The sequence below is a fragment of the Carya illinoinensis genome, chromosome 11, assembly GCF_018687715.1.
Source record: "Carya illinoinensis cultivar Pawnee chromosome 11, C.illinoinensisPawnee_v1, whole genome shotgun sequence".
NCBI classification, from domain to species: Eukaryota; Viridiplantae; Streptophyta; class Magnoliopsida; order Fagales; family Juglandaceae; genus Carya; species Carya illinoinensis.
In genome coordinates, this window is record NC_056762.1 from 5,600,902 (window position 1) to 5,672,990 (window position 72,089).

Below are 72,089 nucleotides of genomic sequence, written 5' to 3' on the forward strand. Positions count from 1 at the left end.
ATATGAATGAGTTTTAATCGAGTCGAGCTAATGGATTGATTTAAACATAAATCAGCAAATGTATCATTTATGAACCATAGTGTTTAGTCAAGTATGTATCATTTATAAATTGAGCAAGTATTTATTTTTATGAACGAAATTTTTTTTTCTACTAATCGAGTTCAATTCAAATTTAATCGAGTGAGTGCCGACCTAGTAACTTTTGTATATATAAAAATAAAAATAAAAATAACTAACTTTTAGCTAGACCACATTAAAAATAAAAATTAAAAAAATATTTTTTAACTTTTCAAGATATCTGAAATTTATATCAGATCTCTCTCTTTTTTTAAAAAAAAAATTCTTTTAAATAATATTAAATAAATACAAATATATATATATTTTTGGGTAATGGGTGGGATAGAGCAATCAACATAGATATGGGAGATACTCTTTTGCACTGAAAAGCCAAGCAGAACAGGATTTGAAAAAGCAAAACAGATCCAATGCCCACAAAAAGAGAGATCTATATTCTATTCTATGGAGCGTTAAGTCCAAAGCAAAGTATATCCATCCCAATTAAAAAGATAGAGGCTAATTTTAGTTTAGATCGTATCCGTCCGTATTTATTATTAAGTGGAGCATTTAAGGGCTCTGATCCTTCGCGCAAATGGAGGGGGTCGAGTGGGAACAGTTTAATATATTTTTTTTTGGATATGTGGGGGTGCGCCCTACCATCTATATCTGGAACCGTATCGTATCTCGAGAATAAGATTATGTTGTTCGTACGATAATGTATTTCGAGAAGTCACACTCAACTACCCCCGTCGGCCGGCCGTGGGCGGCTTTCCTATTTTTTTTCTTTTTACGCCGCCGTTTCACACCTCCCACTCGGCCTAGTGTCCACTCTCTCCTGCCCTACCTCGTTGCTATTATCATCACAAGTAATGCTGTAAATTTTGTAGCAATATTTTGAACGGGAAGATATTTGGTTTATTTTATTTTAAATATAAATATTTTTAAATTTAAATTTTTATTTAATTTTTATAACTTTTTAAATAAAATATAAAAAATAATTTAATCTTTTAAAATCTTAAAATAAAAATTATATTATAACAATATTTTAATTTTATAATATTTTTATTCAACTTTTATTTTTTTCATTTATCAAAATCTCATAAAATATTTTAATTTAAACAATTTGATTATTATTAACAAATCATTTCACTACTATTCATAAACCATTTCAACTCATCTATCCAAACTAACCAACTATCTTTAGATGTTAAGATCACTTCAAATCAATCATTGATAAGATTTATTATTTTTTCAAATTTTTATAAAAATTTAATCTCATCTCAACTTGTTTTAAACACATATATCAACTTATTTATATTTAAATACATCTCAATAGAATCCATAAAATAATACTATTTATAAATAGTATGAAATATTTTTTAGTACATAGTGAGAATTTTATTTTATTTTATTTTTTTAAAAAAGACTGTATAATAGTTGAACATTTTGCACATCTTGCATATATTTTCCTAATTACTTCACGAATATATGCTTTCGTGGCAAAAGCTATTGTCAAAAAACTATTTTGCTAAATTAAAGCCCAAAGAACCTAAAAAGATGATTTAAATCCAATCAAGAAAACAATGGTTATAATATCTTATCACACCATGATCAGAATATTGGATTTAGTGTAAGGAGAATTAAATTCTACCTTGACATTCTTTTATAATTATTTGAAAAGTACTAAATTTATGAAGAGATTTCTTTAAAATAAATTTATAAATTAATATAATTTAGTATTATATATATTATATTTATTTTATAATAAAATGATATTTATAATTTAATATATCATATTAATCAATGTCAGTATGTCAGTTTATTAATTAATGTATTTTTTTAAAATATAAAAAATATTAATTTACTAATAAATTATCTTTTTAATCTTGAAATAAAAAAAATATACAATATCGATCAAAACGAGAGACACCATTCATGGTCCCCTGTCGTTTTCCATAGGCACAAAGTTACAACTTAGGAACTGTAGGCAGGGCAAAATACGAGGCAGCCAGTGAAAACACTGAACACCAGGGAGTAAGGACTGTACCAAACCCAAGCATATGGTATACGTTGGGTGACTCCGACTATTTACTGCTAAATCTTTTGAATATATTGACAGGACAACGGAGTACAAGACAAGCGACTCAGGACCGGATTATTCTCTCTCTCTCTCTCTAAAGAAAATCTATCACATTTGGATCCTCAGAATCTCAGCTTTAGCCTTTTTCCTTAAATTAAAGCAAAAGCCTTCCACATGCCACGCCCACATACTCTCTTTCTCCTTTCGGATCCACCTCTCAACCCAAAAGGCTATAAAGTCATACACAAAATCTCCTCTCACCTTGCTCTCTGTTTTTTCTTCTATTTTCACTCTTTCTACGGAGACCCATTTCAGCGAGGCTAAAAACCGCTTTTTTAGAAGATTTTCCGGCGAATGGCTATTGCCGGCGAGGTTTTGCGGCGAAACTTTCCAGAGAATGTTGAGGTTTTTGATGATTCACCTTCCGGTTCGCTAGAGCTGCATGTTCTTGCGGTGGATGACAGCGTTGTGGACCGGATGGTCATCGAGAGGTTGCTGAAGATTTCTTCTTGTAAAGGTGAGCGAAGTTAATTAATATTTGTTGTTTTGGGTAAAGATTTGGGTTTTGATTGGCTTCTGAGGCCGGTTGGATTGGAATATGCAGTGACGACAGTAGAGAGTGGGACAAGAGCTCTGCAGTACCTGGGGCTGGATGGAGAGAAGGGCCCGGTTGGTTTTGATGTAAGAAACGCGCTTGGACTCGGATGTATTCACTTTGTTTCGTTGCTAAGAAAGTGTGTGTAATCTCTAAAGAAAAAAAAAAGAGGAAAACTTTTACCTTTTCATTTCTCGCGTTTCTTCAGAACCCGATCAAATATTCAAAGATTTTTTTTGGTGGAGAGCCTCTGATAGCTATGATTACAGGGCTTGAAGGTTAATCTCATAATGACTGATTACTCAATGCCGGGGATGACCGGATATGAATTGCTCAAGAAAATTAAGGTTTGTATTTTAGTTTGTCTTGGCCTTCGTCTTATTGTTATTCTAATTCTTTTCAATGGGACTTAAAACGAAAGGAAAGGAGAAATTAATTAAATTTATTTTTAGTATTTTATCTTGAGAGGCTAGAGAGCTTAAGTTCCCTGCATGTGAAAGTTTCAGATTAAACAAATTTCCTTTTTCTACTTTGTGCATGTCTGCATTTTCTCACAAACAGATAATAACTTCTAAAAGCAATGACACAAAAAAAAAAAAAAAAAAAAAAAAATCTCTATTAACGGTGTTTTGCCTATGGTTGCTTTCAAGCAGGGATCTTCGGTTTTGAGAGAGATACCTGTGGTGATCATGTCATCCGAGAACGTCTTGGCTCGTATTGATAGGTAATTTATCTGTTCAATCTTTTTTACTTGCATTAATAGTTGATGCATAATTGACATGAACTTACATGTAAATGGACGATGATTCTGGATCGTGGGCTTGTTTTATTAATGAAAAAAACAATTTAGTGACCTTGATGTTTTTTAATGGTCGGTAGGAATTCAAATATGTTGAATCTGATGATTATGAAATAACTATATCTGTACAGTACTCAATCTGATTGTGCATGATATAGTTGATATAGGAATTATAGTCTGAATCTGATCTTGTCTGAACATCTTGTTTTATAATATTTGATATTGATGTAATATAAGTTAGGGGCAATTATACTTTACAATCCCAAACTATCATCCCCATTACAATGCACACCCCAAATTATGAACAGTTGCAGTGTGCATCCTAGACTACCAATAAGTTTAAATGGCATATTTGGTGAATTTCCGATAGTGAAAATTATGCCGTGCGACCTATTCATTCATCTTAATGATCAAATCCTAACTGAGAGTGTGGTTTGAACGCATTGGTAGTTTAAGGTGCAAAGGTGGTAGTTCGAGGCATATGGTCTAATTTCCCCTATATTTATATTGGATATTCTGCACTTTAGTCAAACAAAGTTTGGCATAGCATGTTCCAAATTGGACAATTATGCATTTCCAATCCTAGATGCCACCATTAAAATGCTGGTATAGTGTAATTGTCTCATGTTTTTCCTGCAAGACTACGACAACTTTTTGTATTCCTCTTTTTACAACCTTCTGTAAATTGGAAAGTAATTATACAAAGCAAGTTCAATGTAATAATAACAGGCATTCTTCCAGCTGCATAGGTCCTTTACAGTCCCAACCACTTGGGGCTGGTGGCTTGAATTCTTTTCTACTCTTTTGCTGTGGTCTGATTCTTGCAGTTATGCCTCAAATCGGTGGCATGTATTTAGAATAGAAAATATTCTAGGAGTGTAATCGTTAATAACCTCTGTCAGTGAATTTATTGGCTTGATATCAACTGTCCTCTTTCTGGTTTCCATTCAATTCAGATTTAACTCTTAATATCATAACATTTACTTGGGCAGTTGGGAATTCTAATAAACTATACTTGTCTCTTCAGATTAGTGAGTCGTATGAATTAAATGAAGACGATTATGATTAATTTATATTAGCTTACTGTGTGAACATGACTCTTCAGCTGCCGAAGTCAGTTTGATGTTTCTATATTGGTGTTAATACGAGTTATTGGGATACTGGCTAATGGCTCGTTCTATCACTGTTTGCAGGTGTTTGGAGGAAGGGGCAGAGGAGTTTCTACTTAAGCCTGTAAAATTGTCAGATGTGAGACGTTTGAAAGATTTCATAACCAGAGGTGAAGGAAAGGATGGTGGAGAAACAAGAGACCATAAGAGGAAGCGAGAAGATGATTACACTTCCTCATCATCACCATCACCCTCACCTCCATCTTCCTCTTCCTTAATCTCGTCATCCTCCTCATCAACTGCATCATCGGCATCATCATCTGCGCGGTTGTCAAAGAGGGCCAAACTACGGAAGAAAGATTGAATTACTCTCTCGTATCAGAATATAAATTTTTTGTTAGCCTCCATCCTCGATCCTTGCCGAGTGTTTTTTGTTTGGTCGGAAATGATTTCTTTCTAACGTGTGGAATAGGGACCCAGGAATAGAGAAAAAGTAGGTACAAAAATCAGATCTAGTAGGACATCAATATTTTTTCCTCTTTGATTGTGTAAATATGAATTTCGCCTTATAGTTGAAACAATCATTGTTTTGGTTTAATGTTACTTCTACAAGTCATTATCTATCAACTTGATGCATGATTTATAATTTTTTTGGCTTGGAAAAGTTTTGGGGGGGGGGTATTCTGTCAGGTTTTGTATCGGATTTCTTCTGCAATGGTTATATAATCCATATGGATGTAACCCATATGGCAGTAATGTTGACGAAAACCGACTTCTGGGTAGGCACTTTTGAACTTTACAGAGATGATAAAAGGTTCTACTATACCCATCTAAGTTGTGCTGCTTGATTACTTCTTACCCAACTTCGAGTCTCCTGAAAGGGTATGAACATTTCTTTCACATTATACTCTATTTTGCAGTGTTCCAATTTGATTTACAGTGTCAGAAATCTGGAATACAGCCAGTGAATGCGTGTTGTTAAATCTTGTATTATATCTAGATGGTGAGGTAGGACTGGCCACTTGTGCCAGTCTGTAACAATATAAACGCAATATCTGCTTAGAGCTGAGCATTCTGAGCTCCTCTTCAGACATTTTAAACGTTACTGCTGAACACTTGAAAGCTCCCCAATCTGCTCGAATCCAGATTCAATAAACCAGTTTTGAGTAGAGATCTTTTTCTGATGTAACAAAACCTGAACGCACTTGAAAGCTATGCTACGAGGCATTAGGAAGTCAAAATGCTATTGGTTTGAGATATCTGCATAGGATGCCTGGAGGAATCTAACCTATATGCTTTTACTCCTATTTCAATCAAAATCATATTCCAAAATCTGAGGGTGGTCAAGATTCAAGACCATTAATGGGGCTGTAAAGCTTTCCAGAGGCAGGCTTTAAAATTGGACGGTCGGCTCAGTAATTGGCTCCCAACCATTATGCATGTAGGCACAAAGGAGAAGTAATTTGACATCAATCCCAAGGATTTGAATTTTGGAAAGATTTTTTTATTTCCCTCACCAGAGACAAACCAGGTCCCCCAGAGTCTGAAAGGGTTGTAGAAATGTGGGAAAGATTATAAAAGCTTGTTTTATAAAATCACGTGGCTTGATTTATAGGCTACTATTATATATAGTCATAAAATACGTAAATATTATGTAATTATTTAAAAAAAATAAAATATATTATTTAAAATTTATTTATTTATTTATATATATTTTATATTTATTTATTTCTTTAAAAGATTATATAATATTTATATATTATACGACTGTAAATATCATTTGTTATATAAAAAAAGGCTAAGAATGACAAGTCCTTGAAGTTGAAACAATTTTCGAATGTCATTTGAACATGCTATTTCTTGTACGAAAGCATGGAATAGTTCTTGGGTAAACGGTCGGTGGCATAATTGGCAGAAAAACTTGAACCTAAAAGATTAGCATGTGTTACTTAAATTATAAAAAAAAAAAAATCCATTAAATCTTCTGTTTGTTAGCTATCAAATGAACTGGATCCAGCCCATTGCAAGTGTTGAGAATTTAGACCTTCTAAATTTACCCCCCTTAGGAACTACCCTTTGCAGGAGTAATAAGAGAAATAGAGAAATAATAACAACACAAGAAATTTACGTGGAAACTCCAAAACAGGAGAAAAACCACCAGACCCAGAGAAGAAAATACACTATGTGAAAAATTATTACAATCACATAATTTCTCTCCTCATCCCAAACACACCCACAAAGCTTTCCCCACTAGAAAAACTTTAACTCACACCTCTTTCCATAAAAATGGACAACAGAGGAATTTAACTAGAGTCAAAAGTTACTAGCTAAGCATTTGACTGGTGCCCTTAAACTAAGAGGCTAAGCCTCTTATTTATAACTCATGAGTCTTGCCTCTTCCTCACTCACTACCAATGTGGGACTCCAAAGAGCAAAACTCAACAATCTCCACCTTGCGACTTTGACTGATCCCACAGCCAAGCTCCACCTCAATGAAAATCTTCATAGCTTCCGCTATCATGCTTCACCATAAAAGCATACCCACTCAGAATAAATCAATTCCAAGAATTTCACTTCGGCCCATGTCGAAAACAACTTTGTTGAAAATTATGGTGTAACTTCCACGTTTGGCTCTCCTGGAAGTTCATCAGCCATCGACATGAATTTCCACCACACACCCTGCATCAATGCCAAACCAATGCCTGTGTGCAAACTTGTGGACCCGCTAATATTAACACATCCTTTATCATGGCAACTTTGGGAATTAGCAACATGTTATAAGGATGTACATGTCTCCTTTTTCATGGAGAGAGACACAACATTAGCATCAATACCAGTATCTCCATTTACTGACTTGGAGCCACTTGCCGAACCAGCTCCTTGTACTAGCCGTTTCACCAGTCGCTAGAAACACTGCTGACTTCAGGGGTTGATCTGCCCTTCCACACCTTGTGTAAACCAATTTCTCCATCTCAAATCTGATAAGATTTGAATCCCTACTTCCTGATATTGTTTTGATGAATTTACCGTAGAAATGAATAGTACCTCACTAAGTCAGTTCCCAGGAAAGATTGGAGGGTCACAATGGACACAATTAAAATTTCCAATCTCCTAGACAGAATCTCCTTAGACTGTACATATCCACACTACCACACCAAAGCTCCACTCCACAAAAAAAACCTAGTAGCTCTGATACCAATTGTTGGAAATTTGGACCTCCCAAATTCACCCCCCTAGGATCTACCCTTTGCAGGAGTGATAAGAAAAATAGAGAAATAATAACAACACAAGAAATTTACGTGGAAACTCCAAAACAGGAGAAAAACCACCAGACCCAGAAAAGAAAATACACTATGTGAAAAATTATTACAATCACATAATTTCTCTCCTCACCCCAAACACACCCACAAAGCTTTCCCCACTAGAAAAACTTTAACTCACACCTCTTCCCATAAAAATGGACAACAGAGGAATTTAATTAGAGTCAAAAGTTACTAGCTAAGCATTTGACTGGTGCACTTAAACTAAGAGGCTAAGCCTCTTATTTATAACTCATGAGTCTTGCCTCTTCCTCACTCACTACCAATGTGGGACTCCAAAGAGCAAAACTCAACAGCAAGTATATTGTTAAAAGAACAAAAAAAAAAAAAGAAAAAAAAGAAAAAAGAAAAAAAAAAAGAGGAGATAAAATAATAAATGGTTAAGTAAAAAAGAAGTTATTGACATATAAAGATAGAAGTGACATAAAATAAGTAGGACTTAACAAATTTAAAGAAAAAAAGAGAACTTAATTAAAAAAGAGAGGTTATTGAACTACTTTCCTTTATAGATAGAGAAACTACCGCTCCTCTTTAGAAAAGTTTCTCATATTTTTTAATTTTTGTTTCCACTACCGAGGAGGATCCTCCACTTTGTTTTTTTTTATCTTTTTTTTTTTCTTGATATCTGTCTATTCATAAGTTTTCCTGCTAGTGTTTTTAATCATTCCTTTCCATTGGCTCAGTTTTGGCCAGATCTACCGCATTTCGACGATCGACTGCTTGCTGTGCCAAAATGCTCTCGACGGCTACACGTGTCATACTAGTAGTTTTGTCACCTCAAAATTTTTTAGATTTGACCTAACCCATTTCACAATCAGCAGCGCATGGTATCCATGTACCGTCATAGGTGAAACTCGATTGGTCACAGTCTTGGTCATTCGATGCCAGTCTTCCTACTGTGTTTTTGCTTTTCCTAATTATTGGTCTTGAGGTAGGGTATACAAGTCTCTTCAGAAAACTTTTTAAGACAATAAACTGTAGTGTACCTTCAACATCTACCGCTTTCAGCAGTGGCATCACAGTTCACACAACTATGCTACTTATAAAAAATTGTCATTTAAGACCATGCCCTCTTTACAGGATATGGGTGCGAACCAAGATTTTGGCCCCAAAATTTGATCCTTTTTTTTTTTTTTTCCCCACTTATGTATTGTGATTGTTGTAATAAAGTATTTGTTGGGAAACCCTATCCCCTTATCATGTATCTCATTATCCTTATATTAATGATGTATATGCTTGATTCATAAAAAAGAGGGGGCTACGAGAAATGTGGGATGATCTTTCAACTCTCCAGGACCCTTTCTCCAGATTTTTACAGGGATGACATTTGTTCAACCCTATAATCACCAAATATAGTGGATTAAGCTTTGCTACTTATTATTCCCATACACCACATACTATAATTATTTTTATTTTTAATTTTTTTTTTGTTTTATTCCTCTTAAACTAATTGAGTTCTTCTACTTATTATCTATATACCACATATTGATTAAGGAAAAAAATTAAAAATTAAAAAAAAATTATGTGTGATGTGTGGTATGAGGATGATGAGTAGAATTTTTCTAATGGATTTTATACTCCAAACAATCTGTGGACATATACTTTATATTGAACCGTGTAAAATTTTGTTTGTCTTTATTTACATTTTATATCCTCTATTTATCATTTGATTCACGGATGAACATAAAGCATCATATCAACACCCAAGCCATTATTGTAGACCATTCAACCGTATTGTTAGACTCCAACTACTCTTGAAAATTGTATCCACATTGTCCATTATGGTTAACCAAATATGGATGAATCAAAGGCTACAACATTTCAATTTTAATCTCTCTTAAAAAAATAAATCATTTTTTTTAAAATAAATTACTTACTAAAGTTATTTCAATTTCTCGATCCTTAAAGAATTTTTTTTATAGAAAATTTATGTTGGTATTTTTTAATAAATAGTTTTTATTCATAATTTATTTTAATTTGATTAAGTTGGAGGAAGACTTGTAGGCATTATTCTTTCTTGTTAATTTATGTATTCACACCATTTATGGTCTTCTACATTTCGTACAATTAGATAAATTCTCTCAAGCGGTTTTAAGCTTTCAAGTTCTTAGACGTAGGGGTATAAGAAAAAACCGGTAAACCAAACCGAACCGGTGGGTTCGGTCCGGTATCGAGTTTGATTAAGTTCGGTACTGGTTTTATTTTTAAAACAAGTCAAAAACAATTTAGTTCCGATTTTTCTTTTTCTATAATTGGCCGGATCGGTTTATATATATATATTTTAATTTATATATATAATATATGACTATATATAAATAGTTTTGTATTATATGATAAATTATTAATTAATATAATATTAAATTTTAAAATCTTATATCACTATAGTCTATTGTATTAATAGTTATACTAATACTATATTACTATATATTATTTCATATATAATATAGTATATTAAAACCGAAAAATCAGATCAGAAATATGTAAAATTAAAGTACTGATTTAGGAAGATAACTTGTGTGTAATCGGTTTTAAAAAATGTAAAATCGATACGTATCGGATCGTTTACACCCCTACTTTGACGTTGTGAGGTTTATTGCTTAAAGCTGCCTTAATTCTATTTAATATTTATTGCCCAGTTGCCGGCTAAAAGTCTACTACCCCTTTTTTTTTGGTGAATGGTTGAACTTTTTGAAAAGAATGTGGCGTCCGTCTAGGGTCAATTTTCAATTTTTGAGTGTGGTGTTGTCTATCTATACATAGAGAAAAATTGTTAAGGAGAATAAAAGAGAATTGTACCTAAATAATTTTGAGAGTATTTTCAGATAAAAGAAATGTGTTCTTTTGGTAGAGTTTTGAGCTCAACCACTTGTGCAGAATTGGTCCGGGGTATACGACGATCAGTTAGGCTATTATATCATGGAAGAGTAAAGTCAAGAGGAATTCTCCTCCATCGGTTAATTGAGATTTTATACATTGCAGAGGACTTGAATCTCTTTAAAGAGAGCGATATTTCCATGTCTCAGATCAAACTGGTTTTGTTTGAATGTTAATTTTATTATAATTTTTATTATATTATTATTTATTTCACTAACAATTTATTTCTATTTTTTTTTTTTATAAAAAAAAAGAGCATGAATTTATTTAGTTTTTGAAAAAAATGAAAATTAAAAGGTGAGAGCTTAATTAGTACACATTTTCATTTAACGTTAATAAATAGAAAAATCAATGAAGGGTCTGCTTTTATGGTAACGACCAATATTTCCTATAATAATCACAACCCAAGACTCTTTCTTCATTTATTTGTTTTTTTGAATATCTTTTTTAAGGCAATTGAGGTCTGATCGATGAGATAGTTTACTCAGCCACATGGCAAGTTGGCAACTTGGAGAGTCCAAAGTGGATTACCTACAAATCATATATCTCGAAGTCCTAATCTGTTTACAAGTCACCTAGAGAGTGTCATATATACTTTATTATGAGATTTATTATATTTAAAAAAATAAAAATTAATATTATTTAATATGTCAGCAGTATTTTTGATGCAAAAAGAAATAAACTTATAAATAGATTTATTCATTTTTTCTTAATATTCCAACAACGCATCAATTCGTATCATTGAATTAATAGCAATGGACATGCATACAAATGAGATAGGACGTCTAGACTTCCACATCCACCATTGAAGAACAAGACAAGAACAAGAAAACACAGCAAAAGATGTGCACAAATGTATTTGATAATCCCAATGAAATTAGGGTTGGGGACGGCTTATTATTCTACATCTACAAATCACGAACTTGACATCATTCCATTTGCTACACCTAGAATTTACACTTTTACAACAAAGGTGCAGCACATTTATTTTCACTAGGCAATTGCCTCTGAAGAGGAACTAATATTCCAACCAACAACAACTACCTTCATTGAAATTGTCAGGACTCAGCAACCAACATTAGACAAATTATTTTGGACAATTTATTCATATATCCAAAAGCAGCAAACAATCCATGTAAATAACCTTTGTTGTTTTTTTCAGTTTTCCTGCTAGAATTTTTCCATGTTCTCAACAGCATGATGATTCAGCCATGACCTTTTCTTTATTTTCTTTTTCTTCTCCTGCATTCTTTCTGTCTCTTGTTAACTGATTCTTCACCTTTGAGTCCATTCACGACATCTCTAAAGCTTATTCTAGCAATGTCGTCTCCATTCTCAAATAATGCAGTTTTGAAAGCCATTGCTGCCACAGCTGCAACTACTCTAGTTGTTGTTGGGATTTTCTTTTTCTTGTTCAAAAGATTTGTCATTGCTCGATGCCACAAGAAAAAGAAAGCGAGTACAATCTTTCTTCGAGAAGATGATGAAGTGACTCTCGGAGAGTTCATGAACTTCGGAGGAAACATGAAAGGATTGATTGTTGAGGAAAATGGGGTGGATGTTTTTTATTTGAGGGAACTGGAAGGTGGACAACTTGAAACTTCTTTTCCCAAGGTAGCATTCAATCCTAGTTTTGAAGATGAAAAGGAAAAGAGGGTGGATGTTAGAGTTGAAAGACCAAGAAAATCTCAATCTCAGGAAGTTCCATTGCTGTCTGAGTGTTCTGAAGGAATTCCTCTTGAAGTAGTGAAAACAATAGTGCAAATCCCAACCCCACCAATTATTTTGGAGAAGGAAACTCTAACACCACCACCCCCTCCACCAAAGAAGATTCCATTGCCACCTTCACCAGCTCTGTCGCCGCCTTTTCTTCCAGCTAAAAGAAGTCTTGCACCTCCACCTCACCTTCACCTCCTAAGGCAGGGAATTCGGTGTCATTATTGAAACCCCCACCAGCACCCAAAACAAAATCAAACAACAAGAGCTAGGCAGAGGTTTTAATGGGGGAGAGCTTGAGAATGTTAGGTACTGGCCAAAGGACGCTGAAACCGCTGCACTGGAACAAGGTTACAACTAATACTGATCATTCAATGGTCTGGGATAAGATCATCGACGGATCTTTCAGGTACTTGTGCCTAATATTTTTCATTTCATACCGTTATAGTTGTCCTACAATTGATCATTGTCTAATGGAAAATATTTTAGCCGCAAAATGATTATATAAAAGTAAACTCACAAACTGATGTGGCTTGCTGTGATACGTCATATTATATAGTTACTTTATTACAAAGTAAATCTAACGGGATTTCAGGAAACTATATCAGTTTGTGAGTTTATTTTGTGTAATCTTTTTGTGTTTGTATCAATTCTCTTGTCTTATCTCTGCTTGTTAATTATTTTGTATGTGCAATTTAGATTTGAAGATGATCTTATGGAGACTTTGTTCGGATATGCTAATACCAAGAACAAATCCCTTGAAGGAGATTATGTCCTACCATCTTCAAGCAAGTCTAACATTGTTACACCAACTCAAATCTTCATCCTGGAGCCACGAAAATCACAGAACATAGCAATCGTGCTAAGATCGATTGTAATCTCGCGCAGAGAAATTCTAGATGCCCTTTTTGAAGGCCAGGGACTCAGTGTTGATACCCTTGAGAAACTCACCAAAATGACTCCAACCAAAGAGGAAGAAGCTAAAATCCTCCAATTTAATGGCAACACAACTAAACTTGCAGATGCTGAATCTTTCCTCTACCACATCCTGAAAGTTGTTCCTTCGGCATTCACTCGTTTCAATGCAATGCTTTTCAGAACAAATTATGATCCTGATATCCTTTACCTTAAGGGGTCCTTGCAAGCTCTTGAATTAGGGTTCAAGGAACTAAGAACCGGAGGGCTTTTCTTAAAACTTCTTGAAGCTATTCTCAAGGCTAGCAACCGCATGAATGCTTGAACTGCTAGAGGCAATGCACAAGGTTTTAACCTCAGTGCTCTTCGAAAGCTCTCCGATGTAAAAAGCACAGATGGAAAGATTACTCTCTTTCACTTTGTGGTGGATCAAGTAGTTTGATCCTAGGGTAGACGTCGTTTGATCAATCGAAACCACAACCTCGGTAGAAGGAATGGTCAAAGTATTGGCACAACAAATTCAGATAGCCTAATAGCAGAAGACAGAGATAGAGAATCTCTAATGCTAGGATTACCAGTGCTGGAAGACCTAAGCACTGAATTATCTATTGTGAAAAAGGTAGCCATCATCGAATATGACAATTTCATTAATATGTGCTCCACACTAGGTAGCCGTGTAACAGAAATTCGACAGCTTATGAGAAATTGTGGCAATGATGAGAGAGGTGTGGGATTTGTGAGAGAAATGAAAGGATTTCTAGAAGAATGTGAAGAGGAGCTTATGGTGGTTAGAGGGGAGCAAACACGAGTTATGGAGCTTGTTAAGAGAACAACAAAATACTACCAAGCAGGAGCTTCCATTTCCACTGACAAAGGGTCACACCCACTTCAACTGTTTGTGATGGTCAAGGACTTCCTCGGAATGGTTGATCAAGTTTGTGCAGATATTTATTGGAAGATACAAAAGAAGAATGAGACTGCACCTCTGGGATCTTCACCACCCTCGACAAAAACTCTGTGGAGATTATCAAATTTCCACTCACATTTCATGTTGGATATGTCTAGGACAACTTCCAACGAATCCAGTGACGACTTCTGAGGAGAATAAACGACCAATTATGCAAAAAGTTGACTGGAAAAACACAACTAGAGGAAGATTTGGTATGGATCCATCTGCAATAAGAAATTAAGAGTCTAGAAGTTAATTACTCATCACAACTGCTGAACTTGTCTCAATGGGCAAAAGCAAAAACTCATCACTCATATCAGTAATTTTTTTCTTTTTGAAAATAGGTTATTAGAGAAAACAATAACAATGATGCTTTCCACAATTATATACTTGACCGGTGCAAAACTGCAAGTGCACAGTATCGTAGTTTTATAATAAAGTGGTAAGAAGAGTATCGTCCTCAGGGATTGGTACCTTACTCTTGCCAAATACCAAAATTATACTAATCTCAATTTTATCTAGAGGAATCGCTAAGGTTTTTGTAGTTGCAAATAAAACTAGATCAACTCAAAGAGAAATAAGCAAAGAAAATAAAACTGACTTTCAAAGATCAAATTCAATGGGGAAGAAAACTTCTAGGAAATCGATTTCACCATAATTCTTCACTATGCTTTTCTCATCCAGCTAATTTAACTTAAACCTCTTTTCTCTATTAGCAAATCTCTAATTCATCCAAAAGCCTCTTTCGATAGTCAATTGGAAGTGATTCTAGTTTATCAATTCACAAAAGAGTATGCAAATTAAATAATCAAGAACGCAATAAGACCAATGATTTAATTACTACACAGGTTCATACAAGTCTTTCGATCTCTATACTTACCTATGCTGAAATATCCAAGATCTACCCTATGATTCCCTCTTTCGATAGCAAATCACAAGATTAATAATCATCTAATCAATGGCCAGTTAATTAGAAGCATTAAACTCAGAATAAATCAGATAAACAAAGAGAGAATTGCATTAAATTAGCATGGACAAACAAGCATAGTTCGGAAATAGGTTACATCGTTTTCCTAGAATAAGGAAAAATTAGCTCATGCTAGAAATGGAATTCAACATAAACGAATTCACCATAATTGTTCTGAGAAGATGGGAAGAAGAAAATAAACACTGAAAAATCCTCCTTGCAGCCTCAACTCGTCGTCAAAAGCTCAAGGGAACGATTCAACGCTTTTCTCCCGTCCGTGCTCGTGTATGAATCCAACGTACGTGCAATAAATTGGAATTCCGTCTCCAAAACAAATGATTTGAATCCCTCTAGCTATGTTTTTCTCTCTCCCAAAGAGTGTTCTCCAGTCAAAAACCCGCGGCTCTAGAGTGAAAAATGGCTTTTATATGGTCCCACGGCGGAAAACCTAAAATCTGTCAAAATACGATGTTCGCTCGAGCGGGGTGTCGAGCGTTCGACTCTGCCTGATTTCGCTCGAGCGTCCTATCGAGCACACATCGAGCGTTCGAATCTGCCTGATTTCGCTCGAGCGGCCAATGTCTCCGCTCGAGCGATCTTCGTTTTTCAGCAACCTGCTCGAGCTCCCTGTCGAGCGGCAGTCGAGCGTTTGAATCTGCCTGAATTCGCTCGAGCGGCCAAAAGCCTCCGCTCGAGCGAACTTGTAAAATCTGCAATATGAAATTTTGCAAGCCATCAATACTTCCCTACAAAAAGTGAGCTCTGACTGGAGTTCCAATGCAAAGAACCTCATGAAGGAGCTGGGGAGACCGTACAATGGAGGAGAAGGAAGAAGAATATGCATTTGTTGCATGTATAAAATCAAAAACAGGAAAAAAATCAGTATTAATCAGGGAATCGAGTTTGGGAGGAGAGAAAGAGAGGCCCTTCCCCTCCCTATAAAGGCATTGGACAGTAGAGAGGGTTTCACTCTTTGTTTTTTCTTTTTAATATTTATATTTTAAGTCCAATGTTTTGAGAGACGTAGAGAGCAGAGGAGAAACATAGGTAGAAAAGGTTATAGAAGTCCATGTTCATAATTTAAAGTCAAGATGGAGTCTTGTCATCTCATTGAGTAATATTAAATACACTCGTAGAATGCGTAGGCGTCACGTAATTTTTTTTAAAAAGAGTGAAATCTATTATTAAAAAATTATATTTTTTTATATGGGTCTCATAATTATTAACATTTTTCAAAGGGATTGCGCATCACTTATATAGTATACAATTGTAAATATCATTTCTCTATTAAATTGAGTTATTGAATTTGAGTCAGTCTTTTATTCTGACTACTTATGATTGTAGGTTATTAATACTAGTTTTAAGGTGTAGAAGTCTTGCACATTTATTTAAAAAAAATAATAAAATCTATATATAAATTCTAGATTAATTTGATAATTTTTTTAAAAGTAAAGTGCACGGGATTGTACAAATTATTTCTCTTTAACAAAACTAGTCGACTACTTAATTATATAACAGATAATTAGATTATTAGAGGAAAATTACATAGTTAACTTATACAATTACTATATAAAACTAGTCGACTACTTCTCTCATCCGATTTCTCTTCTCTATTATTCATGGTCGACTCTTATACTTGAATTTTCACAATTGTAATTATTAGATTTCAGACTATATACTGTTGATTAATCTTGTATTTTTATGTTAGAATTGTATCCAATGAAAGAAGAAAAATTAATTCTTCTAACATTAAGTACCTAAGCCTACAAAAAGACTGAAATGTAGTTTCTGTGACAGCATTAATTTGTTTTTGGCGATGTTGTCATATAAAATAGGTACGTAGATGTAGGATTACTTGGATATTATAGGATTTTAAGTCACTTGGTTATAGTCATTTATAATCAAATTTGAATGAGAAGTGGTACCGCCATTAAGAAATTAAATTCAAAATTGACGTGACTTAATATGATATGTAAAATTTTACTTTATAATAAAAGTAACTTTATAATGTAATATATAATTTATGAATTCATGTTCATTTGTGAGTTTACTTTTAAAAAATCCTTTTACATCCAAAGAATTTATCAAGTTTAATTAAACATTTTTAATGATCTTATATTTGCTAGTTCCGAACATTATTTTATAGTAATGGGATTGGAAAGTAGATAATTACACCTTGTTACTGATTTAAATACATAATTCAGGTGGAAATGGCAGTGCAAAAAGCTGTGAAAGGGAGGAATTAAGCAAATAGTGTTTACAGGACACTCCCAAGGGTGGTTGATCAATTGCATCGTTGCAACATGACTTTGGCTCCTAGAAAAATGCTTCATGAAAATGCTCCTATCTCATCCATTCAACAAAAATATATGTCACCAATTCTGCAATTCTTCTATACAAAATCCAAAAATCTTGCAGTTGATCAACCTTTTGTTACTACCAAAAAGGTGGCTTCAGATTTATATACAACTGTAATTAGAAATGCACCGGCCATGGCAAGCCATGCTACCTCCAATTTCACGGGAACCTACATCTTCTGTACTGCAGAACGGAAAACTGGCGGTCTTGAGCAACCCAGAACCTGTTGGATTGGTTTGTATGGAGCCTGGTTCTGTTTGTCTGCAGTCTGGTTTGATGACCGGACCACGTTTTGATTTTTTGATGGGTTTTCAATGAAATTTGAGCCATGAAGCGCATGACCAGACTGATAGGCCCAAGTTGAAGTTCCTGGGAAAATTTCTTCACCCGTTTTAACTCTTTAGTTTGACATGACTGGCCTGCTAATTAGGATATATTTACTATATATTTTATTAAACTCTTGTAAGGCCACATTGTATCTTCGATTTTTATTTAAATAAAATCTTCATGTCGGCAGATGTAAGCATGTTATCGAACCACTTAAATCTTACATATTGTGTGAATAATTTCACTTTTTTACTTTACCTTTTCTCTTAGAGTTTCAAAGAGATGCTGTTTTGAACAACTGCTGTTCTACTCCACTCAAATTGCTTGTAGAGTTCATCACGTATGCGAAAATGATTGCAAGAAACGTACAAATGCAAGGTACACACATGAGTACTGTTGGCTCAAACCAATTGGAACGGTGATCTACTTCTCTCGTTTCTAAGAGTTTCCAGACTTCATCGAGCGGTGAAAGAGGAAAAGGCAGATATAATTTGCTGGGAAAGTATATATAACATTTCGCATATGAAAATGAATTACAATGTTGACTCGTACCAAGTTGAAACGCTCCCTGCCACTGCCTGCAGAGGCATGCATGGGGGTGACAACTTCACTTTCTTTTACTTGTTATTACCATGCAAGATCGTGTTTGTCGCAGTCGGAACTGTAGACAATATAAAATATAATATGAATTGAATGAGGAGAAATACTGCGGAGCCTACATTTTTGTATTCTCAAAATTGTTCTTAATATATGGTACATGTTCCTATTTATTGGTGATGAATTAATGACCTCAGTAAAAGATTAATAGAAATACAATAAATCAATGATAATAATTTATTTACACAATGAATTAAATATAATTAAAAATAAGTCATTATCTTAATATTTATTTATTATCTTAATATTTGTATTGGAAAGTTCCATGTTTTGAGTCTTTGACCCGTTCTTACCAAACCAAAGGACCTTTCGTAGCACTGCCTTCCATTGACGATCGACATGCTTCTTGCTCTACACGTCGATCGATATACACGCTAATTCCTTCATCTTCTCCATGACTATTCCTTTTCTGTCCTTTCTCTATATCTCTCCTCTTTCAATCTGACCATGATCATGGAGACACTTAGAAGAAAAGATAGAAACATTAAGGGTGTAATTGAAACTTTTTAAGTAGAAAGTAGATGAAAATGCTGACAAGGAGCACATGAACAGAAATCCATCAAAGCATGAGTAGTTCTAAAGTGGAAACTTTTATAAGTTTTGTGTCTTAGAACAAGAACAGATCAAAACACAAGATCAAGCATGGAAGTATTTTCTCATTAATATTTAACTTACAGATGACAAAGATGGCGATGTGAACTATTTTTTTTTTTTTTTTTTAAATATTTGATATGCCAACTTGGAAAATTAGAACCGAAGTTTTAAGTCAGTGTATAGAGCTTTACCTAACAGTCTCGTCCAATGGTTCCTCAAAACAAGAAACTTCCGAGAGCTTAATGAGTAAAATACAATATTTGTCCTGGGTAAAGCCCTTTTAGGGTTCCAACTATTCTCCAAAGTCCAATTATTCTCAAGCCAAGTCAAGCAAAGTTTAGGTTGGTGAGAGCAGGGTTTTTTTAAAAAAACAAAGGAAAAGAAAAAGCAAGTCAAGGTCAATGTCTGCTTAAACTTAAATGACAAAAGAGCTCACCACACAGAGCCATAATTCACACCCTACAATCTCCTACTAAAGGGTGTTTTCGGTAACTTGAAAGTCGGAGCTCCGGCTTAAAAGAGAAAAGCTCTGTGATCGTTGTGAACCTGCAAATTGCAAAAGAAACAAAAGAACTCCGAACGATGGCCGGTGGGGGTAGGCTTGGAGATATCATAAAAATGGATGAAGAGCTTATTATGAAAACTTGCTCTTCTGCCATGAACGCTCATAAGTTCCCAGATAACCCCTTTACTTTTGAGGAAATCCGTGCTTCATCAGATACTTATACATCCTTCATTTTCAGCTTTGCTGGATCTTGGTTTCTAAACGATTGGCAGCTTGCTCAAAAACCTTTTGGAGAAACCCAGATCAAAACCGAACTGTTTCCTTCTCTTAGAAGTATAGGCAATGATGAATTTGCCATGGTTAATCAAGCTTTCCAGCAGAGGTTCGAGGAGCGGATCTTGGGGACTTCAGACTTCCGAGCTAAGGTAATATAATTTGGGCCGTTTTCTGTTGTTTTCTTTTTAACTACCACTTCTTTGGTTCCTACGGTGAATTCTGCAATGGTTTTCTGACATGTGTTCTAATTTTGGAAAGAATATATATGCAGCCCGCCGTTTTCATCTATCCCCCCATTTACCAATCATATCTTGCCATGTCTGCAGAACTTACGAATACGTCTTTTCAATTATAGCAAAGTAGTACGAAATCGGATTATATAATTAAACCTCTTCATAAGCATGGCTATATGAAAGCAGGATACTTATTAAAAATGGAAAATCAAATCATCATGTACTGAAAACCCTAAATCTCGACTTTATAAACAGAAAACAGAGTTTTTAGAGCTTTACAAATGATCCTAAGCTAGCACCGAAACAGACTGTAATGTAATTGGAAAACAGAACATCTTGTAACTGACTACAAGTACATAATTCAGGTGGAAATGGCCATGCAAGAACCTGTGAGAGGGAGGAAGCAAATGGTGTTTACAGGACACTCCACGGGTGGTTCAATTGCCATACTTGCAACACTTTGGTTCCTGGAAAAATGCTCCATAAAACTGGATACCTCGCCTTTCTGTGTGACTTTTGGATGTCCTCTAACTGGTAATCACATATTTTCACATGCTCTTAGGCGAGAGAAATGGGCTTCCTACTTCAAACACTTTGTCATGAGATATGACATTGTCCCCCGGATCTTGTTTGCTCCTATATCATCCATTGCTCAAAAAATTCCACCAATCCTGCAACTCTTCGATGCAAAATCCAAAAATCCTGCACTTCAACACTTTGGCAATATCACGACTCAACAGGCGTCGGATTTTTTTATAACTGTAATGAGAAATGCATCGGCCATGACAAGCCATGCTGCCTGCAAACTCATGGGGAACACGAATTTGCTCTTGGAAACTGCAACCAGCTTCATATCATTAAGCCCTTACAAACCCTTTGGAACCTACATCTTCTGCACTGGCAACGGAAAACTGGTGGTGTTGAGCAACCCAGATGCTGTTCTGCAGCTACTGTTTTACTCTTGTCAATTGAGCAGGGAAACTGATCAAGAGGTAGACATTGCCTGTAAAAGTCTTCTGCAACATTTTGTATATGAATCTGAACTGCACGAAAGTTTACAAATGCAAGATGTACACAATCTTGACTCGAGCCAATTGGAAACCCTCCCACTGTCTGCAGAGGCAGGAGGTGATAGTGCCACACTCAACTCAGCCTTGAATGACCTCGGATTGGTAAGCTCTCTTTTTTTTACTTGTTATTACTCAAAATCATTCATTGGAGCCCGAACAAATTCCATAGTCTGGAATCTCTTGAAAGAATTTGATGTTAAACTTTCACTTGCTATACTGGTTTTTATCAGACTAGGCTTTTGAAGCAACTGATAATTCATCTTGGTATCTCAATAGATGCTTTTTAGTATTTGCTCTTATTTATTGTGTATGGGAGTTTAGAGCACGAGAGCCAGACTGTGTCTTCGTGCTGCTGGAGAATTAGAGAAACGAAAGCGGGGAAACGAGGATTATATCAATGGGAAGAAGATAGACATCCACAAAGCAATGAAGGAGCTAGAAGACTACCGAGAGAAGAGTGCGCTTAGGAAGTTAGGCTATTATGATGCCTTCACGCTTCAAAAAGACTTCAAGGACTTCAACGCTAATGTGAAGAGACAGGAGCTAGCAGGTATATGGGATGAAATCATCGAGATGTTAAAAAGATACGAACTCCCAGATGGATTCGAGGGTGATAGGGGTTGGGTAGAGCTCGGAACGAGGTTTCGCCGCCTTGTTGAGCCACTGGATATCGCCAACTACTATCGACACTCCAAGAACGAGGACACGGGAGCCTATATGAAGAGGGCGAGGCCAAAGCGTTACAGATACACACAGAGATGGCGGGAGCATGCTGGGAAGATGGCTACCGATGCCAGTGGAGAATCCAATTTCTGGGCAGAGTTAGAGGAGATCCGCAGGAAAACTGGTAGCAGGGAAGGGTTTGAAGAAGTCAAAGATAGAGTTTTAAAGCTAGAAGAAGGTGTGCATAAATGGGTTTGTGGCGGTGACTTGAGTATGGATGTGTTCTTGGAGGAATCCACCCTTGTGAAGTGGTGGAAAACACTTCCTGACGAGCATAAGAGTGGATCTCGCCTTTCACGATTCATGAATGGATAAAGAAACGGAGATTTTGGCTGTTGAGTGCTGATCCCTGCCTCTGTATTTTTAAATAAGAAATCCGTTATGAATCTATGGTGTGTTCAAATAGAGTCTCTCTGTTCCTTGTTGAAATAAAAGAACTTCAACAGTTTGGCAAATGTGACTTCAGTTTTGTGAATTATCCTTCTTGTAATCAGTAGTGCCTTCATAGATGCAAGATCACAACAATCCAGGTTGCCACGACACCAATATGAAGGCTCATCTAACAAAATATATGTGAATTAAGGCTGCAAAAGAACCCTTCTGCAAACTAGCTGGGAATCAATTATAGTTTGGTGAAAGACCCAAGTTTGTTTTTGTTCTCTTTACATTGTAGAAAGAAAAATGATGATGCCACATGAGAGAGAGAGGGAGGGAGGGAGGGAGGGAAGGGGGTGTTGGTGGTGTTGAAGAAGAGTATAACTTCAATCTGAAAATTTACAATTCATAGGTCAGTGAAAAAGGAAAACTACGTTACCTCGAACCACTCAAGTAACTTCTCTAGGGCTGCAAACGAACAGAGCTACTCGTGAACAAGTCGACATAAACTCGTATAAATTCGACTCGAACTCAGTTCATTTAATAAATGAGTTTTTCATAAATATTAATATTGGTTCAAATATTAAACGAGCAAAATTCGTATAATGTCGACTCGATTCGGTTTAGGCTCATGAAAAATATTTGTATAAACTCGTTTTGAGCTCATCACAATATTTGTACTATTTATATATATATATTTACATATATTCTTTTATTATATATATTTTATATGCTATATATATTATTTTTGATACTTTGTATAAATAATATATGTTGTTATTTTAAGTTTATGTATAAGTAACATGTTTTATTATTTTACAATAATAATGTATTAAGCTCATAAAATAATTATTGAGTCAAATATAAAATGTTTATAAAAATAAACAACTCTAATTGATTGCGACACTTTCTTAACTAATTATATTTTAATTATTTGGCCATATTTAATATTATATCAAAGATAATTGAATACTTTAATATTAAATTAATAGCTTTATTATGTAATTTTTTAAATGACTTTATATTAGGCATTCTTGATGCCATATGTATTAAAAAGTGACAAGTGAATCAATGTTGCATTGAGATTTAATAGGCTTATATTTTAGTATGTGTATATGGCTCATATCAAGTTTAAATTGATTAAGAGAAATAATTTTATTTATTTATATATAAAAAAAATAATCTCATTTGTACTTTAGCCAACCAAAAAAATAAAAAATTGTGGACAAGATTTAAACCGAGCTCTAGTTGAGCAACTCAAGCTTTTATCAACTTGTATATTTTTGTACTTGAGTTCAATCATCATTTATATTAGACGAGTCGAGCTCGATAAAAAATTTTCAATTTTTTTTTGAATTCAAGTCGAGTTCAAGCATACATACATATATATATATATATATAATGCAGAAGATAGAGAGAAAATGAGCTCAAAGATTAATGGCAAGAATTAAACATGAATAAAATATCTTTGGAGTCTCAGACTTCCAATGCATTCTATGCAAAATATGAAATAAGATAATAATGGATAAAACTTTCAAATATTATTAATTGAAAGTAAATATTTAAACAAAAGACTTATAAGCTTGAAAATAAAGAAAAGAAGAGAAGGAAGACGAATTTGGGCTTGCAAGTAAGTAGGGGAAGCAGTTCTTGCTGAAGGTGAGTTTGGCTATAAAGTTCTGCCTTCCAAATGAAATGAAGCGTCCTTTTATAGATGAAGGAAGCGCTTTTACAAACAGTGGATCCCATGAATCACAGGATGAATAGTAAAAGTAAACAGTGACTTTTTTACTATTCACTGTTTAGAAGCATGCATCCGTCGAAAGTAGTTTTTTCTTCTTTCGCCGAAAGTGAAATATTCTTTCTGCACCCAAAGCACCGAAAGCAATTCTGTCTCAATTTGCTGTCTTCTTGTGCCGAAAGTAAACTGTAATGAGTATACCATCTTTCCGCCCCCAAAAAGTTGAGACTTCGAGGTTGAGAAGAGGCCAAATGGTTGAGCATGATTCAATTATCTCCCAGTCGAGGGGGATAGTCTTCTGAGTCATGATCGAAAATCATGTAAGGATCAGAGGCTGCTGAGTCTGCTAACGAAGCTTCTGATTCCTTATCTGAATCATCACTGTTGGAGTTGTCTTCCATGGACTTCTTCAACAGTTCAAGTAAATCCTTCTTCTTCTTCAATTTGTCAAAGGGAGACTTTTGCTTTGAAGAAGAGGCTGAATTTTGATAACCTGTAGAGTCATTCTTCTTGGCTGGAGACAACTTTTTCTTCTGTTTTGATAAAGAACTCTTTGATTCTGAACCCGAAGCCTGATCACCTGAACTTGGAATGTTGGATATGTAATTAAAACTTGCTTTGGGGTGGGAGAAGGAAATTCTTGTTTATCCTTAAGGTTAGGAGCAACAAGAGGAAAATCAGTTGAAATTCTTGAAATAATATCATTTGTGTGGGGAAATTTATCCCACCATTTGACAAAACATTGACGAATTAAGATGTCTTATTTTTTGGTATACTACCATCTACAAATCTAGGGGGTTTTGTATTTGGCATAGAAATGAAGTAAGGGAGGGAGTTTGGTCTCTCTTCCTTTCATCTTAGGTATACTGGAAATAGAAAAATGTTTGATAGCCTGCTGAAGACTATCAGGAAATAATTCAGTAATGGGGCCAAAGAAATGCCACCATTTCTGGAACCACAAAGGAAATAAATGTTTGCACTTCTTGTCGAAATTGAAGAACTAAGAGTGTTGTATGTTGGAGATTTGAAACAAATGAAACTTTAACCAGGCCTCAATATAATCGTAATAATTATATTGAGTTTCAGTTCCCTTAACTATTTTGAAAGTAGAAGGGTGGGTTTCCCATTCTTCTTCCGTCATAATTGAAATAATAAAACAATTATGAAAGATGATCTTGGAGGGATCAACTTTACAATAAATTGGTTTAATAAAATGAAAGGTTCTTTTTTAGATCATTTGGGATCCAATGAAAATTTCGTTGGAAATAATCTTGAGCAATCTGGAAGGGATCTGTCTTTACTGATTTCTCAATGTAAAACAGATTCTCAAATCAAGCTTTTTTGAAATATTCTGCCTTATTGCTAGAGGGAAATCTGGGTGCTACTGAAGCCAAGGGGTTTGCATGCGGGTCATATGGCATGGCTAAGGTGGAAGCAAACGAAATAGGGGGAATAGGTCTAGGAACTTGTCCTAGACTGGTAAATCTGTTGGCTATCTCCAGTGGGGAGGAAGCCAAAGTAGATGTAGATGCTGGAGGCATAAGCATTGGATAAATAGTCGCGAGTGGTGGTGAAGTAACCGGTGGAACTGGTTTCTTCTTCTTACTCATGTTTTCTACAAGAATTTACGGATAAGGAAATTAGGAATAGAATTATCTGAACCTTTGATGAATTCAATATCATAATCAAAAACACTTAAAATAGCTTGCCATCGTGCAAAAATCTGTTTTGATGCAATGTTTTTAACATCTTGTTCTAAAACAGTTTTAGCAGTTTTGCAATCCATACATAAAAGAAAATGTTGATTAAGCAAATCACTTTGAAATTTGGAGATACATAGTACTACAGATAAAATTTCTTTTTTAATAGTACTATAGCTATGCTGTGCACGATTCCAAATTCTGGAATGGAAGCGAACAATTTGTTCAAAGGAACCTGGTGAAACAATCTGGTAAAATTTGCTCCTTTTTATTTTTTATTTTATTTTATTTTATTTTTTAAGGAAAGGAGGACGACAATTAAAAACCCTTACTCAGCTAGAGGAATCACCATAACTATAGCAAGACAGCCCAACCAAAAAAAAACCCACAACTAGAATCCAACGACTCCTAACGTTTAACATAAGAAATACCCAATCCATCCCTGTGTATAAGTTCTTTTAAGTCTACCCGAACCAAAATCTTCACCAAAATAAATCCGCTACCATATTAGCTTTTCTAAACACATGCTTAAACTAAATGTTTAGAGAAAAAAATAATATATTATGTTTTTTCTTAAAAATCCCACAAATACTAATATTTACATATGGGAATTCTTCAAATAGAATTCCGATATTAACTTTATCATAAAACAAATTTTACTATTAATAATAATGGATAAATTCACAAACTCAGTAATAAAGGGCAAAAGTGAGCTTGCCAATGGAAGGAAGGTGGATTGGTGAGTGTAGAAATAAATAATATAATCTTCATTGGAATGCTTTAAAATAAATCACAATACATAATATAAACTGTGAATAATTTTATTTGAACATTTTTAGACCATACACTATGTACGTGATATAATTTGATTTGAAAGATAAATTTTAAAATTTGAATCTTATAAATTAAATTATGCTATGTAGATGGTGTGCGGTGTAATACTATTAAGGCACAATATAAGTTATGAATAATTCTATAAACCATACTTTATACCATAAAATAAAACTATGCAAAGCAACATATTTTTTTTGTAATCCTCGAAATAAACTTCTTCATAAGCATGACTACATGAAAGTAGGATACTTATTATAAATGGAAAATTACATCATAATGTACTGAAAACCCTAAATCTCGACTTTATAAACAGAAAACAGAGTTTTTAGAGCTGTACACATGATCCTAAGCTAGCACCGAAACAGACTGTAATGGAATTGGAAAACAGATAACCTCTTGTAACTGACTACAAGTACATAATTCAGGTGCAAATGGCCATGCAAGAACGTGTGAGAGGGAGGAAGCAAATGGTGTTTACAGGACACTCTACGGGTGGTTCAATTGCCATCCTTGCAACACTTTGGTTCTTGGAAAACTACTCCATAAAACTGGATGCCTCGCCTCTGTGTGTGACATTTGGATGTCCTCTAACTGGTAATCACATATTTTCACATGCTCTTAGGCGAGAGAAATGGGCTTCCTACTTCAAACACTTTGTCATGAGATATGACATTATCCCCCGGATCTTGCTTGCTCCTATACCATCCATTGATCAAAATATTCCACCAATACTGCAATTTTTCGATGCAAAATCCAAAAACCCTGCACTTCAACACTTTGGCAATATCACGACTCAACAGGCGTCGGATTTTTTTATTACTGTAATGAGAAATGCATCGGCCATGACAAGCCATGCTGCCTGCAAACTCATGGGGAACACAAATTTGCTCTTGGAAACTACAACCAGCTTCATATCATTAAGCCCTTACAAACCCTTTGGAACCTACATCTTCTGCACTGGCAACGGAAACCTGGTGGTGTTGAGCAACCCAGATGCTGTTCTGCAGCTACTGTTTTACTCTTGTCAATTGAGCAGGGAAACTGATCAAGAGGTAGACATTGCCTTTAGAAGTCTTCTGCAACATTTTGTATATGAATCTGAACTGCAAGAAAGTTTACAAATGCAAGATGTACACAATCTTGACTCGAGCCAATTGGAAACCCTCCCACTGTCTGCAGAGGCAGGAGGTGATAGTGCCACGCTCAACTCAGCCTTGAATGACCTCGGATTGGTAAGCTCTCTTTCTTTTACTTGTTATTACCAAAATCATACATTGGAGTCCAAACAAATTCGATAGTCTGGCATCTCTTGAAAGGACTTGATGTTAAACTTTCACTTGCTATACTGGTTTTCATAAGACTAGGCTTTTGAAGCAACTGATAATTCATCTTGGTAGCACAATAGATGCTTTTTAGTATTTGTTCTTATTTATCGTGTATGGGAGTTTAGAGCACGAGAGCCAGACTGTATCTTCATGCTGGTGGAGAATTAGAGAAACGAAAGCGGGGAAACGAGGATTATATCAATGGGAAGAAGATACACATCGACAAAGCAATGAAGGAGCTAGAAGACTACCAAGAGAAGAGTGCGCTTAGGAAGTTAGGCTCTTATGATGCCTTCAAGCTTCAAAAAGACGAGGAGGACTTCAAAGCTAATGTGAAGAGACTTAAGCTAGCAGGTACATTCGATGAAATCATCGAGATGTTAAAAAGATTCGAACTCCCTGATGGATTCGAGGGTGATAGGGGTTGGGTAGAGCTCGGAACTAGGTATCGCCGCCTTGTAGAGCCCCTGGATATCGCCAACTACTATCGACACTCCAGGAACGAGGACACGGGAGCCTATATGAAGAGGGGCAGGCCAAAGCGTTACAGATACACACAGAGATGGCAGGAGCATGCTGAGAAGATGGCTACCGATGCCAGTGGAGAATCCAATTTCTGGGCAGAGTTAGAGGAGATCCGCAGCAAAACTGGTAACAGGGAAGGGTTTGAAGAAGTCAAAGATAGAGTTTTAAAGCTAGAAGAAGGTGTGCATAAATGGGTTGGTGGTGGTGACTTGAGTATGGATGTGTTCTTGGAGGAATCCACCCTTGTGAAGTGGTGGAAAACACTTCCTGACGAGCATAAGAGTGGATCTCGCCTTTCTCGATTCATGAATGGATAAAGAAACGGAGATTTTGGCTGTTGAGTGCTGACCCCTGCCTGTCTATTTTAAAATAAGAAATCCGTTATGAATCTATGGTGTGTTCAAATAGAGTCTCTCTGTTCCTTGTTGAAATAAAAGAACTTCAACAGTTTAAGGCAAATGTGAATTCAGTTTTGTGAATTATCCTTCTTGTAATCAGTAGTGCCTTCATGGATGTACAATCACAACAATCCAGGTTGCCACCACACCAATATGCAGGCTCATCTAACAAAATATATGTGAATTAAGGCTGCAAAAGAACCCTCCTGCAAATTAGCTGGGAATCAATTATAGTTTGGTGAAAGACCCAAGTTTGTTTTTGTTCTCTTTACATTGTAGAAAGAAAAATGCTTAAAGCTTTTTCAGATGCCACATGAGAGAGAGAGAGGGGCGGGGTTGGTGGTGTTGAAGAAGAGTATAACTTCAATCTGAAAATTCACAATTCATAGGTCAGTGAAAAGGAAAACTACGTTACCTCGAACCACTCAAGTAACTTCTCTAGGGTTGCAAACGATCATAGTCGCTCGTGAACAATTCGACATCAACTCGTATAAACTCGACTCGAACTCGTTTCATTTAATAAATGAGTTTTTCATGAATACTAATATTGGTTCGAATATTATATGAGCGAAATTTATATAATCTCGACTCGATTCGGTTTAGGCTCATGAAAAATATTCGTATAAACTCGTTTTGAGCTCGTCACAATACTCGTAATACTTAAATATATATGTTTACATATATACTTATATATATTCTTTTATTATATATATTTTATATGCTATATATATTATTTTTGATACTTTATATAAGTAATATATGTTGTTATTTTAAGTTTATGTATAAGTAACATGTTTTATTATTTTAGAATAATAATGTATTAAGTTCATAAAATAATTATTGAGTCAAATATAAAATGTTTATAAAAATAAACAACTCTAATTGATTGCGACACTTTCTTAACTAATCATATTTTAATTATTTGGTCATATTTAATATTATATCAAGGATAATTGAATACTTTAATATTAAATTAATAGCTTTATTATGTAATTTTTTAAATGACTTTATATTAGGCATTCTTGATACCATATGTATTAAAAAGTGACAAGTGAATCAATGTTACATTGAGATTTAATAGGCTTATATTTTAGTATGTGTATATGGCTCATATCAAGTTAAAATTGATTAAGAGAAATAATTTTATTTGTTTATATAAAAAAAATAATCTCATTTGTACTTCAGCCAACAAAAAAAATAAAAAATTGTGGACAAGATTTAAACCGAGCTCTAGTTGAGCAACTCAAGCTTTTATCAACTCGTATATTTTTGTACTTGAGTTCAATTATCATTTATATTAGACGAGTCGAGCTCGATAAAAAATTTTCAATATTTTTTGAATTCAAGTCGAGTTCAAGCATACATACATACATACATATATATATATATATATATATAATGCAGAAGATAGAGAGAAAATGAACTCAAAGATTAATGACAAGAATTAAACATGAACAAAATATCTTTGAAGTCTCAGACTTGCAATGCATGCGATGCAAAATATGAAATAAGATAATAATGGACAAAACTTTCAAATATTATTAATTGAAAGTAAATATTTAAACAAAAGACTTACAAGCTTGAAAATAAAGAAAAGAAGAGAAGGAAAGCGAATTTGGGCTTGCAAGTAAGTAGGGGAAGCAGTTTTTTCTGAATGTGAGTTTGGCTAGAAAGTTTTGCCCTACAAATGAAATGAAGAGTCCTTTTATAGATGAAGGAAGCGCTTTTACAAACAGTGGATCCCATGAATCACGGGATGAATAGTGAAAGTGAACAGTGACTTTTTTACTATTCACTGTTCAGAAGCATGCATCCGTCGAAAGTAGTTTTGTCTTCTTTCGCCGAAAGTGAAATATTCTTTCTACACCGAAAGCCTTGAAAGCAATTCTGTCTCAATTTGCTGTCTTCTTGTGCCGAAAGTAAACTGTAATGAGTAAACTATTTTTCTGCCTCCAAAAAGTTGAGACTTCGAGGTTGAGAAGAGGCCAAATGGTCGAGCATGATTCAATTATCTCCCAGTCGAGGGGGATAGTCTTCTGAGTCTTGCCCGAAAATCAAGTAAGGATTAGAGGCTGCTGAGTTTGCTAACGAAACTTTTGATTCCTTATCTGAATCGTCACTGTTGGAGTTGTCTTCCATGGACTTCTTCAACAATTCAAGTAAATCCTTCTTCTTCAATTTATCAAAGGGAGACTTTTGCTTTGAAGAAGAGGCTGAATCTTGAGAACCTGTAGAATCATTCTTCTTGGCTGGAGACAAATTTTTCTTTTGTTTTGATAAAGAACTCTTTGATTCTGAACCCGAAGCTTGATCACCTGAACTTGGAATGGTTGGATATGTAATCAAAGCTTGCTTTGGGGTGGGAGAAGGAAATTCTTGTTTATCCTTAAGGTTAGGAACAACAAGAGGAAAATCAGTTGAAATTCTTGAAATAATATCATTTGTGTGGGGAAATTTATCCCACCATTTGACAAAATATTGACGAATTAAGATGTCTTCTTTTTTGGTATACTACCATCTACAAATCTAGGGGGTTTTGTATTTGGCACAAAAATGAAGTAAGGGAGGGAGTTTGGTCTCTCTTCCTTTCATCTTAGGTATACTGGAAATAGCAAAATGTTTGATAGCTTGCTGAAAACTATCAGGAAATAATTCAGTAATGGGGCCAAAGAAATGCCACCATTTCTGGAACCACAAAGGAAATGAATGTTTGCACTTCTTGTCGAAATTGAAGAACCAAGAGTGCTGTATGTTGGAGGTTTGAAACAAATGAAACTGTAACCAGGCCTCAATATAATCGTAATAATTATATTGAGTTTCAGTTCCCTTAACTATTTTGAAAGTAGAAAGGTTGGTTTTCCATTCTTCCTCCGTCATAACTGAAATAATGAAACAATTGTGAAAGATGATCTTGGAGGGATCAACTTTACAATAAATTGGTTTAATAAAAATGGAACCGGTGTTAACCAAGATTCCGAGATAAAACGAAAGGTTCTTTTTTAGATCATTTGGGATCCAATGAAAATTTCGCGGGAAATAATCTTGAGCAATCTGGAAGGGATCTGTCTTTACTGATTTCTCAATGTAAAACAGATTTTCAAACCAAGTTTTTTTGAAATATTCTGCCTTATTGGCAGAGGGAAATCTAGGTGCTACTGAAGCCAAGGGGTTTGCATACGGGTCATATGGCATGGCTAAGATAAAAGCAAACGAAATAGGGGAAATAGGTCTAGGAACTTGTCCTAGACTGGTAAATCTGTTGGCTATCTCCAGTGGAGAGGAAGCTAAAGTAGATGCAGATGCTGGAGGCATAAACATTGGATAAATAGTCGCGGGTGGTGGTGAAGTAACGGGTGGTGGTGAAGTAACCGGTGGAACTGGTTTCTTCTTCTTACTCATGTTTTCTGCAAGAATTTATGGGTAAGGAAATCAGGAATAGAATTATCTGAACCTTTGATGAATTCAAATCATAATCAAAAACACTTAAAATATCTTGTCGTCGTGCAAAAATCTGTTTTGATGCAATGTTTTTAACATCTTGTTCTAAAACAGTTTTAGCAGTTTTGCAATCCATGCATAAAAGAAAATGTTGATTAAGCAAATCACTTTGAAATTTGGAGATACATAGTACTACAGATAAAATTTATTTTTTAATAGTACTATAGTTTTGCTGTGCATGATTCCAGATTCTGGAATGGAAGCGAACAATCTGTTCAAAGGAACCCGATGAAACAATCTGTTTCAGGATGCCGCCATAGCCTACGTCTGAGGCGTCAGTTTCGACAATCTTGAAGCTATTTGAAGTAGGAATTCCAAGACACGGAAGAGTTTTGACATGTGTCTTGATTTGTTTGACAATATTGGTGTGAACATCAGTCCACGAAGAAGGATTGGAACGCAATCTCTCAAAGAGAGGGTGACATTGTTTTCTCATATACTTGTAGAAATCTGAAATATAATTCAAAGAACCAAGAAATCTTTGAAGATGGTTTTTGTCAAGGATGACATCAAAAAATTTGTCAGCAAATTCAATAGCTCTTTGGATGGGCCTGATTTTGCCTTCAAAAATGTCATAACGAAGGAATCTGATCTTGGTTTGAAATAGTTTAATCTTTTTTGCAGAAACAACAAGTCCATTTCTCTTGATGATTTCAAGAAACGTTTTAAGATGTTTCCAGTATTCATCAATAGATTTTGAGAATACAAGGACATCATCTATGTAAACAATGGTGAAATCAGTGAATGATAGGAAGATATCATTCATAATATTTTGAAATTCACTAGGAGCGTTCTTCAACTTAAATGGCATGACATTCCACTCATAGTGACCGAATGGAGTAGTGAAAGCAGTCTTGTACCTGTCTGACTCCCTAATTTGGATCTGCCAAAATTTGGACTTAAGGTCAAACTTGGAGAAAATAACTGCATCACTTAACTTATGAACTAAGTCATTCCTATTAGGGATGGGATACCGGATCCATTTTAACACTTTGTTCAATGGTTTGTAATTGATGACTAAACGGGGTGTACCTCTCTCAATCTTAGCATTTTTCTTAACATAAAAAGCAGCACACGACCAGGGTAACTTACTATGCCTGATGATATTCTTAGCAAGGAGATCCTGGATTTCATTTTTGCAAAACTCCAAAGTTTCTCTATTCATTTGAATAGGTCTTGCTTTGGTTGGAATTAAGTTTTCAGAAAAATTTTTAACATAAGGTAAAGAAACAACATGGTTTTTCCTATGCCAGAAAGCATTAGGAAGTTCCGAGCATACTTCATAAATCAAAGTTTTTTGAAAATCTTTAATTTTTGATCTAAGCAAGGAATCATGCAAATTATCAGAAACACGTTTAAATTTGATTTCTTGTTTAAGAAAATCTAAATGTTTTCTTTTTGCAGAAAGCAAAAACACAAATCTCCTAGTAGTATCTCATTCAAACTTAGAAGCAAATTTAAACTTAACTTTATGTACAAAGGGGTCGGTAGTGATCCCATCGGCTTCAGAAAGGAATGGATAAATCATTTTAAGAAAAGGCATGCCAAGAATAACATCATGGGTCAAATTCTTAACAAGCACGGAAGGGATTTTAAAACAAACATTGTCCTGGCAAACATGAGTTGTATTCAACTCATAACGAATCTTCATTCTTGATCCATTTGCTGAGAATAAATTCTCTTTGGACTTTTTGAAATAGGAGGTAGGAACTAAGCCTTCTCGGATACAATTAAGATCCGCTCCTGAATCGATCAAGGCAATAGCAAAGAATTTCTATTTATGATTAACAATAATATCTACCAAACAAAACCATTTCTGTGGAACAGAACGGTGAATTAAGCAAATATCCTTAGCTGGACTAGAGGGTTCAGCATGGTCTGACTGGTTTGACTTTTCACTAGAAGGATTGTCATGATCAAATTCTTTATCCAACTTTAAACATGCTAAATCTTGTTTAAAAGAAGCATTCTCAGATTTGAGAGTCTTGATCTCTTCTCTGAGTTCAGTAATCTCTTTTTTAACAAGAGATACTTCATGCTGTAAATCCTTTAATGAAATATCTTTGGGTTTTTGCTTTTGAAAGTGTCCCAAAGTCTTTTCAAAAGAAATCTTGCCCTTAGAGGACGATGGCTCTTTACCAGTCATTGTCTATTTAAGTTTCTTGAGATATTTATCTTTTAGCTCAGAATCTTGAATCTGTGAGATAATAGAGAGGAACATGTTCTTATGTTCCTGTTTTTTACCCAAAACAGGTTCTTGTTCTCTTCTACCCTCTAAAGCATTGATTGTTTTGACTTTAGAAATACAACAAGAATCATTGCAACCAAGCTTAATATTTGGTGAGTTAGAATGATCAGAGTCCGAGTGGTAATCTGAGCCACTAGAACTAAATTCATCCTCATCTGAAGATGTAGGAGATCTATGTTCGAGTAAACGAAACAGATCTTCTCGATCAACGGCATTGATATTTAACTCATTAAGATTTTTCTTAAAACCTTGTGGCTTCTTTGTACACTTATTCTCATAGTGTTCAAGTTGGCCACAATTAAAACATGTTCCCTTTGCAGGGTGTTTTGAAACAGTTTTCTAAAATGGTTTCTTTCTTGAAACCGGTTTTGAAACGGGTTTTTTATAAAACTCCTCATGGGATCTATTATAGTTTCTGCGAGGTTTTGAAAACTTTTTAGAACTCTTTCTATGCTGCACGGATGGAGCAATAGGAGGAAGGCCAAATTGTTCGCAAAAGTTTCCCATCTCATATTTGGCTTTCTTTCTATCCTTCATCTGTTGAGCAATCATCCTTTGATCATCACACATACTAATACCAAGTTTCTGAATAATATTGACAATGTCATCGTAAGTATAATTATCATAATTCAGATAACCTGAGATATCAGTAAGTGAGTCCTTTACCTTAATGGCGAATAAACGAGGCAATCCATCAATGAACTTCTCTTTCCAGTAAGGTTTTTGGAAATCATCTCTAAGCATAACACGAGACATAAAAACATCTTTATACCAACGATAATCAGACATTTTATTGCATCGCAAGTTATTCAAATAATCAGAAATTCTATTTGTGATGTTGGAAGGGGTTCCAACAAAATGTTTAACTATGGTATAGATCAGGGTGTTGACACCATCTGGGGATCCTTGGGCCAGTTCCCTTCAGTATCTACAATGGGCAAACCATCTTCATCCTTTTTAATGGCTGAACGAATGGTTTCCCTTACTTCAGTAGTGAGATGTTTATTCCACCAAGCACGAAGTATCCCTGAAAATCCACTGGTCATGATATCAACAATATCAGTCTGGCTGAGATTGTTGTTGTAATAGGTAACATCAACCATAGACATACGATTCAGAGTATTGATGATTTCTTGCACAGAGAATCCATCAATATTCCATTCATACATTTGGTCAGCAGATACGGTGAATTGAGATTGAAAACCTCTTTCTTCGTACTGTAAATCAGGAGGAGTGGGTCTAGAATACCAGTTTTTCGTGAGACCTATTGGTTTAATATCTCTTGAATATATCCTGGCAAGTTCGAATTTTTCAACTTGAAGACCCTCAAATTCTTTTTCAAGTAAATTAATTTTCTGAACTAAGGAATTATCAAACAAAAAAACATCATCATCAGAATCATTCCAAGTATGCATAGAAAAAGAATCATTGAAATTAACCCCTGGGCTGTTTCTGTCTATAGTTGAAACAAAGGGTTTTTCTTGCTTAACTTCAGCAAGCATTTGATCAAGTTTAGCCATAACACTGGTCTCTCCAAAATGGATCTTTGACCTGTCTTCTGACAAAATAATCAAAGGTTTTTCAACCATTTTTAAACTTGTAGAAGCAGGTTTTTTAAAAATAGGTTTTTCAACTTTATCCTTTATATTGTTGAGTTGTTGACCTATTGTATGAAGGGTTTGGTTGACGAAATTGTTTTGTTCTATGATCTTTTTTGTTTCAGCTAAAACGTTTTCATTCGGATCTGACTCCGAGATTTTAAAAGGTGAAGCCTTTACTTCTTTCCCTTTGACTGAAACAAGGATGGTTTCTAAAGGAGGGTGGCTGGTTTTCACAACTTTCCTACCTTCTTCTTTAGTAAAACTTGATTTTAAAACATTTAAATACTGTTTTGAATTATCCTTTTTTGAAATATAATGATTTTCAAGAAAATCAAAGAATAAGATGTGCTGGTTATCCTTGTACATCTTTTTCTTCCATTCTTTTCGAATCTTCTGTTTCTCAGAAATTGAGTAAATCCTATGATAAGTTTTTCGCTTATCATGGTTTTCTTTAGACATAAAATCTGCATGTAAATTGATCATATCAATAACAAGTTATTCAGAATCATCAAGTGCTTTATCCAATACCATCAAACTGGAATGGATAGGAGCAACCATATCAGAAGCTATAGGAGATGTCAACTCGGCATCATCTTCTACTTGTACTTCTTCCTTTATGGATTTACTTTTGGATTTAAGATCATCTTTGGTTGAGTAATAAGCAGAAGTAACCTAGGACTTAGTTGAAATTCCTTCCAACTTTATGTCTTGGTCTGATGGTCCTTCTTTTGAGTGAAGTTCCCTGATCATGATTGGACGAGCAGGATTATCACGATCCTTCAAGTATCTTTGCATGCTAAACCAACTCTTGACCTACTGTTCGAATTCAATCGATTCGTTCACAGCTCTAGACTTCTCTGAAAGGTAGATGCCACCTTGTGTCCTGGTCTACCATGTAAAGGCCCCCACATGCTAAGATTGATCAGGTAAAAAGTAGATAACTAAGAACCAAAAAGCACAGTCCATAGAAAGGTACATATTTAGGAACCTTTTTCTCGATCCTTGTGAAAGGAGCACCTGACTTGAGACTGCAAAACTGCGACCAAAAGTGCTACAAAGGAACCATTACAGACACATCTTGTTCGGGTTTTAATGCTCATATAGGTGCAAATTATTTGAACAGAAATGCTTTGTAACTGGAAATTTGGGTCCCGAATGCTGCTGCTTCTTCTTCTTCTTCTCCTTTTTTAATAATAATAATAATTATTATTATTTTATTATTTATAACTTAGTAATTAAAGAAGTATTTTTTAGTACCGTTGTGAATTTTTTATTTTTTAAAAAATATTTAAGAATATAAAAAAATGAATGAAAAAAATTTAAAAAAGATTTTTTTTACATTTTTCAGTTGGTTTTCGGGAGATGTAATACTACTCTTATTTGAAACCAACATTTCTAAAAATACTCATTCAACCAAACTTTTGAGTATGACTTGAGCTAATTTTTTGTCTGATATATATATATATATATTTTATCACAAACAATGCCAAGCATTTTTTGCCGGGGCATTTTCACTTCAACTTGCGCTTATCGGCTCAAGATTGCGCTCCATGGCACAAGTCTCATTAAAAATCTACAAAAAAACTATAATGCATTATTGTTGGGTCGAGTCATCAATTTGGCCGATATACCAACAAAACCAGGCTCCACAAATCCAAAAAAGGGGTCATCACAGATGCCTGAACATGTCTCGATGGGCAAAATAAAAAATTTCATTAAAAATGCTGTTGAACCCAAGGTTTCAAGTTTTGTGTAATTATATATCTACACATGGATTTTAATGATAACAAATAAATTCAAAGAATAAAGGAGTGTCAATCTTAAGTTGTCTACACAATAGAGTCAAACACATCAAGGAAACAAGTATGAGCAAGAAGGGAACAAGTTCACATTAAAATGATAGAGTAATGTTGTAAATCTCTTAGAAATTTGAAATTAGGATTAAGGCTCAAAATTAATATTTTATCATAAAGCATTAAAATATATTTTCCACATCTGTATGAATATTTTTGAAAATTAAAATTGAAAATTTTGAAAGATGATTGATTGTCATCTTTTACATGTGCATACCTTGATTAAAGGGTTGAACTTTGAAAATATTAAAGATGATGGATTGTTATATTTCACATGTGCATGTTTTATTTGAATTTTTTCAAAAGTGATTGATACTTTTTTTTACTTATGCAAAAGGTAGATGTTTTTGTTTGAAATATTTGAAAAGTAAAGTGTGCTTCTTTTGTCATATGCAAAAAGTAAAAGATTAGGTTTGAATTTTTTGAAAAGTAAAGTGTGCTCCTTTTGTCATATGCAAAAAGTAAGAGATTATGTTTGATTTGTTTGAAAAGAAAAGTGTGCTCCTTTTGTCATATGCCAAAAGTAAAAGATTAGGTTTGAAGTTTTTGAAAAATGAATGATGTTGCCTTTGACAATTGAAAAATAAGAACTTTTTATTTGAATTTTTTGAAAAAGTGAATGATGTTGTCTTTGACATGTGAATCTTTTTAAATTTGAATATGAAGTCTCATATGATTATAAATAGATCATTTGAGAGCTTCATATTCATAACATTCAGAGCATAGAACATTCATTTAAAACTTTCATTATTTCTTCTCTAAGTATAAAGCCTTAATCCTTGTTCATTTTGAAAGATATAGTTTGCGCTGTATTGTTCTTATTTCACTCATTGAGGAGTGTTTTCTGATAACCTACCCACTATCAGCTATTGTATCAGAAAAAAGGTGTGTATAACCCTTGTGCCTGTAGAAAGTGTTCTACACAGGGAATAGTTGAATCACCACGTGTAAGGTGATTGCAAGTGTAGAGGGTGTTCTACACGGATCCTTTGTAGCGGTGTTGTTCAAATGTGTAATAAATTTCTATCTCCACCTGAAGGAGGTTGAATAGTGAATTTGGGGATCCTCAAGGGGTAGCTTGAGGCGAGGATGTAGGCAGTGAGACCGAACCTCGTTAACATACTGAGTTTGCTTCTCTCTTACCCTTACTCTTTATATTTATTACTGTTTCGTATGTTGTTTATATTTTATATTGTATATTTGATTTATAATTGTTATTTTTTTAAATATAACTCAATTCACCACTCTCTTGTGTTAGTCATCTGGGCAACAATTGGTATCAGAGCTAAGAGCTCTATTATAAGATTAACTATCTTTTGAGTTAAGATCGTATGCCTAACATTATAGCTTCATTTGATGAAGGTCAATCTAGCAGTCGGTCTTCACTCTTTTGTGGAGATAATTACTTATTCTGGAAAGTTAGAATGAGAATATTTCTTCAGACTCAAGTAGCGGTGTTGTTCAAAGGTGTAATAGGTTTCTATCTCCACTTGAAAGATGTTGAATAGTGAATTTGGGGATCCTCAGGGGATAGCTTGAGGCGTAGACGTAGGCAGTGAGGCCGAACCTCGTTAACATACTGAGTTTGCTTCTCTCTTACCCTTACTCTTTATATTTATTACTGTTTCGTATTTTGTTTATATTTTATATTGTATATTTGATTTATAATTGTTATTTTTTCAAATATAACTCAATTCACCCCCCCTCTTGTGTTAGTCATCTGGGCAACAATTGGTATCAGAGCTAAAAGCTCTATTATAAGATTAACTATCTTTTGAGTTAAGATCGTATGGCTAACATTGCAGCTTCATTTGGTAAGGTCAATCTAGCAGTTGACCTTCACTCTTTTGTGGAGATAATTACTTATTCTGGAAAGTTAGAATGAGAATATTTCTTCGGGCTCAAGGTAAAGAAATCTGGAAATGTATTGTAAATGGACCTTATATTCCAACAAAAGTGGTTGATGGAGTAAAGGTTAAAAATGAAGAAGAAGAGTTTGATCGTGAAGACGATAAACTTTATACTTTAAATTTAACTGCTATGAATTTATTATATAATGCTCTTAATGGAAATGAATTTAATAGAATAATGAATTGCGCTACAGCAAAGGAAATTTGGGATAACTTGGAAGTAACTTATGAAAGAACTTTGCAAGTCAAGGAATCAAAAATTTATATTCTTACTCATGAATATGAAATGTTTAAGATGAATGATGATGAATCTATTTCTAGTATGCACACTTGAAAGTAACTTATGAAAGAATTTCGCAAGTCAATGAATCAAAAATTTATATTCTTACTCATGAATATGAAATGTTTAAGATGAATGATGATGAATTTATTTCTAGTCTGTACACTCGTTTTACTAACATCATAAACAGCTTAACAGCTCTTAGCAAAGTTTATTCCAAGGTGGAGATAGTAAGAAAAAATCTCAACTCTTTATCAAAATGTTGGGAATCAAAAATTACAACGATTATTGAAGTTAGAAACTTCAAGAAGATCAAAGTCAATGAACTCATCGGGTCACTCATCACCCATGAGTACACATTGAAAAGAGGAGAAGAAGAATGAAAGTCAAAGAAGAGCTTAGCACTTAAAGCTGTTACTTATGAAAGTGAAAGTAATGAAGATAAGGAAAATGAAGATAAAGATGAAGAAGTTGCGATGATAACAAGAAGAATTCAGATGTTCTTGAAGAAAAATAGAACTCTTCCGAAAAAATCTTTTAAAAAGTTTTCCAAAAAAGATTCAGGTAAAAATGACACTTTAATCTGTTATAAATGCAATAAGCCTGGTCATATCAAACAAGATTGTCCTCTGCTAAAGAAAGATCGAAACAAGGGCAAGAAAGCAATGAAAGCTACATGGGATGATGATTCAAGTAGTTCAGATAGTGAAGCAAGTAATAGAGAATCAGCAAATCTTTGTCTTATGGCTAAAGATGACATTAAGGTAACAAATCTTGATAATAGTGAAGATCCTTCATATGAAGAATTGCAAAATATTTTATAAGAGGTATATGAGGAATTTGAAAAATTGGGTATCAAATATACTGCTTTGAAATAGAAAAATTCTTTTTTAACAAACGAAATTGAAATTTTAATAAAAGAAAGTATCATTTTGAAAGATAAAAATTTTGAATTGAATAAGAAGAAAACCGATTTAGAAAATATTGTTGAAAACTTTACGACTGGAAAAAGAAATTTTGAAAAACTTCTTGGTAGTCAAAGATGTGTTTTTGACAAGACAGGGTTGGGATATATGCCAAAACAAAAATACGAACCTTATAAAAATTTCTTTGATAATCCTTCTACATCAAAGACTAATCTTCAAAATTTTTTTCATAAAAATAATTTTGTCAAAAAAAGATATTATTATAATCATTCAAGTTTTTCATATATATCACATGCTATTTGCAATTTTTGTAATAGAAATGGTCATAATTATCATACTTGTCGTATTAGAAGAAATCATACAATGATTATTAAGGCCATATGGGTACCTAAAAATCTTATTTATTCTAATACTAATAAATAAAGGACCCAAAGAACTTGGGTACCAAGAAAAATCATTTTAATTATTTTTATAGGTATGCATGAAGTCATCCACAAGCAAAAACAAGTGGTTTTTAGATAGTGGATGTTCAAGACACATGACGAGAAACAAGACTAAGTTATTTGATCTTAGATCTAAAGAAGAAGGATACGAAACATTTGGAGACAACTCGAAAGGGAAGATCGTGGGAGTAGGTAAAATTGGTAATGAATCTTCTCTCATAATTGAAGATGTTCTACTTGTTGAAGGTCTAAAACATAATCTTTTGAATATAAGTCAATTATGTGATAAATGATTTACAGTTACTTTCAAAATGGATAAGTGCATTATTTTGAATGATCATGATTGTAATATTTGTTTTATTGCTTTTAGAAGCAATAATGTTTATACAATTGATTTTGAAGAAATTATATTACAAGATGCTATTTGCTTTTCAGTTCAAAATGAAACTAGTTGGCTATGACATAGAAGATTAGGCCATGCCAACATGGAACTTATTTCCAAACTTTCAAAAAATGATCTTGTGAGAAGTTTACCAAAAATAAATTTTTTTAAAGACAAAATTTGTGATGCATGCCAATTTGGTAAACAAACAAAAACTTCTTTTAAAACCAAGAAACATATTGCCACTACTAGACCATTGCAATTAATACACATGGATCTTTTTAGATCAAATAGAGTTGCAAGTTTAGGAGGAAAATATTATGCATTTGTTATTGTTGATGATTTCTCTAGATATACTTGGGTCATCTTTCTTGCTCATAAAGATGAGGCACATAATGCTTTTACCAAGTTATGCAAGAGAATTCAAAATGAAAAGGGTTATACTATTTCAAGTATTCGAAGTGACAGGGGAAAAGAGTTTGTTAATAAAAATATTGAAACATTTTGTGATGAAAATAGTTTTGTGCATAATTTTTCTGCTCCTCGAACTCCTCAACAAAATGAGGTAGTAGAGAGGAAAAATAGATCTCTTCAAGAGATGGCAAGAACAATACTCAATGTGAACAACTTACCTAGTTATTTTTGGGCTGAAGCGGTAAGTACTGCATGTTATGTTATAAATAGAGTTATGCTAAGGTCTAAATTAGATAAAACCCTCTATGAGTTTTGGAATGAGAAAGAACCCAACATTGGTTACTTTCATGTATTTGGATGCAAATGTTTTATTTTGAATGACAGAGATAATTTAGGCAAGTTTGATGCAAAATCTGATGAATGTATCTTTCTCGGGTATTCTACTAATAGTAAAGTTTATAGAGTATTCAATAAAAAGACTTTAACTGTACAAGAATCTATGCATGTAGTATTTGATGAATCTAATTCTCCACTCTCTAAGAAATTTATTGATGAAGAAACAGGAGGTATAAATAATATGGAAAGTCTCAATCTCAACAAAGAGAACACAATAGAAGAAGTTGAACATGGAACCATCAGGAAAGATCATCAAAATTTAATACAAGATGCAACCAAACAGTAGAAATTTGTGAAAGATCATCTAGTAGAACAAATTTTGGGAGAACTTTCACCAGGTGTAAGTACTCGATCATCTCTTAGAAATATTTGCAATCATACTGTTTTTCTATCTCAGATTGAACCCAAAAATATTAATGATGTACTTCTTGATGAATCTTGGATTCTAGTTATGCAAGAAGAGTTGAATCAATTTGAAAGAAATGATGTTTGGACACTTGTTCGTAGACCCAAAAATCATACTATTATTGGAACAAAATGCATTTTTAGAAACAAGAAAGATGAGTCCGGAGTCATTACTAGAACTAAGGCTCGACTTGTAACCCAAGGTTTTAATCAAGAAGAAGGAATCGATTATGATGAGACATATGCACCAGTCGCAAGATTAGAAACTATTCGAATGCTACTTGCATATGCTTGTTATAAAGATTTTAAACTTTTTCAAATGGATGTTAAAAGTGTTTTCTTAAATGGTTTTATAAATGAAGAGATATATGTTGAGCAACCTCCAGGTTTTGAAAATCATATATCCCCAAATCATGTTTTCAAACTCACAAAAGCACTATATGGACTTAAACAAGCTCTTAGAGCTTGGTACAAGAGAATCAGTGGTTTCTTAATTGAAAAAGGTTTTTCAAGAGGAAAAATCAACACAACTCTTTTAATTAAATATGAAAATAATGATATTCTTTTGATTCAGATTTATGTTGATGATATAATATTCGGTGCTACTAATGAAAATATGTGTCAAGTTTTTGCTAAGACTATACAGGAAGAATTTGAGATGAGCATGATGGGAGAACTTACATTATTTCTTGGATTGCAAATTAAACAAGCAAAAAGTGGGACATTCATCAATCAATCAAAATATATTAAGCAATTACTGAAGAAATTTGGGATGGAAAGTGCTAAGAAAATTGGAACACCAATAAGCCCATCAACTAAACTTGATAAAGATGAATCCGGTAATCCAATTGATGAGAAAATATATCGAGGTATGATTGGTAGTTTATTATATTTAACAGCCAGTAGACCAGATATTATGTTTAGTGTGTGCTTATGTACACGCTTTCAATCATTTCTAAAAGAATTACATTTAATTGCAGTTAAGCGCATTCTTAGATATCTTAGTGGTACAATTAACCTAGGGTTATGGTATCCTAAGCACACATCTTTCGATCTAATCAGCTACACAGATGCAGATTATGCTGGCTGTAAAATAGATCGAAAAAGCACTAGTGGAGCATGCCATTTCTTAGGTCATGCACTAATTTTCTGGTTTAGTAAAAAATAAAATTCTGTTGCACTATCTACTGCTGAGGCAGAATACGTTGCTGGTAGTAGTTGTTGTGCTCAAGTTCTCTACATGAAGCAACAACTTGAAGATTTTAAACTCATGTATAATCACATTCCAATCAAATGTGATAATATAAGTGCTATAAATCTTTCAAAGAACCCAATACAACATTCTAGAACCAAGCATATTGAAATAAGATATCATTTTCTTCGAAATCATGTGTAGAAAGGCGATATAATACTAGAGTTCACAAACACACACGATCAGTTAACATATATTTTCACAAAACCTTTACTAGAAGATAGATTATGTATGATCAGAAAAGAAATAGGTATGATGTATGTTATGAATATCTCTTAAAAGATAGACCAGAGTCAATAAAAATAGAGATAGATTTTTTAAATACTTTTACATAAACTTGAGATTCTTAGCCTCATGTTTGAGACGCTCATTCTCTTCATACAATATCATGTCATTCTTATCCATGGGAACCGGCAAACGGAATGAAGAATCTAATAAAGATGTCAACTGTTTATTCTTCTGCCGAATGATTCATTCCCTTGTGTGAGACTTTTGAACAATTCGTTGAAGTACAACAATTTGTTCTTTGAGCTTTTCAACTTCATGATTTTTGGTTTGTAGCCGCTGGGAAAAAGCAACAATAGAGGAAGAGTAGTGAGTCCCAAGACTCACCAAGTCATAGATAGCATCAGAATTTGACTTATTAGCCAAATTATTATTTTCTTGTTAACATGGCACCAATGACAGCTGCCGAAAGAACAGGAGGTTGAGATGCAGAATGCCTCATGGATGGATATGGAGAAATGTTAGAAGAATGAGTCATTGAGAAAAGAATAGAAGGCTTAAAACGAGACTGTTGAAGGAATGCAAATGAGTTATAGAGATGAGAAGAAAACTTGATGTGGATTGGATGAATTTTAGGACTGATTTTATAGAGATAGCATAAAGGACAAGACAAGCTATCATCCAAGTCAAAGAGCAATGTGATTTTTTTTCCCGATCGGTGAAAATGACATTTTTTAGAAACTCGGAGCCTTCAATCTCGTTTGTTAACAACATCAGATGATTTTTTTTCAAATCTCCAGCCACTTGTTGGGTCACGGACGGATCCAATTTTTTTATTAACGTACCGTTTTCTTCAGTACATTTACTTGTTGCGGATCCTTTTTAATGATGCCAAAAGGGGGAGAAGTGTTAGACTAGGACATTAACATTGTTTGAATTGCTAAACTTATTATATATGTTTGGAATTATATTTATATTTTTCTTGAAAAACTAACGCACATTCTCAGGGGGAGTTTAAGTATTAATACACGCTTCAAGTTTTATCAAGTATTTGTCATCATAAAAAAAGGGGAGATTGTTGAACCCAAGGTTTCAAGTTTTGTGTAATTATATATCTACACATGGATTTTGATGATAACAAATGAATTCAAAGAATAAAGGAGTCTTAAGCTCAAGTTGTATACACAATGGAGTCAAGTACATCAAGGAAACAAGTATGAGCAAGAAGGGAACAAGTTCACATTAAAATGATAGAGTAATGTTGTAAATCTCTTAAAAATTCGAAATTAGGATTAAGGCTCAAAATTAATATTTTATCATAAAGCATTAAAATACATTTTCCACATCTGCATGAATATTTTTGAAAATTAAAATTGAAAATTTTGAAAGATGATTGATTTTCATCTTTCACATGTGCATACCTTGATTAAAGGGTTGAACTTTAAAAATATTAAAGATGATTGATTGTCATATTTCACATGTGCATGTTTTATTTGAATTTTTTCAAAAGTGATTGATACTTTTTTTGACTTATGCAAAAGGTAGATGTTTTTGTTTGAAATATTTGAAAAGTAAAGTGTGCTCTTTTTGTCATATACAAAAAGTAAAAGATTAGATTTGAATTTTTTGAAAAGTAAAGTGTGCTCCTTTTGTCATATGCAAAAAGTAAAAGATTAGGTTTGATTTGTTTGAAAAGAAAAGTGTACTCCTTTTGTCATATGCCAAAAGTAAAAGATTAGGTTTAAATTTTTTGAAAAATGAATGATGTTACCTTTGACAATTGAAAAAGAAGAACATTTTATTTGAATTTTTTGAAAAAGTAAATGATGTTGTCTTTGACATGTGAATCTTTTTAACTTTGAATATGAAGTCTCATATGCTTATAAATAGATCATTTGAAAGTTTCACATTCATAACATCCAGAGCATAGAACATTCATTCAAAGCTTTCATTCTCTCTTCCCTAAGCATTAAGCCTTAATCCTTATTCATTTTGAAAGATATAGTTTGCGCTGTATTGTTCTTATTTCACTCATTGATGGGTGTTTTCTGATAACCTACCCACTATCAGCTCTTGTATCAGAAAAAGGGTGTGTATAACCCTTGTGCGTGTAAAAAGTGTTCTACACGGGGAATAGTTGAATCACCACGTGTAAGGTGATTGCAAATGTAGAGGGTGTTCTACACGGATCCTTTGTAGCGGTGTTATTCAAAGATGTAATAGGTTTCTATCTCCACCTGAAGGAGGTTGAATAGTAAATTTGGGGATCCTTAAGAAGTAGCTTGAGGCGAGGACGTAGGCAGTGGGGCCGAACCTCGTTAATATACTGAGTTTGCTTCTCTCTTACCCTTACTATTTATATTTATTACTGTTTCGTATTTTGTTTATATTTTATATTGTATATTTGATTTATAATTATTATTTTTTCAAATATAACTCAATTCACCTCCCTCTTGTGTTAGTTATCTGGGCAACAAATGCTAACTGTACTTAAAAAAAATTTACAAAAAATTAAAATTTTCACATGACAGTTATTAATATGTTGAGAATAATTAAATTTAAAATTCAAAATTTGAGTTTCAAAAGAAAATTGATAAAATGAATATTACAAGTAAAATTATAAATACATGTAACACAACTAAAAATTCATTACCTATATGATTACTAAATTATTTGCTTTTATTGTCTTGAGTATAGATCTTTAAAGAAATACAACAACAATGATGCCGCTTTCTAGTTAGGTTTTTTAAATGCACGTAATAGAATAGGTGAGATTTGATAATGAAATGAGATGGTCTGATTTTATATGAAAGTTGAATAAAATATAGTTAGAATATTATTTTTTAATATTATTATTATTTTAAAATTTAAAAAATATTGAATTACTTATTATATTTTGTATAAAATTTTTAAAAAAATATAATAATAAGATAAAATAAATTAAAACAATATTTATATCCAAACCTAGCCAAATGGCAAATGGGATATGCAAGGGGTATCGTCATACGGTTATAGTTCTTGGCCATTTTGCATTAATTACTGTCAACTCAAACTCATTTACAGCATCTTCAACTTCATCAATTATATGCCTTGTTTGGATACAACAAATCTCTTAACTCATTTTATCTTATTTAATTATTATAATTTTTTTAAATTTTTAAATAAAGTACAATAAATAATTTAATTTTTTTAAATAAAAAAAATATTATGATAATATTTTATTTAACTTTTAATTTTTATCTCAACTCAACTCAGTATTCAAACTTTTACACGTTTTTTCACAATTAGGAAGCTCTTATTGGAGTTCCAATACTCTGAGAAACTGATACGTGAGTCGCCTATAAGAAGAGTTTTCCTTTATTTATTATTAGAATTCTGTTACATATTTTCACTTTTGTATAGTATTCTTTATATATTTTACTGATTTGATAGATCAAAATAATTATTTTATATTAAAAATAATGTAACTAATTATATTAATAGAGTGAGTAAAAGAATATATAAAAATGATTACGTACAATTTTTGTTATTATTATTATCTTAATCTTTGTATGGGAAAGTTCCATGTTTCGGGGCCTTAACGTGTTCTTGTCAAACCATAGGACCTTTCGCAGCACTGCCTTACGTTGACGACATGCTTTTTGTTCTACACGTCGAAGAACCCACGTCGAAGAACCCTCAAATTCCTTTTTTCTTTCTCTATGACTATTCCTTTTCTGTCCTTTCCCTTAATCTATGCTCTCGTTCAATCTGACCACGATGGATCATGGATTCAGAGTGAGAATAAAAAAATAATTTATAAATAATAGTAAAATAATTTAAATTATAATATTTTATTAAATTTTAAAAAAGAATAAAAAAAATTAAATAAAAATATTATAAAGTTATAATATTGTATAATATACTTTTTTTTAAATTATATTTATTTTGAGAGTTGAAAAAATTAAATTATTCTTGAGTATTGTTTGCAAGTTAAAAAAAGTTGTAATAATTAGATAATTATTAGATGAAAAAGTTGAATATTTGAAATTAAAATATGTTTAAATTTAAGTGATATTTGGGAATAAAATGAGATAAGATGATATGATACATCTTCCAAACAATCACTTAAAAGAAAAGATAGAAGAGTGAGTCTACTATGCCGCCCAATTAATTTATTTTTTCATTTTTTCGTTTCATATTTTTTAAATATATTTATATATTTAAAAAAATATCAATATATTTAAAATTACTTTCTTAATAATTAAGTAATTATTTATTTATTTATTTATTTATTAAGAGGTACATGTGAGTGGGCAAAGTAGCTTTTTCCAAGATAGAGACATAAAGGGTGTAATTGAACAGGGGAAAAAAACCTATTTCAAGTAGAAAATAGATGGAAATGCAGGCGAAGGGCACATGAACAGAAATCCATCGAAGTGTGAGTAGTTCTAAAGTGGAAACTTCGTAAGTTTTATGTCTTAGAACAAGAAACAGACCAAAACACAAGATTAAGCATATAGATTTCTCATTAATATTTAACTTACAGAAGACAAAGATGTTGATGTGAACTATTTTTTTAATATATTTTTATGCCAACTTGGAAAAGAATCCAAAGTTTTATATTTTTTAATATAAACTTCACTCTTTTTAAAATAATTAAACGATATTTATATATTCTATAATAAAAATAGAGGAAGTCATCTTAAGTCAATGCATAGAGCTTTACCTAACAGTCTCATCCAATTATTGTTCAAAACAAAGAAATTTCCGGGAAGATATGTCCTTAGAGCACTCACATTAGATGCTCTATAATACAAGTTTATTTAAAATATAAAGGAATTCTCCCAAAAGTACTTTATAATGGATCTTGTATTCTATTCTTCATTTTACATTTTGCTAAAGGAACATACTAAATGTATAGGAAACTATTTATCGTTATAAATATTTTAAATTAGTTTCTCTCTCTTATTGTTGATTTTCTATTAGAGGAAAAGTATTAAAAATTATAATATTTAAATTATATAAAGAAAAAATAGATAAACTGATATATGATATATTATAAAAATCAATATGTAAAATTAAAAAAAAAAATGAATTTTGATAATATATTTTAAAAAATAAGATGAAAAATCAATTAAAAGTGCTCTTAGCGTCTCACTTTATCAGAGGATCAAGATTAACTTTATGGGTAAAATACATTTGTCATGGGTAAAACCTTTGAATCCAACTATTTTCTATATTCTTCTCATCTCATCTGATTTAATTATCATAAATTTTTAAATAAAATATAAAAATAATTTAATTTTTTAATTTTTAAATTAAAAATAATATTATAAAAATATTTAATCTAACTCATCTCATTTCTATAATCAGAACAACCAAATCGGTGAGAGTAGGGTTTTCTATTTTTATGAAAAATGAAAAAGCAAGTCAAGGTCAGTGGATTTTTATGAAAATGAAAAAGCAAGTCAAGGTCAGTGGCTTCTTTAATTAAACGAAATGACACAGAAGCTCACCACTCAGAGCAATTCCCACGCCATAGTCTTCTACTCAGGGTGTTTTCAGTAACTAGAAACTACTGAAGCTCCGGCTTAAAATAGACGAGCTCCGTGATCGTTGTAAACCTACAAATTGCGAAAGAAAAATACGAACTCCAAACGATGGCTGGTGGAGGAAGGCTTGGAGACCTCATAGAAATGGATGAAGAGCTTATCATGAAAGCTTGCTCTTCTGCCATGAACGCTCACAAGCTTCCAGGGAAGCCCTTTACTTTTGAGAAATTCCGTGCTTCATCAGGTACTTATACGGCCTTCATTTTCGGCTTTGCTGGATCTTGGTCTGTAAATGATTTGCAGATTGTTCAAAACCCTTTTGGAGAAACCCAGATCAAAACCGAACTGTTTCCTTCTCTTAAAAGTATAGGCAACGATGAATTTGCCATGGTTAATCAATGTTCTCAGCAGAGGTTCGAGGAGAGGATCTTGGGGACTTCAGATTTCCGAGCTAAGGTACAATAATTTGGGCCGTTTTCTGTTGTTTCTGTTTTTAACTACTACTTCTTTGGGTTCCTACGGTGAATTCTGCAATGATTTGCTGACATGTGTTCTATTTTTAGGAAAACCTATGCAGCCGGCTATTTTCATCTGCCTGCTATTTTCATCTATTCCCCATTTACCAATCATATCTTGCCATATCTGTAGAACTTATGAATACGTCTTTTTAATTAATAGCCAAAAGTAGCACGTTTAGGATTGTTTGTTGAATTCGTCAGCAACTTGAATGGTTTGCTACTTTTTATTTTTTATTTTATTTTATTTTATTTTTTAAGGAAAGGAGGACGACAATTAAAAACCCTTACTCAGCTAGAGGAATCACCATAACTATAGCAAGACAGCCCAACTAAAAAAAACCCCACAACTAGAATCCAACGACTCCTAACGTTTAACATAGGAAATACCCAATCTATCCGTGTGTATAAATTCTTTTAAGTCTACCCGAACCAAAATCTTCACAAAAAAAAATCCGCTACCATATTAACTTTTTTTAAACACATGCTTAAACTAAATAGTTAGAGAAAAAAATAATATATAATGTTTTTTCTTAAAAATCCCACAAATACTAATATTTACATATCGTAATTCTTCAAATAGAATTCCGATATTAACTTTATCATAAAACAAATTTTACTATTAATAATAATGGATAAATTCACAAACTCAGTAATAAAAGGCAAAAGTGAGCTTGCCAATGGAAGGAAGGTGGATTGGTGAGTGTAGAAACAAATAATATAATCTTCATTGAAATGCTTTAAAATAAATCACAACCCATAATATAAACAGTGAATAATTTTATTTGAACGTTTTTAGACCATATACTATGTACGTGATATAATTTGATTTGAAAGATAAATTTTAAAATTTGAATCTTATAAATCAAATTATGCTATGTAGATGGTGTGCGGTGTAATACTATTAAGGCACAATATAAGTTATGAATAATTCTAGAAACCATACTTTATACCATAAAATAAAACTATGCAAAGCAACATTTTTCTTTTTTGTAATCCTCGAAATAGAATGTATGAAAAAAAAAATTAAACCTCTTTCATAAGCATGACTACATGAAAGTAGGATACTTATTATAAATGGAAAATTACATCATAATGTACTGAAAACCCTAAATCTCGACTTTATAAACAGAAAACAGAGTTTTTACTTTTAGAGCTATACACATGATCCTAAGCTAGCACCGAAACAGACTGTAATGGAATTGGAAAACAGATAACCTCTTGTAACTGACTACAAGTACATAGTTCAGGTGCAAATGGCCATGCAAGAACGTGTGAGAGGGAGGAAGCAAATGGTGTTTACAGGACACTCCACGGGTGGTTCAATTGCCATCCTTGCAACACTTTGGTTCTTGGAAAACTACTCTATAAAACTGGATGCCTCGCCTCTCTGTGTGACATTTGGATGTCCTCTAACTGGTAATCACATATTTTCACATGCTCTTAGGCGAGAGAAATGGGCTTCCTACTTCAAACACTTTGTCATGAGATATGACATTATCCCCCGGATCTTGCTTGCTCCTATACCATCCATTGATCAAAATATTCCACCAATACTGCAATTTTTCGATGCAAAATCCAAAAACCCTGCACTTCAACACTTTGGCAATATCACGACTCAACAGGCGTCGGATTTTTTTATTACCGTAATGAGAAATGCATCGGCCATGACAAGCCATGCTGCCTGCAAACTCATGGGGAACACAAATTTGCTCTTGGAAACTGCAACCAGCTTCATATCATTAAGCCCTTACAAACCCTTTGGAACCTACATCTTCTGCACTGGCAACGGAAAACTGGTGGTGTTGAGCAACCCAGATGCTGTTCTGCAGCTACTGTTTTACTCTTGTCAATTGAGCAGGGAAACTGATCAAGAGGTAGTAGACATTGCCTTTAGAAGTCTTCTGCAACATTTTGTATATGAATCTGAACTGCAAGAAAGTTTACAAATGCAAGATGTACACAATCTTGACTCGAGCCAATTGGAAACCCTCCCACTGTCTGCAGAGGCAGGAGGTGATAGTGCCACGCTCAACTCAGCCTTGAATGACCTCGGATTGGTAAGCTCTCTTTCTTTTACTTGTTATTACCAAAATCATACATTGGAGTCCAAACAAATTCGATAGTCTGGAATCTCTTGAAAGGATTTGATGTTAAACTTTCACTTGCTATACTGGTTTTTATCATATTAGGCTTTTGAAGCAACTGATAATTCATCTTGGTAGCACAATAGTTGCCTTCAATATTTGTTCTTATTTATTGTGTATGGGAGTTTAGAGCACGAGCGCCAGACTGTGTCTTCGTGCTGCTGGAGAATTTGAGAAGCGAAAGCGGGGAAACGAGGATTATATCAATGGTAAGAGGAAAGACATCAACAAAGCAATGAAGGAGCTAGAAGACTACCCAGAGGAGAGTGCGCGTAGGAAGTTAGGCTCTTATGATGCCTTCAAGCTTCAAAAAGACGAGGAGGACTTCAAAGCTAATGTGAAGAGACTTGAGCTAGCAGGTACATTCGATGAAATCATCGAGATGTTAAAAAGATTCGAACTCCCTGATGGATTCGAGGGTGATAGGGGTTGGGTAGAGCTCGGAACTAGGTATCGCCGCCTTGTAGAGCCCCTGGATATCGCCAACTACTATCGACACTCCAAGAACGAAGACACAGGAGCCTATATGAAGAGGGGCAGGCCAAAGCGTTACAGATACACACAGAGATGGCGGGAGCATGCTGAGAAGATGGCTACCGATGCCAGTGCAGAATCCAATTTCTGGGCAGAGTTAGAGGAGATCCGCAGCAAAACTGGTAACAGGGAAGGGTTTGAAGAAGTCAAAGATAGAGTTTTAAAGCTAGAAGAAGGTGTGCATAAATGGGTTGGTGGCGGTGACTTGAGTATGGATGTGTTCTTGGAGGAATCCACCCTTGTGAAGTGGTGGAAAACACTTCCTGACGAGCATAAGAGTGGATCTCGCCTTTCTCGATTCATGAATGGATAAAGAAACGAAGATTTTGGCTGTTGAGTGCTGACCCCTGCCTGTCTATTTTAAAATAAGAAATCCGTTATGATTCTATGGTGTGTTCAAATAGAGTCTCTCTGTTCCTTGTTGAAATAAAAGAACTTCAACGGTTTAAGGCAAATGTGAATTCAGTTTTGTGAATTATCCTTCTTGTAATCAGTAGTGCCTTCATGGATGCACAATCACAACAATCCAGGTTGCCAACACACCAATATGCAGGCTCATCTAACAAAATATATGTGAATTAAGGCTGCAAAAGAACCCTCCTGCAAACTAGCTGGGAATCAATTATAGTTTGGTGAAAGACCCAAGTTTGTTTTTGTTCTCTTTACATTGTAGAAAGAAAAATGCTTAAAGCTTTTTCAGATGCCACATGAGAGAGAGAGAGAGAGAGAGAGAGAGAGAGAGGGGCGGGGTTGGTGGTGTTGAAGAAGAGTATAACTTCAATCTGAAAATTCTCAATTCATAGGTCAGTGAAAAAGGAAAACTACGTTACCTCGAACCACTCAAGTAACTTCTCTAGGGTTGCAAACGATCATAGTCGCTCATGAACAATTCGACACCAATTCGTATAAACTCGACTCGAACTCGTTTCATTTAATAAATGAGTTTTTCATGAATACTAATATTGTTTCGAATATTATATGAGCAAAATTTGTATAATCTCGACTCGATTCGGTTTAGGCTCATGAAAAATATTCGTATAAACTCGTTTTGAGCTCGTCACAATACTCATAATATTTATATATATTTACATATATACTTATATATATTCTTTTATTATATATATTTTATATGCTATATATATTATTTTTGATACTTTATATAAGTAATATATGTTGTTATTTTAAGTTTATGTATAAGTAACATGTTTTATTATTTTACAATAATAATGTATTAAGTTCATAAAATAATTATTGAGTCAAATATAAAATGTTTATAAAAATAAACAACTCTAATTGATTGCGACACTTTCTTAACTAATCATATTTTAATTATTTGGCCATATTTAATATTATATCAAGGATAATTGAATACTTTAATATTCTATTAATAGCTTTATTAGGTAATTTTTTAAATGACTTTATATTAGGCATTCTTGATACCATATGTATTAAAAAGTGACAAGTGAATCAATGTTACATTGAGATTTAATAGGCTTATATTTTAGTATGTGTATATGGCTCATATCAAGTTAAAATTGATTAAGAGAAATAATTTTATTTGTTTATATAAAAATAATAATCTCATTTGTACTTCAGCCAACCAAAAAAATAAAAAATTGTGGACAAGATTTAAACCGAGCTCTAGTTGAGCAACTCAAGCTTTTATCAACTCGTATATTTTTATACTTGAGTTCAATTATCATTTATATTAGATGAGTCGAGCTCGATAAAAAATTTTCAATATTTTTTGAATTCATGTCGAGTTCAAGCATACATACATACATACATATATATATATATAATGCAGAAGATAGAGAGAAAATGAGCTCAAAGATTAATGGCAAGAATTAAACATGAACAAAAGATCTTTGAAGTCTCAGACTTCCAATGCATGCTATGCAAAATATGAAATAAGATAATAATGGACAAAACTTTCAAATATTATTAATTGAAAGTAAATATTTAAACAAAAGACTTACAAGCTTGAAAATAAAGAAAAGAAGAGAATGAAAGCGAATTTGGGCTTGCAAGTAAGTAGGGGAAGCAGTTCTTGCTGAAGGTGAGTTTGGCTAGAAAGTTCTGCCTTACAAATGAAATGAAGCGTCCTTTTATAGATGAAGGAAGTGCTTTTACAAACAGTGGATCCCATGAATCACGGGATGAATAGTGAACATTGAATTTTTTACTATTCACTGCTCAGAAGCATGCATCCGTCGAAAGTAGTTTTGTCTTCTTTCGCCAAAAGTGAAATATTCTTTCTGCACCCAAAGCACCGAAAGCAATTCTGTCTCAATTTGCTGTCTTCTTGTGCCGAAAGTAAACTGTAATGAGTAAACTATCTTTCTGCCTTCAAAAAGTTGAGACTTCGGGGTTGAGAAGATGCCAAATGGTTGAGCATGATTCAATTATCTCCCAGTCGAGGGGGATAGTCTTCTGAGTCATGCCCCGAAAATCATGTAAGGATCAGAGGCTGCTGAGTTTGCTAACGAAACTTTTGATTCCTTATCTGAATTGTCACTGTTGGAGTTGTCTTCCATGGACTTCTTCAACAATTCAAGTAAATCCTTCTTCTTCAATTTTTCAAAGGGAGACTTTTGCTTTGAAGAAGAGGCTAAATCTTGAGAACCTGTAGAATCCTTCTTCTTGGCTGGAGACAACTTTTTCTTTTGTTTTGATAAAGAACTCTTTGATTCTGAACCCGAAGCCTGATCACCTGAACTTGGAATGGTTGGATATGTAATCAAAGCTTGCTTTGGGGTGGGAGAAGGAAATTCTTGTTTATCCTTAAGGTTATGAACAACAAGAGGAAAATCAGTTGAAATTCTTGAAATAATATCATTTGTGTGGGGAAATTTATCCCACCATTTGACAAAATATTGACGAATTAAGATGTCTTCTTTTTTGGTATACTACCATCTACAAATCTAGGGGGTTTTGTATTTGGCACATAAATGAAGTAAGGGAGGGAGTTTGGTCTCTCTTCCTTTCATCTTAGGTATACTGGAAATAGCAAAATGTTTGATAGCTTGCTGAAGACTATCAGGAAATAATTCAGTAATAGGGCCAAAGAAATGCCACCATTTCTGGAACCACAAAGGAAATGAATGTTTGCAATTCTTGTCGAAATTGAAGAACCAAGAGTGTTGTATGTTGGAGGTTTGAAACAAATGAAACTTTAACCAGGCCTCAATATAATCATAATAATTATATTGAGTTTCAGTTCCCTTAACTATTTTGAAAGTAGAAAGGTTGGTTTTCCATTCTTCCTCCGTCATAACTAAAATAATGAAACAATTGTGAAAGATGATCTTGGAGGGATTAACTTTACAATAAATTGGTTTAATAAAAATGGAACCGGTGTTAACCAAGATTCAGAGATAAAAACGAAAGGTTCTTTTTTAGATCATCTGGGATCCAATGAAAATTTTGTGGGAAATAATCTTGAGCAATCTGGAAGGGATCTGTCTTTATTGATTTCTCAATGTAAAACAGATTCTCAAACCAAGCTTTTTTGAAATATTCTGCCTTATTGGCAGAGGGAAATTTGGGTGCTACTGAAGCTAAGGGGTTTGCATACGGGTCATATGGCATGGCTAAGATAGAAGCAAACGAAATAGGGGAAATAGGTCTAGGAACTTGTCCTAGACTGGTAAATCTATTGGCATAAGCATTGGATAAATAGTCGCGGGTGGTGGTGAAGTAACCGGTGGAACTGGTTTCTTCTTCTTACTCATCTTTACGAGTCATTGTCTATTTAAGTTTTTTGAGATATTTATCTTTTAGCTCAGAGTCTTGAATCTGTGAGATAATAGAGAGGAGCATGTTCTTATGTTCATGTTTTTTACCCAAAATAGGTTCTTGTTCTCTTCTACCGTCTAAAACATTGATTGTTTTGACTTTAGAAATACAACAAGAATCATTGCAACTAAGCTTAATATTTGGTGAGTTAGAATGATCAGAGTCCGAGTGGTAATCTGAGCCACTAGAACTAAATTCATCCTCATCCGAAGATGTATGAGATCTATGTTCGAGTAAATGAAACAGATCTTCTTGATCAACGGCATTGATATTTAACTCATTAAGCTTTTTCTTAAAACCCTGTGGCTTCTTTGTACACTTATTCGCATAGTGTTCAGGTTGGCCACAATTAAAACATGTTCCCTTTGCAGGGGGTTTTGAAACATTTTTCTAAAATGGTTTCTTTCTTGAAACCGGTTTTGAAACGGGTTTTTTATAAAACTCCTCATGGGATCTGTTATAGTTTCTGCGAGGTTTTGAAAACTTTTTAGAACTCTTTCTATGCTGCACGGATGGAGCAATAGGAGGAAGGCCAAATTGTTCGCAAAAGTTTCCCATCTCATATTTGGCTTTCTTTCTATCCTTCATCTGTTGAGCAATCATCCTTTGATCATTACACATACTAATACCAAGTTTCTGAATAATACTGACAATGTCATCGTAAGTATAATTATCATAATTCAGATAACCTGAGATATCAGTAAGTGAGTCCTTTACCTTAATGGCGAATAAACGAGGCAATCCATCAATGAACTTCTCTTTCCAGTAAGGTTTTTGGAAATCATCTCTAAGCATAACACGAGACATAAAAACATCTTTATACCAACGATAATCAGACATTTTATTGCATCGCAAGTTATTCAAATAATCAGAAATTCTATTTGTGATGTTGGAAGGGATTCCAACAAAATGTTTAACTATGGTATAGATCAGGGTGTTTACACCATCTGGGGATCCTTGGGCCAGTTCCCTTCAGTATCTACAATGGGCAAACCATCTTCATCCTTTTTAATGGTCGAACGAATGGTTTCCCTTACTTCAATAGTGAGATGTTTATCCCACCAAGCACGAAGCATCCCTGAAAATCCACTGGTCATGATATCAACAATATCAGTTTGGCTGAGATTGTTATTGTAATAGGCAACAACAACCATAGACATACGATTCAGAGTATTGATGATTTCTTGCTCAGAGAATCCATCAATATTCCATTCATACATTTGGTCAGCAGATACGGAGAATTGAGATTGAAAACCACTTTCTTCGTACTGTAAATCAGGAGGAGTGAGTCTAGAATACCAGTTTTTCGTGAGACCTATTGGTTTAATATCTCTTGAATATATCCTGGCAAGTTCGAATTTTTCAAATTGAAGACCCTGAAATTCTTTTTCAAGTAAATTAATTTTCTAAACTAAGGAATTATCAGACAAAAAAACATCATCATCAGAATCATTCCAAGTATGCATAGAAAAAGAATCATCGAAATTAACCCCTGGGCTGTTTCTGTCTATAGTTGAAACAAAGGGTTTTTCTTGCTTAACTTCAGCAAGCATTTGATCAAGTTTAGCAATAACTTTGGTCTCTCCAAAATGGATCTTTGACCTGTCTTCTGGCAAAATAATCAAAGGTTTTTCAACCATTTTTAAACTTGTAGAAGCAGGTTTTTTAAAAATAGGTTTTTCAACTTTATCCTTTATACTGTTGAGTTGTTGACCTATTGTATGGAGGGTTTGGTTGACGAAATTGTTTTGTTCTATGATCTTTTTTATTTCAGCTAAAACGTTTTCATTCGGATCTGACTCCAAGATTTTAAAAGGTGAAACCTTTACTTCTTTCCCTTTGACTGAAACAAGGATGGTTTCTAAAGGAGGGTGGCTGGTTTTCATAACTTTCCTACCTTCTTCTTTAGTAAAACTTGATTTTAAAACATTAAATACTGTTTTGAATTATCCTTTTTTGAAATATAATGATTTTCAAGAAAATCAAAGAATAAGATGTGCTTGTTATCCTTGTACATCTTTTTCTTCCATTCTTTTCGAATCTTCTGTTTCTCAGAAATTGAGTAAATCCTATGATAAGTTTTTCACTTATCATGGTTTTCTTTAGACATAAAATCTGCATGTAAATTAATCATATCAATAACAAGTTATTCAGAATCATCAAGTGCTTTATCCAATACCATCAAACTGGAATGGATAGGAGCAACCATATCAGAAGCTATAGGAGATGTCGACTCGGCATCATCTTCTACTTGTACTTCTTCCTTTATGGATTTACTTTTGGATTTAAGATCATCTTTGGTTGAGTAATAAGCAGAAGTAACCTAGGACTTAGTTGAAATTCCTTCCAACTTTATGTCTTGGTCTAATGGTCCTTCTTTTGAGTGAAGTTCCCTGATCATGATTGGACGAGCAGGATTATCACGATCCTTCAAGTATCTTTGCATGCTAAACCAACTCTTGACCTACTGTTCGAATTCAATCGATTCGTTCACAGCTCTAGACTTCTCTGAAAGGTAGATGCCACCTTGTGTCCTGGTCTACCATGTAAAGGCCCCCACATGCTAAGATTGATCAGGTAAAAAGTAGATAACTAAGAACCAAAAAACACAGTCCATAGAAAGGTACATATTTAGGAACCTTTTTCTCGATCCTTGTGAAAGGAGCACCTGACTTGAGACTGCAAAACTGCGACCAAAAGTGCTACAAAGGAACCATTACAGACACATCTTGTTCGGGTTTTAATGCTCATATAGGTGTCAATTATTTGGACAGAAATGCTTTGTAACTGGAAATTTGGGTCCCAAATGCTGCTGCTTCTTCTTCTTCTTCTTCTTTTTTAATAATAATAATTATTATTATTATTTTATTATTTATAACTTAGTAATTAAAGAAGTATTTTTTAGTACTGTTGTGAATTTTTTATTTTTTAAAAAATATTTAAGAATATAAAAAAATGAATGAAAAAAATTTAAAAAAGATTTTTTTTACATTTTTCAGTTGGTTTTCGGGAGATGTAATACTACTCTTATTTGAAACCAACATTTCTAAAAATACTCGTTCAACCAAACTTTTGAGTATGACTTGAGCTAATTCTTTGTCTGATATATATATATATATATTTTATCATAAAACAATGCCAAGAATTTTTTGCCGGGGCATTTTCACTTCAACTTGCGCTTATCGGCTCAAGACTGCGCTCCATGGCACAAGTCTCATTAAAAATTTACAAAAAAACTATAATGCATTATTGTTGGGTCGAGTCATCAATTTGGCCGACATACCAACAAAACCAGGCTCCACAAATCCAAAAAATGGGTCATCACAGATGCCTGAACATGTCTCGATGGGCAAAATAAAAAATTTCATTAAAAATGCTGTTGAACCCAAGGTTTCAAGTTTTGTGTAATTATATATCTACACATGGATTTTAATGATAACAAATGAATTCAAAGAATAAAGGAGTCTCAGTCTCAAGTTATCTACACAATGGAGTCAAGCACATCAAGGAAACAAGTATGAGCAAGAAGGGAACAAGTTCACAATAAAATGATAGAGTAATGTTGTAAATCTCTTAAAAATTCGAAATTAGGATTAAGGCTCAAAATTAATATTTTATCATAAAGCATTAAAATATATTTTCCACATCTGCATGAATATTTTTGAAAATTATAATTGAAAATTTTGAAAGATGATTGATTGTCATCTTTCACATGTGCATACCTTGATTAAAGGGTTGAACTTTGAAAATATTAAAGATGATGGATTGTAATATTTCACATGTGCATGTTTTATTTGAATTTTTTCAAAAGTGATTGATGCTTTTTATTACTTATGCAAAAGGTAGATGTTTTTGTTTGAAATATTTGAAAAGTAAAGTGTGCTTCTTTTATCATATGCAAAAAGTAAAAGATTAGGTTTGAATTTTTTGAAAAGTAAAGTGTGCTCCTTTTGTCATATACAAAAAGTAAAAGATTAGGTTTGATTTGTTTGAAAAGAAAATTGTGCTCCTTTTGTCATATGCCAAAAGTAAAAGATTAGGTTTGAAGTTTTTGAAAAATGAATGATGTTGCCTTTGACAATTGAAAAAGAAGAACTTTTTATTTGAATTTTTTGAAAAAGTGAATGATATTGTCTTTGACATGTGAATATTTTTAAATTTGAATATGAAATCTCATATGATTATAAATAGATCATTTGAGAGCTTCACATTCATAACATTTAGAGCATAGAACATTCATTTAAAGCTTTCATTCTCTCTTCTCTAAGTATTGAGCCTTAATCCTTACTCATTTTGAAAGATATAGTTTGCGCTGTATTGTTCTTATTTCTCTCATTGAGGAGTGTTTTCTGATAACCTACCCACTATTAGCTCTTGTATTAGAAAAATGGTGTTAGAAAGGGAAGATCGTGGGAGTTAGAAAAATTGGTAATGAATCTTCTCTCATAATTGAAGATGTTCTACTTGTTGAAGATCTAAAACATAATTTTGAATATAAGTCAATTATGTGATAAATGATTTACAGTTACTTTCAAAATGGATAAGTGCATTATTTTGAATGATCATAATTGTAATATTTGTTTTATTGCTTTTAGGAGCAATAATGTTTGTACAATCGATTTTGAAGAAATTACATTACAAGATGCTATTTGCTTTTCAGCTCAAAATGAAACTAGTTGGCTATGACATAGAAGATTAGGTCATGCCAATATGGAACTTATTTCCAAACTTTCAAAAAATGATCTTGTGAGAAGTTTACCAAAAATAATTTTTTTTAAAAACAAAATTTGTGATGCATGTCAATTTGGTAAACAAATAAAAATTTATTTTAAAACCAAGAAACAAATTTCCACTACTAGACCCTTGCAATTGATACACATGAATTTTTTTGGACCAAATAGAGTTACAAGTTTAGGAGGAAAATATTATGCATTTGTTATTGTTGATGATTTCTCTAAATATACTTAGGTCATTTTTCTTGCTCATAAAGAAGAGACACATAATGCTTTTACCAAGTTATGCAAGAGAATTCAAAATGAAAAGGGTTATACTATTTCAAGTATCCGAAGTGATAGGGGAAAAGAGTTTGTTAATAAAAATATTGAAACATTTTGTGATGAAAATGGTTTTGTGCATAATTTTTCTACTCCTCGAACTCCTCAACAAAATGAGGTAGTAGAGAGGAAAAATAGATCTCTTCAAGAGATGGCAAGAACAATACTCAATGAGAACAACTTACCTAGTTATTTTTGGGCCGAAGCGGTAAGTACTGCATGTTATGTTATAAATAGAGTTATGCTAAGGTCTAAATTAGATAAAACCCCCTATGAGCTTTGGAATGAGAAAAAATCCAACATTGGTTACTTTCATGTATTTGGATGCAAATGTTTTATTTTGAATGACAGAGATAATTTAGGCAAGTTTGATGCAAAATCTGATAAATGTATCTTTCTCGGATATACTACTAATAGTAAAGCTTATAGAGTATTCAATAAAAAGACTTTAATTGTACAAGAATCTATGCATGTAGTATTTGATGAATCTAATTCTCCACTCTCCAAGAAATCTATTGATGAAGAAACAGGAGGTATAAATAATACCGAAAGTCTCAATCTCAACAAAGAAAACACAATAGAAGAAGTTCAACATGGAACCATCAGGAAAAATCATCAAAATTTAATACAAGATGCAACCAAACAATGGAAATTTGTGAAAGATCATCCAGTAGAATAAATTTTTGGAGAACTTTCACGAGGTGTAAGTACTCGATCATCTCTTAGAAATATTTGCAATCATACTGTTTTTCTATCTCAGATTGAACCCAAAAATATTAATAATGTATTTCTTGATGAATCTTGGATTCTAGCTATGCAAGAAGAGTTGAATCAATTTGAAAGAAATGATGTTTGGACACTTGTTTGTAGACCCAAAAATCATACTATTATTGGAACAAAATGGGTTTTTAGAAACAAGAAAGATGAGTCCAGAGTCATTACTAGAACTAAGGCTCGACTTGTAACCCAAGATTTTAATCAAGAAGAAGGAATCGATTATGATGAGACATATGCACCAATCGCAAGATTAGAAACTATTCGAATACTACTTGCATCTGCTTGTTATAAAGATTTTAAACTTTTTCAAATGGATGTTAAAAGTGCTTTCTTAAATAGTTTTATAAATGAAGAGATATATGTTGAGCAACCTCCAGGTTTTGAAAATCATATATCCCCAAATCATGTTTTCAAACTCACAAAAGCACTATATGGACTTAAACAAGCTCTTAGAGCTTGGTACAAGAGAATCAGTGGTTTCTTAATTGAAAAAGGTTTTTCAAGAGGAAAAATCAACACAACTCTTTTCATTAAATATGAAAATAATGATATTCTTTTGATTCAGATTTATGTTGATGATATAATATTCGGTGTTACTAATAAAAATATGTGTCAAGTTTTTGCTAAGACTATGCAGGAAGAATTTGAGATGAGTATGATGGGAGAACTTACATTCTTTCTTGGATTGCAAATTAAACAAACAAAAAGTGGGACATTCATCAATCAATCAAAATATATTAAGGAATTACTGAAGAAATTTGGGATGGAAAGTGCTAAGGAAATTGGAACACCAATGAGCCCATCTACTAAACTTGATAAAGATGAATCTGGTAATCTAATTGATGCAAAAATATATCGAGCTATGATTGGTAGCTTATTATATTTAACAGCCAGTAGACCAGATATTATGTTTAGTGTGTGCTTATGTACACGCTTTCAATCATCTCTAAAAGAATCACATTTAATTGCAGTTAAGCGCATTCTTAGATATCTTAGTGGTACAATTAACCTAGGTTATGATACCCTAAGCACACATCTTTCGATCTAATCAGCTACACAGATGCAGATTATGCCGGCTGTAAAATAGATCAAAAAAGCACTAGTGGAGCATGCCATTTCTTAGGTCATGCACTAGTTTTCTAGTTTAGTAAAAAATAAAATTCTGTTGCACTATCTACTGCTGAGGCAGAATATGTTGCTGCTGGTAGTTGTTGTGTGACACCCCCAAATTCCGTTTGGGATCGAACGGACATTTGAAACGTCGAGACATGCAACACAAGGTTACCTGCCCCCGTTCATGACATATAAGATGCAATGTTCCTAACATGCATCTAACAATATGCAATATTCGCAGCGGATAATTTTTTTTTCTTTAGTAATACTATGCACCAAATTGAAAATATCTCAAATGCTTAAAATATATTTCACACATAAAAACCTATTGAACAATTAAGATCACAACACTAGTCCAAAATAGTTATGATCCAAAAATATTGGAGATGCAACTCCATCATACAAGTAGTAATTTAACTACTATATTAACATTAACGACGCATCGTCATTCAGTCGACTGTGTCTAGTTGGTCTGCTCCTGATCCTCCCTCAGGTCCTGTAACAAGATCTACCATTCGGGGGGAATGGTAGTTGGGACTACCACAGTGAGATTTGATTACAAATCTTAGCAAGTTAACAAAAAAAATCCACATATGATAATGATGCATGGATGACAGTAAAAGTATAAATGCATAATCAAATTCATAAATAATTAAAGCATAACTTAGCGTACAACATAACATAATTGACATAACTTAAATTGAAACATGAATTGAACTTAACTTGACATGAACTTGATCAGAAACTTGACTTAACATGAAAAATACATACTCCACAGTTGTTGTGGCCCCATGTATTCTACGTGTAAATACATACTCCACAGTTGTTGTGGCCCTATGTATTCTACGCAAACTTGACTTAACATGAAAAATACATACTCCACAGTTGTTGTGGCCCCATGTATTCTACACATCACAATGCAATTAAATACAAACTCCACAGTTGTTGTGGCTCCATGTATTGTACACAAACTGAATGTACTCAAGATGAATAGTGACTGGAATACGAAAGGATTGGAGCCCTGACGTAACATAACGTGATTTGAACATAACTTGAAATACATGACCAACTTGAGATAGAAATATTTCGTAACATGGCATAACATATAATAGACAACATATTTGACATGACATACTTGTAATGTACAGTAATACATGACAGAATATATCATGTAACAGATAAAAATTGATGACAGAATAAATTCTGTATAATAGACAATTTCGTGATAACTTGGCATGGCATGACATATATGATAACATACATACATACACTGTAGTTCCTTTACTTAGCACACATACACAGTAGACTGCTAGTAAGTTAAAAGCTAACTTACCTCGATCTACTCGTTTCTTATAAAACTTCAAGTGCGATCACGAGGAACTGTAATTAGTGATTCTAAAAGTTAGAACTAAATCACTAATAATTTGAAATATGGAAAATACTAACTTAAAGAGTAAAATTTTCATTTTACTCTCTACATGTGGGAAAATGACCGTTTTACCCATAACTTAAGGATTTTGCATACTAACTCCAAAAGTTTTCAAAATTTACATTCCTCATGTACATTTTGTTCTAAACTTAAATATCAACTCAGAAAAATTTAAAACAAAACACAACTATGGAAAACACACTATGGCTGAAACATCCATAGGCCATTTCCCTTGATTTTTGTTGCAATTCCTTTCAACTTCAAAACTCATGCTTAAACCAAAATTTTGCCACAAACATCTTCCAATCCTAACTTCAAAACCATACTTAAAATATCCATTTAGAAAAAGCTAATAATCAATATCAAACTTTTTTGTAAAAAGATCCAAGCACTTGAATCACAAATTTTGACCTTAAATCAAAACATCTTCAAGAATTTCAAAAATCAAATCTTACTTCTAACATATTCATAATATTATCCTAACATCAACCATGCTTTAAATCATCAAACTAAAGTCACCAAAATCACAAAATAACATTTGGAGTTTTTGGTTTTACACTTAGTCCAAAACAGAAACTTTTTTCTCAACTAGTTTTGATAAATCTCTTGATCTATGACTTATAAATATATGATCTTCAAACCAAACCATTTCATGGTTTAAAAAGATGTCCTAAAACATATATAAGCTTCTAATTCAAGATCACATGGTTAGAAATTAACCAAAACATAAATTTAGCCAAGAATATCCACACTTTGGCTTATCTGAATATCTCTTTGCATAAAATTTCATATCTTTGAAACTAACATCAAATATTTTCAAAATAATAATATAACATGTATATAAGATGCTTAGGATCCTCCAATAAAATTATCAAAGTCATTAGAATAGCTTTAGACCACCAAAGAGTTAAACTTTCTCAAAACAGAAACTGTTTTTCCTCTTCCAGTTTCTAAGTTTCTAAATCTAAGAAAATCTTTCATCAAAACCTTTAATCATACAAAACTCCTCAACCAATAGTCATACATACATGTTAAAAATACTCCATAAAAATTTCGGACCAATATCTATCCATTAGCTTGGTCAAAAACTCCAAATTATAACATATTCTCCAGTTTATCTCTCAGAATGATCTTTCTATAGTTTACACAATATTTGACTGACTAAATGATCTTCAAATGGGGCAAATAAGATATCCATGTAAACTAGACTAAAAAAGAAACAACTTATATGAAGGAGACTTTATGATAAAACACTTACAATAGCTTCGAAATGGGCGTGCAAAAGAACTCCTAAAAGCTGTCCGAGAGAGAGTGTTTGATAATCTTTTATTGGAAGGTGTAATTGAAGATAAGTTCATGGGTTCTGTCTGGACATACTTATGGGCGAGATAAGGGAGGTGATAAGGCTGGAGTTGAGAGTTGAGTGTGGTTTTCTCCTACCCAAAATATCTATAAAAGATTATCTCAAAATATTCTATCCAATAATGTCTACAAAAATCAGTTCAATATATTTTCCAAATGTGGAGTAGACTTGGAAGAGTAAGGTGGCTAAAATATTTCCATATTTCCAAATAAAATTTTGCTAACCTAATTTGGACATTACACACTGTAATTTTGAAAAACACTGAGCTTAGTACGTTTATCGAGGTTACTATTCACTCCAAAAATAAACGTAACAAACTTAATACTGAAAAATCCTAAATATTCAATTAAGCCTAGTGGTGTAGACTATAATGTATTCTGACACTTCTAACTATCTCAAATAATTAAAATCGCATTTCTAGCACCATAATGAGTGATAACACTAACTAGGTTGACATGCTAAAACCTATGCGATTAATCAATTCGTGTAAACTTACAGAGTTTTCACGAGGTTCTTAAAGTCAATAGAAATTCCATAATTAAATTTCTAGCGGCTGTTACAATCTCTCCTCCTAAAAAAAATTTCGTCCTCGAAATCGACATAAGTAACAATTCAAAAGTTAAGGAAACACATATACTTTATTGATATTCGAACAAAGAAGTACAACGTCTGATATTGTCAGTCCCGTACAAGTGAACCACAAATTATCAATTAAGCAAAAGCCCAAAACAACTCTGCAGGACTGAATTTAGATGTCAAATAACTGGGGGTATTTGGCTCGCATATCAACTTCCTTCTCCCAAGTCGCCTCTTGAATATTATGATTTTGCCAAAGTACTTTGACCAATGGGATCTTACAGTTCCGTAACTCTTTATCTTTCCAGTCAAGAATTTGCATTGGCTTCTCTTCATAGGTCAAGTTGGGTTATAAAGGTATGCTATCAAGATCCACTATCATTGGTGTCTGATTCCCAAAACTCTTTTTCAAATAAGACACATGGAAAACATTATGAATTCCATGGAACTCAGTTAGCAATTCCAAACGATATGCAACTACTCCCACTTTCTCCACTATCTTATAGGGTCCCACATATCTCGGACTTAACTTGTTTTTCACTCCGAAACGACTTACTCCTCTGATAGGAGATACCTTCACATAGACCCAATCTCCAACTTTAAAATCTATGCTCCTCCTTCGATTATCAGCGTAGCTCTTCTGTCGACTCTGTGCTGTTTTCATCCTTTATTTAATCAAGTGTACTTGGTCCTTAATCTCTTGTAAGACTTCTGGTCCAACTACTTTGCTTTCCCTTACTTCATCCAAATACAGAGGTGATCTACACTTTCTACCATACAAGGCTTCATATGGTGCCATTTGAATAGTGGCCTGGAAACTATTGTTATAAGCAAATTCTACCAAAGGTAATTGTTTCTCCCAATTCCCTTCGTAATCCAAAACACAGGCTCTTAGCATATCTTCCAAAGTTTGAATCGTCCTTTCTGTCTGTCCATCTGTTTGTGGGTGGTATGCACTACTAAACCTTAGACTAGAGCCCATCGATTCTTGTAAACTTTTCCAGAAGCGTGACGTAAAACGAGGGTCTCTATCTGATACGATCGTCTTACGCACTCCATGCAATCTGACAATCTCTGTTATATAAATTCTCGTCAATCTTTCTAGAGAATCTGTATTCTTGATGGGTATGAAGTGAGCACTTTTTGTCAGACGATCAACTATTACCCAGATAGTATTATTTCCGGCTGAGGTCCTTGGAAAGCCTACTATAAAATCCATGGAAATATCCTCCCATTTCCATTCTGGGATTGGCAATGACTGCAATTTACCGGCTGGCTTTTGGTGCTCTGCTTTTACTAATCTACAGACAGAACATTTGTTCACAAATTCTGCTACGTCCTTCTTCATTCCTTCCCACCAAAAAGACTGTTTCAAATCCTGATACATTTTTGTACTACCAGGATGAGCAGTGTAAGGTGTGTTATGAGCTTCCTTTAGTACTTTTTCCTTTAACTCTTCATCTGCTGGAATGACTCTTCGGTCCTTGTAATACAGAGTCCCATCCTCTCTGAGGCTAAAGTCCACTGGTCCTTTTGACTTTTCGATCTTTTTTACAACTTCCGCAAGTTTACTGTCCTTCTTTTGACGGTCTTTCAGTTCTTCCCAGTCAAATGGAATGAATTCTTGGATTGTAGTCAACATGGTTTCTTGACTACGGTTTCTAATCAACAGTTTTCTCATACTACATAAGAGGGAATTTACTTCTGATGAAGGAACTGATGAAGCTTCTTGTCTGCTCTTGCGGCTTAAAGCATCAGCTACCACGTTGGCCTTTCCAGGATGATACTTGATGTCGCACTGATAGTCGCTGATTAATTCCAGTCATCTTCTTTGCCTCATATTAAGATTCTTCTGCTCAAACAGGTAATTTAGGCTTTTGTGATCCGTGAAGACTTCACACTTCTCGCCATACAAATAATGTCTTCAAATCTTAAGAGCAAAAACTACTGCAGCTAATTCCAAATCATGAGTAGGATAATTCTGTTCGTGATTCTTCAGTTGTCGTGAAGCATAAGCAACCACTTTCCCTTCTTGCATTAGCATACATCCGAGTCCTGCCTTAGATGCATCGCTATATACCACAAAAGATTTAAGAGGTTCCGGCAGTGTAAGTACCGGTGCAGTGGTAAGTCTTTTCTTCAACTCAAAAAAACTTGTTTCGCACTTATCATTCCAAGTAAATTTCACATTTTTCTTAGTCAGGGCGGTGAGTGGTCCAGACAAACGGGAGAATCCTTCCACAAATCTCCTATAGTAACCAGGCAGTCCTAAGAAACTTCGGATCTCATGCACACTGGTCGGTCTCTGCCAGTTCGTTACGGCTTCAATCTTGCTCGGGTCTACTGCTACTCCTCTACTAGAGATCACATGACCTAGAAATTTTACTTCTTCCAGCCAGAATTCACACTTACTAAGTTTGGCATAAAGTTTCTGATCCTTAAGTATAGTTAAAGCCATGCTTAGATGATGTCTGTGTTCCTCCTTGTTCTTAGAGTAGATTAAGATGTCATCAATAAATACGACAACAAAATTATCCAAATAAGGTCTGAATATTTTGTTCATCATGTCCATGAATGCGGCTGGAGCATTGGTTAACCCAAAAGGCATCACCAAAAACTCGAAGTGGCCATACCTTGTCCTAAAGGCAGTTTTCAGCACATCTTGATCCTTGACTTTTAGCTGATGATATCCAGATCTCAGGTCAATCTTTGAAAACACTGCTGCTCCTTGCAATTGATCCAACAAATCATCGATTCTGGGTAATGGGTATCTATTCTTAATCGTCACCTTATTCAACTCTCTATAGTCTATACACATCCTCATAGATCCATCTTTTTTTTTCACGAATAACACAGGTGCTCCCCACAGCGAAGAACTGGGGCGGATAAAACCCTTCTCCAAAAGTTCTTCCAATTGTAGCTTGAGCTCCTTCAATTCGGTAGGGGCCATACGATATGGTGCCTTGTGAGTCGGAGTTGTTGCCGGCTCCAACTCTATTTGGAATTTTACTTCTCTATCCGGTGGTAAACCAGGTAACTCATCAACGAAAACTTCAGGAAAGTTTTCAACCACAGGTATCCCTTGGATTCCTATAGTTTTGGTTGTCTCCTCTACAGTTATCAATAGAAACGCTGAGGCTCCATCATCGATACATATCCTAGCTTGCAACGCTGAGATCAAAGGTGGGGTGGCCTTAACTAATGTTCCTGCGTAATTCATCCTGTCTTCACTTGGAGGTTCAAACACAACCTCTGGTTTCCGACAGTCTATCTTAGCGTAGTGCTTGAAAAGCCAGTCCATCCCCAAAATCAGGTCGAATCCCATCTGACTGAATACTAACAAGTTAGCCTTCAGTGTCCTTCCTTCTAGCTCAAACGGATAATCCTTAACTAAACGGGTACAAGATACTGTATTCCCATCGGGAATTAATACTACAACCCGTCGTGGTAAGAGTTCAGTCTGCAAACTACAAATTCGTGCAAACGCTGCAGACACAAAGGATTGCGACGCACCTGAATCGAATAGTGCACAAGCCGAGAACCTAAACAAATTAACCCTTCCTAAAAAAATATATATACACCAATATTAATACTAATTCTAACACATTCATAATACCTGCAACATCATAAATACTAAAAGGAAAGAGAAAAAAAATATAAAATAAAAAAAATACCAGTCATGACGCCAGCTTCATCAGTTTCAGGTGCGTCAACATCAAAATCACCAGGTGTTACTGCATACACTCGTGCCGGGATGTGGGGCCTTGGCTTGCGATCACCAACTCCACTACCTTGTTTGGCGTTAGGACAATCTCTAATCATATGTCCTGGTTTTCCACATCGGTAACAGACTCCATATCCCTTATAACATTTTCCAGAATGAAACTTACCACACTTAGGGCATGGTGAATAAAAGGACGGCTTCTGTCCTCCAATCATTATTCCCTTGCCTTTCTCCGGACTAGAAAAAGACCTCTTTTTCTCAGCACTACTGCTTGTAGTAAATGGCATGGCCCTCTTTCGATCGGTCATGTTTTGGATCGCCAATTCCTTCTGCTCAGCCTCTGCTATCGTCACTACATTTACCAACTCTTGGTAATTCTCTATTCTAAGGCAAGCTACTTGACTTCGGATTCTAGGCAGAAGTCCTGCTTGAAACTTTTGTGCTTGCATCTTTTGAGTTGAAATCAAGTGTCGTGCAAACCTTCCCAATGCCATGAATTTAGCGGCATACTGCTCTACAGTCAAACTACCTTGTGTTAAGGACGCAAACTCCAGGGCTTTCAATTGTTTGACAGAGTCTGGGAAGAATCTGTTGTCAAACTCTTCCTTGAACCTTTCCCAAGACAATGCAGCCATACTACCTAGTTCCCTAACTAGAAGTTGCCTACGTG

At 33.8% G+C, this 72,089-nt stretch overlaps 3 protein-coding genes and 1 pseudogene across 5 annotated transcripts; all 4 read left to right on the forward strand.

The window, feature by feature from the left end:
- The first annotated feature begins 2,255 nt into the window (after positions 1-2,255).
- LOC122282972 (two-component response regulator ARR15) lies at positions 2,256-5,267 on the forward strand. The gene is made up of 5 exons (XM_043095070.1): positions 2,256-2,654; positions 2,742-2,818; positions 3,002-3,079; positions 3,386-3,456; positions 4,725-5,267. Exons 1-5 carry the CDS (start codon positions 2,492-2,494, stop codon positions 5,002-5,004), a joined length of 669 nt encoding a protein of 222 aa, XP_042951004.1. The 5' UTR covers positions 2,256-2,491; the 3' UTR covers positions 5,005-5,267.
- Positions 5,268-12,154: 6,887 nt separating this feature from the next.
- LOC122282145 lies at positions 12,155-14,564 on the forward strand (annotated as a pseudogene).
- Positions 14,565-19,760: 5,196 nt separating this feature from the next.
- Positions 19,761-29,103, forward strand: LOC122281831 (protein EDS1L-like). Of its 2 annotated transcripts, none has more exons than XM_043093636.1 (3): positions 19,761-20,247; positions 27,200-28,006; positions 28,225-29,103. In XM_043093636.1, the coding sequence occupies exons 1-3, from the start codon at positions 19,900-19,902 to the stop codon at positions 28,939-28,941; spliced, it is 1,872 nt and encodes a 623-aa protein (XP_042949570.1). In that variant the 5' UTR covers positions 19,761-19,899; the 3' UTR covers positions 28,942-29,103. The 2 variants fall into 2 exon arrangements, with proteins under 2 accessions (XP_042949570.1, XP_042949569.1); XM_043093635.1 differs by lacking the exons at positions 27,200-28,006; positions 28,225-29,103 and adding exons at positions 20,697-21,503; positions 21,723-22,599 and having other exon boundaries at positions 19,779-20,247.
- A 21,238-nt stretch (positions 29,104-50,341) lies between these two features.
- Positions 50,342-54,060, forward strand: LOC122282732 (protein EDS1L-like). Of its 2 annotated transcripts, XM_043094734.1 has the most exons (4): positions 50,342-50,633; positions 50,760-50,845; positions 52,155-52,964; positions 53,182-54,060. In XM_043094734.1, the coding sequence occupies exons 1-4, from the start codon at positions 50,498-50,500 to the stop codon at positions 53,896-53,898; spliced, it is 1,749 nt and encodes a 582-aa protein (XP_042950668.1). In that variant the 5' UTR covers positions 50,342-50,497; the 3' UTR covers positions 53,899-54,060. The 2 variants fall into 2 exon arrangements, with proteins under 2 accessions (XP_042950668.1, XP_042950667.1); XM_043094733.1 differs by having other exon boundaries at positions 50,344-50,845.
- Positions 54,061-72,089: the final 18,029 nt, after the last annotated feature.

Coding starts and splice junctions, on each gene's coding strand:
- LOC122282972 (XM_043095070.1), top strand. CDS start 2,492: ATGGCTATTGCCGGCGAGGTTTTGCGGCGAAACTTTCCAGAGAATGTT. Junction 2,655..2,741: donor GAAGATTTCTTCTTGTAAAG/GTGAGCGAAGTT, acceptor TGGAATATGCAG/TGACGACAGTAGAGAGTGGG. Junction 3,457..4,724: donor GTCTTGGCTCGTATTGATAG/GTAATTTATCTG, acceptor CACTGTTTGCAG/GTGTTTGGAGGAAGGGGCAG.
- LOC122281831 (XM_043093636.1), top strand. CDS start 19,900: ATGGCCGGTGGGGGTAGGCTTGGAGATATCATAAAAATGGATGAAGAG. Junction 20,248..27,199: donor CTTCAGACTTCCGAGCTAAG/GTAATATAATTT, acceptor TACATAATTCAG/GTGCAAATGGCCATGCAAGA. Junction 28,007..28,224: donor CCTTGAATGACCTCGGATTG/GTAAGCTCTCTT, acceptor ATGGGAGTTTAG/AGCACGAGAGCCAGACTGTA.
- LOC122282732 (XM_043094733.1), top strand. CDS start 50,498: ATGGCTGGTGGAGGAAGGCTTGGAGACCTCATAGAAATGGATGAAGAG. Junction 50,846..52,154: donor CTTCAGATTTCCGAGCTAAG/GTACAATAATTT, acceptor TACATAGTTCAG/GTGCAAATGGCCATGCAAGA. Junction 52,965..53,181: donor CCTTGAATGACCTCGGATTG/GTAAGCTCTCTT, acceptor ATGGGAGTTTAG/AGCACGAGCGCCAGACTGTG.